Source organism: Pseudophryne corroboree, chromosome 6, assembly GCF_028390025.1.
Source record: "Pseudophryne corroboree isolate aPseCor3 chromosome 6, aPseCor3.hap2, whole genome shotgun sequence".
NCBI lineage: Eukaryota > Metazoa > Chordata > Amphibia > Anura > Myobatrachidae > Pseudophryne > Pseudophryne corroboree.
The window spans coordinates 628801817-628873905 of NC_086449.1; the positions used below are offsets into that span (position 1 = coordinate 628801817).

Sequence of the window (72089 nt, forward strand, 5' to 3'; positions counted from 1 at the left end):
CTATAATTTCCACCTGTTGGTATTCCATTTGCACAACAGCATGTGAAATTGATTGTCAATCAGTGTTGCTTCCTAAGTGGACAGTTTGATTTCACAGAAGTGTGATTGACTTGGAGTTACATTGTGTTGTTTAAGTGTTCTCTTTATTTTTTTGAGCAGTGTATAAATACGTGTGTGCGTGTGTGTGTGTGTGTGTGTGTGTGTGTGTGTGTGTGTGTGTGTGTGTGGTACCCCATAAAACCTGTGGAACTACAGGTGCCAGCATGCCTCTGCAGCCAGAAAGGCTGAGATGTGCTGCACACAGCCCTTACTACAGAAACTGCAGGAACTACAGGGGTTAATGCAGCCCAGGTACACTACATTGTTGCCAGCCACAGGTCTCCTTGCTCTCACCTGATTGGATTTCAAAAGAGTGGGAATCCCAGGCATGGAATGTTGCGCCAGGAAGCCAGAGAGGTTAAATATGCCCTGTATCTGGTGGGAGGTGTGCAGTGTCAACATGGAATGTTCTATGCAGTGTGTCCATCTGTCGGTAGTGGGAGAGGGGTGGGTGTTGCAGCAGCCCAAGACAGAGTGCACTCTATATATTGTAAGTGAGCAGAACAGAGTGACAGCAGTGTTGGAAGCTGTAAACCTTTACCAGGCAGATGTTAGCAGAAGCCTGGAGCCAAAGACCTGTTGGCAGGAAGGATATAAGCTGCATCCAGTTGACAGCAGAGGGAGATATGAGCTGCCACTACCTTGGAAGCTGTGTGTGGTGAGTTTGAACTCTCTATTGCATACTATTCAGAGACACTGCCTTTGTTGAACTATTTCAGACCATATCAACCTCCTTAAAGTGTACCTCACACTGTAATGAGTGAATCCTCAGTCAGTGAAACAGTTAAGCACTAACACCTGCTGCGTATAGAGACTGAGAGACATTTGGTTAGACAGTAAAAGGGAGCACTAAGCAGCTATTAGCAGCATATAACCTGCCTCCCCCTCCCGGTATGATACAAGCTGTAAAACAAGTGCATACCCTGCCACAGACTGCATGGTGTGAGGAATTATTCAAATTACCATACCTTGAATGTGAAAATAAATGGATAGCATTATCATAAATTCAGGATTACAAGACTGCTAATACAGCCTGTCCATCTTTAAAGCCACACCATATACCTCTATTGTCTGTAGCTGAGTTCAATTGCCTGTAAATTGGAGGTTTGTGGACAGGAACTCACTGTGGAGCTCTGATTTACAGTTATGCATCTGTGCAGTGCAAATGTTTCCTAAGCTGATTAAAGTGTAGTTATCTCCTGCTACAGCTTGCATCACAAAAAGTGTTCACTAGCACATCCCTTATCAAAAGAGCACCCTTCAGAGTTGCAACACTGTTCACTGTTACATTGATTCTTGCAACAAATGTGGATTATGGATTATATTCCAATGAGTAGTGAATACTTCTAAATCGCTCTACTATCTAGTGCAGGCTTTTTCAACCAGTGTGCCGTGGCACACTAGTGTGCCGCGACCAGTTGCAAGGTGTGCCGCGGAGCCAGAGCAGCTTCCTGCACCTTCAGAGTGAACTGTTGGCCCAGGCTCTTCTTAAAGGATCAGTCGTGCTCCGACCATGACCTATGCCTTGAAGATGCGGCAGTGTGATATCATAGGTCACAGCTGCCACGTCCCACCACCCAGCCAGCCCACCCACCTGCATACACATCTTCCAGTTCCCGCCTGCATACACAGCTTTCCTTGCCGACCGCCCACTGCTCAGTATTCGCAGCACTCCACTATGAACAACCCACGCCACTGAGGAACAGGGAGGAGGACAGCTGACCAGTATGGGCTAATATTTGTTATTTTATTTCTCCTGTAGGGAACAATAGGATTTCAATAGGATTTATGTGGGGAGAAAAAGGATTTATGGATTTATGGGGGTACAATGTGAATAATTCATGTGGGGAGCAATAGGATTTATGTAGGGAGCAATGTGATTGTTTTTCCTGTGTAGGCCAATGTATGTGTGGATTTGTTTTTACTGTGAGGGCCAATGTGTGTGTTTTTTCTGTGGGGAACTGATGGTGCGCCTTGGAAATTTTTAAATATTGTTTGGTGTGCCGCGAGTAAAAAAAGGTTGAAAATAACTGATCTAGTGGCTAAAACCAAGCTTAGACCTTTTCTGGGTTTTTATATATATATATATATATATATATATATATATATATATATATATATATATACACAAACAAAGAACCCAGCACTCACCAAAGTAAACTCACTTATCCTCAACAATTCAATAAATAAATGATGGGGGTTTAGTTGGTGGATTGGCCAATGCACGGAAGCTTGCATACCGATTTTCAAGGTACCCCACCTTCATGCAGGTCCTACACTATCACAGAGTCTGAAAACCTGACTACTTCACTGCTGTTAAGACTCTGTGATAGTGTAGGACCTGCATGAAGGTGGAGTACCTTGAAAATCGGTATGCAGGCTTCCGTGCATTGGCCAATCCACCAACTAAACCCCCATCATTTATTTATTGAATTGTTGAGGATAAGTGAGTTTACTTTGGTGAGTGCTGGGTTCTTTGTTTGTATTTATTAGAGCGATGTGGTCATGGGCTACATGCACCCCGCCCTGTGAGTGGTAAGTACAGCTGTGTACCCCGCTTTTGTGGTGGAGAGTGCTGTGTTACATGCACCCCACCCTGTGAGTGGTAAGTGCATAGCTGTGCCCCACTTCTGGTGTGGTGAGTGCTGTGGTTTTTTCTCTGTGTGTTTATATATATATATATATATATATATATATATATATATATATAGGGTTAGGACAGGGTCTCTGTCATTGCTTCAGGAAAGAACATTTACTGTTTTTTGATTGAAATGTAATAATATCAACACAACTATTGTCTGTACAAATATATCTTATTGTCAACCTGGGCAAATTGTCAAACAGTTTTTATCAATTGTATGTTTTAAATAACAATAAAACGTCAATTTTAAGATTGTATTAGTAAACTTGTACATATCAAAGGACGACAAGCTCCCTGGGGAAATCTTTTCTCTCTCTCTCTATATATATATATATATATATATATATATATATATATATACACATATATATCCCGATTCAAATTAATATTGACATCATACTGGGATTTCTTATCTCACCCTGATCTCACTTATTCCAGGGACATTTGTATGGTGAACTGTCATAGTGATATGGTATATATGGTTCTTGCTAATACACTGAGATATTACAGTAGTATTTGAAAAGTCATTCATACTATTTGATATGCTGATTGATTGTGACTATTTCTACTGAAAGTGATTAATATTTACATGACAAGTTTTCAGATTGCATTTAATGTATTCTACGCTCTATTATTGTTTTCCTTCATTGCTCTACCTCTTGTGCAAACCCGCCAAACAGGTATTATCCCTTTTTCTTACCAATTTTAATATAAATAAAATGCCTCATAGAGGCCTTAAACGCCATAATCCAGACTGGGCTTGTGCTTCTCATCTATATTTCCGAAACCACCAGCAAATCTGTAGTAGAGACCGTAACCTGATGACTTGGCTAAAGAACTGAGAGAACCAGATCAGGTCAGTGAATTACCTCCATACCTCTCACTGTACACGGCAGGATATCACATATATATATATATATATATATATATATATATATATATATATATATATCAACCAAATACTCTCCTTCTGCGCTATTCTGAGACAAATTAAAATAATAAAATGATAAAATGCAATCTTCCTTGGTGGGGCTGCCTAATTCACTAAGTCCCTTGTTAGGAGGGGCTGAACAGAATGCATGAAAAGAAAAAAGGAAATTGGCGCCCAAAGGTAATTACAACCTATAACTACAGAGAACCCAATGGGTTTCACAATTCTCATTAGTTTTAAGAACATAAGCATGAACTGTTATCACATAAAAAAAAATTTTTATTAAAATATACAGAAGTAAAGAAGCATGTCCATCTTATTACATAGACAACAAAAAAAGAACACCTACACTCAAGTAGTCCCCCTGGCGCCAATATAATTTGTTTTATTCGATTACCAACATGTATATGTCCCAAATCCGCATGCAGCTCACCATACACAGAGGGACTTCCCAACCCCCTTCAAATGAACAAGAAAACTAAAACAAAAGAAATACAGATAGCGCTTGCAGATTTATTATTATAATAAATTTATTGATTAACTATTATCTCAATGATAATTCTCCACTAGTACTATTATAGTACCAAGGATATAGATTAATAAAAAATCTTTCCCTTGCCTTGACAACAAATTTACATATGTAAAAAAAACTAAAACCACATTGACATCAATTAATAATATATAAGAAAATGCTCTGCTCCACAGATTGGTTTAGCTAGCCCTTTTTGTAGAGAAAAAGATACAATAGTTTCAGTGAGTCCCAGTGTTTCACTTAATTGCTATAAAGCTGCAACAGCTGAGTCCATTGACTGGTTACTTAGTTTCATTTAGTTTGCTGCTGTTTCCTTTCTTTGATAATTGTAATCTTGAGATAGATGTTATAACATTAAATAATGTATGATATATAGAATAGAACTTGCTTTCAATCACACATAATACGTATAGTATTTAGCAGCTTTTTTGTCCACTTTAAATGACGCTGATCAGGTTAGCAGCAATTTCATCATGAAGCAGTAGGATTAATGGATATAATCACAGTTTTTATAAGACATGGCCATGTTAAGTTTTAATTACCACTCCGCCTCAGGTTTCCGTCTTTGTAGTCCTCCCGGCTCTGGTGCTAATTAACCGTTCAAAACGAGCCTAGACAGAATTATGTAATTTCTCTTCGAATACTCCACCATAGGAGTTGATAGAGGAATATCAGCAGCTTCTTGCAGTATCTTTATTCTTCCTAATACAGTATTCAGAGATAACATCAAGTATAACAACCCAACGCATTTCGTCTAGTAACTAGACTTCATCAGGGGTATGTCTAAGAATTACAGAACAACTTGTCAATACTTATACAATATTACATGCAAAAAAATTATACAAAGAACAGTCCATGGAAGATAGGATGTGCGAGACATGGTAAAACAGAGCAACAAACAATAATTGAGCTGATGGCAACATCTAAAAACTGGATAAACATGGTTACGGTAAAAATTCATATGTAATATCATTGAATATTTTACATACCTTTAGGTATTAGCGCCTATCAGAATGTAATCAAACAAGATGGATAATCAGGATTTTTCAAAAATCAATCTCAAAGCATCACAAACAAGGCTGCCGAGGCTTCCAGCCATTCTAGTTAAGAAATAATAAGTGATTGACTCTTATTATTATCTAAGGATGGATTACCGACCATTATATAGGTCTTATGATTGAAGCATTACATACCTCATATGTCCAACTGATAAAAATTCATCTACTTCCTACGTTTCTAATTTTCGAAAGGAAGATGGAAACAGCAAGATCCTGCCGGGAGTGGACCTAATAAATCAATTAATTTTAATGAGTATATATCTAAGACAATTATGACCAAGGGACAAGAGAGGAGGGGGAGGGGAGGCTTAATTATCATTACCCTCATTACTGTCTCTAATAAGGGGAACACATCTGTGTCTAGTACATAAAACAGACTAAAACTCACTGATCAGTATAAACTGATATAGTATACACATAATCCCCTGACCAAAAATGTAATATGAACAACCATAATGGTAGCAAAAAAGGAAACACATTAATCAAGATCAAATATTATATTGGTATTATTATCAATATTTTTATGATTATTTTTATGAATATTACAGATAGAAAAACAGATACGGATAGGATGTCCAAACTGATTCACACAGGAAACAACCTAAGGGTCAATTAAATAATAACCAGTGATTTTAAATATGGTGGCCATATTTAACTACTAGCTTGATCACCTGGCATCTGTATGAGTGTAAAAAACTGAGGCATTGTATATTGTTCACACACCAGCAGATTTATAATAGGTCCAATACACATTAATTAGACTACATAAGTGAGACATAATGCTCATTCAATAAGTCAACATTGAGTATCACTACTTTAGTACATAATATTTGGCACTATGCAAGTCTGAATTAAAAGACTGAAAAATTTAAACCCTAGAGAAATAAAGTGCCAATTAGTCTGACCCAGAATAATATACTGTACATCTCATAAATTAATATACATATCATAAATTAAATAGAGCCTTTTTCCCAAAAAATATATGAAAAATCCTTACTTTCCAAGAAGACAGCCAGTAGTATTCCAGTATCCTTGCAATGGAGCATGGGAGCTAAATTCAAACTTTTATAGGGGAAGTGTTGTGACATCATTTCCCTGATTAGACTAATGGACATTAGACTTGTGTCAATCTCATCTAGAAGCCAGTTAATTAATCAATTAAGTGAGTATATATGTAATTTTCAGTAAAGTGTGGTGTATAAACCATACTAATTCTATGCACCCCTAGTGCTATAGTGTACAATAACATAATTCAGTGGTGACACAATACTCAATACATAGAAGTAATATAAAACGCGTGCCCAACACCACACTCATGTGCTAATTACCAAAGTAATCTAATCTATCCAAATAGTGAACGAGCGCGTCACTGCTCGTCACTCGTGCCACAGTCCCGGGGTTGCCAGGGGAACCTTCCCCATCCATCCGCATCACGTGAACCGGTCACGTGATGCGGAAAAGGCGCGGCTTGCGTTCCAGCGCCATAGCAATCGGCGCTGCGCGTAGCCGCCTATCTGCCTCATGCAATCACATGTTCAGACTAAACCAATGGGGGCACGGAAGACTTGGTGCAGTGAAAAATGAAACTTAACGTGTTTACAATACAGAAACTAGTTAACTAAAGGGGCCTTAGATATAACAGAATAACTGTTAATAATATGTGATACTGGTTTAAGCCGATAATTATGATGGGGGATATAATGCCTAACTGGCAATATTACCGATATTTATGTCCTTTTATTAGACATATATACCTATAGAAAACCTCTCCAAGTAATGGAAATGAACGAATTAAATCTAAGAAATATACAGTTTAATATATTACTCATACTCTTAGGGAAAAAAGGCTCCATTTTTACAAGAGATATCAATATACAAATACATTACTTTCCAAAATAAGAATGGATGTTTGCATCTAATACATTGAATCATCCAGCAAGATATTAGTCCCTGCATTGCAGTTCTAGTGTACAACAAGTGTCAGACATCAAAGAAATATCCTTTGCAAAAATACACAAGAAGAAGAGGGGAGAAGAAAGAATATAAATAGAAAGAAGAGGGGCCCAATTAGGGAGACCTGACTGATGAGGAGCGAATCATACTCGTGTCCTCTGAGTAATAATAAGGCCTAATCTACAGAAAACAAGCCATATCAATGTTCTCATTGAGTCCATTAGGGATGAGAGTGTTCAGGGTGTAGATCCAATAGGATTCTCTCTGGGCCAAGTACAAATCTCTATCACCTCCTCTCTTATTCTCAGTAATATGATCCAAAACTGTGAACGTTAAACCCTGAATTTCAGAATTATGACATTCAAGAAAGTGTCGAGGGAGACTGTGGTTCGAAACTTGATTCCTGATGTTACGCAAATGCTCCTGGATTCTTAATTTCAAACACCTCTTAGTTTTGCCGATGTAAGAGAGCGTACACGGGCAATTAATTTTATAGATAACATAATTGGTGTTACATGTTACCACTGTCTTCAGCTTATGTATCTTGTTACTTTCATCCTTCCAGCTAAAGCCTCTCTTGTCGACATGTCGACAACAAATACATTTGTTGCACGGAAATAGACCTGTTCTTGACATCATAGGGTGCCCGTTAGAGCTATCCCTCGGAGGTTGACGAGGAGGTAATTGGCTTGGGGCCAAAATGCTCTTAAGATTTCTGGACTTCCTAAAAACTATGTTCGGTCTGTCAGGTAGATGCGGGCCTAATATTGGACGTATGAGGTATGTGGTGCTTCAATCATAAGACCTATATAATAGTCGGTAATCCATCCTTAGATAATAATAAGAGTCAATCACTAATTATTTCTTAACTAGAACGGCTGGAAGCCTCGGCTTGTTTGTGATGCTTTGAGATTGAGATGCTTTGAGTTTGATCTTTGAAAAATCCTGATTATCCATCTTGTTTAATTACATTCTGATAGGCGCTAATACCTAAAGGTATGTAAAATATTCAATGACATTACATATGAATTTTTACCGTAACCATGTTTATCCAGTTTTTAGATGTTGCCATCAGCTCAATTATTGTTTGTTGCTCTGTTTTTCCATGTCTCGCACATCCTATCTTCCATGGACTGTTCTTTGTATAATTTTTTTGCATGTAATATTGTATAAGTATTGACAAGTTGTTCTGTAATTCTTAGACATACCCCTGATGAAGTCTAGTTACTAGACGAAATGCGTTGGGTTGTTATACTTGATGTTATCTCTGAATACTGTATTAGGAAGAATAAAGATACTGAAAGAAGCTGCTGATATTCCTCTATCAACTCCTATGGTGGAGTATTCGAAGAGAAATTACATCATTCTGTCTATGTAATAAGATGGACATGCTTCTTTACTTCTGTATATTTAAATAAAAATTTTTTTTTATGTGAGAACAGTTCATGCTTATGTTCTTAAAACTAATGAGAATTGTGAAACCCATTGGGTTCTCTGTAGTTATAGGTTGTAATTACCTTTGGGTGCCAATTTCCTTTTTTCTTTTCATGCATTCTGTTCAGCCCCTCCTAACAAGGGACTTAGTGAATTAGGCAGCCCCACCAAGGAAGATTGCATTTTATCATTTTATTATTTTAATTTGTCTCAGAATAGCGCAGAAGGAGAGTATTTGGTTGGTGTAATAGTTTTTGTTAGTCACTCTCTGTTGCAGCTTAGCATTATGCCTTTATTCAATGATCGTAAGAGTAGGAATCAAAAATGTAAAACAATCTTTTTAGATGATGTGCTAGACATGGAACAGACAGAGGAGGATAATGATGAATATTATCATCTACTTAATAAAATGGAAAAATTAGCTACCAGAGAACTAAAAAGCTGGTATGACCTCATCACCCTTGAGAAATATTTAGAAGTAGGCCGGATCCCAAAAGGTCTAAGACTGAATAAGACTCCTGTGTTGGGAACTTTGAGTGAGGATTTCAATATCAAGTGGAATAGGATACGTGACGAGAGCGCTGCAAAATTAGTGGATTTAATAGTGACAGAGAGGAAGAAAGAACTGGAAGGATTAGAAGTTGAACTAATCAAACTTGAATCAGACCTCATCAAATTTAATGATGATGAGGAGTTCAAGAGGGATGTGGCCGATCTCCAGTACAAACTGGACTCCCTGGAGAAGGAAATTATTCTGCGCAAGCAAAAGAAATTCTCTAGGGATAAATCCGATTACACCAATGGTAAAGTACACGATTGGGGTAGTAATGGTCCCTCTAAACAGGAGCATAGGGAACACTACATCCAGGGGGGAGGATGAGAGAACCAGACGAATATGACGACGATGTATTTCACCAAAGACGAAATTATTCTTCCCGACAGCGTCCCAAATGAGAGAATACCTATAGGATGAGGAGGAGGAGTTCCAACCAGTCCCCAGTACGAAGATTTGGGAGAAAATCAACCTATCGATTTCAACAGTCCCCAGTTGAATTAAGAGATAGGTATTCGCATCATAACCGGTACGAAACCCTTAGGTCCATTTCCCCCAGGAGAGGGGCTTTTTTAGGGAGAAGGAAGAATATAGGTTTTCCCTATCGGCAAGAGAGAGAACAACTTTACACCCGTCTGAATTCCCCCCAAGGAGTAAAGAGACATCTGAACCCAGGAGAAGAGGTACAAGGGGTGGAAGAAAAATCGCCCAACAAAAAAAGAAGGGCCATCAACTTCCTACAAGAACCCCCAAACCAGGCATCATCAATTTTACTAAAAAGGAACTATCCCACCCACAAACATTAATACTGAACAAAGGTCTAAAGTTTGCTCCAAACCAACATGTAAATAAGTTTGATCTATTTGTCAACCTCAACAGATACGTACGTAGTTTAACACTCAAAAGGCATTTCTTAAAGAATCCCATACAAAAATTGAATCACGAACCTCCAACCAAGCCTGTGGTTGCCCCCCCTTCGAGGTATTATCCCGTTGAGTCCAGGGGTAGCCATATTGATTTCTTTTTTGACTCCGTTAAAGGAGATTTCAGGAAATTGAAGCTTCAAAACAACAAGTTCTGTGACAATCTCACTTCTCAGGAGAGATTAGCCATCAAACAACTTAAAAACGATGACGGAATTGTAATTAAAATGGCGGATAAAGGGGGTGCCGTCGTGATCCAAGAGAGATTGACATATGTTAATGAAGCTTTGAAACAAATTAACGATGCTTCCACCTACGAATTACTCAAAGGCGATCCAACTGAAAAGTTTGTAGAAGAATTAGACAATCTACTATATGAGGCCAAGACTAAAGGGGTGATCTGTAAGGAAGAATCGGACTATATTCTTAATAAAAAACTGAAGATACCTATCTTCTATCACCTGCCCAAGGTACATAAGGGTACCATTCCTCCCCCTCGTCGACCTATAGTGGCAGGTGTCGATTCATTAACAGCTAATCTATCACATTTCCTCGACATTAAATTACAGCCATATGTGAAGAAACAGTTATCTTATTTGAAAGACTCAACAAGTCTTCTAAAAAGTCTTAATGCTGTACGGTGGCATTCCTCCTTTAGATGGGTTACTATCGACGTTCAAGCCCTCTATACCTCTATCCCTCACTCCAAGGGGTTAGAAGCAGTGGGTAAAATTTTGTCAACGGACATCTTGGTCACCAAAGAAGAGAGAGATTTCATGTTGGGGAGTATATGGTTCGTACTGAACCGTAACTATTTTGAGTTTGAAGGACACTACTATCTGCAGCGACAAGGCACAGCGATGGGGACCAAATTTGCCCCATCGTATGCTAATATATACATGGACCAGTGGGAGCAGGAAAATTTATACACCAATGAGGGTTTTAGATACCATAACATCAAGTTCTATAAAAGGTACATAGACGATTTGATCCTGATTTGGGATGGAGATTCAGAGACACTGGCGAATTTCATCTTCTCTATACAGAAGAATTCCTATAATCTCAGTTTCACATATAAACATCATCCTTTCACCATCGAGTACTTAGATATTCTTCTAAGTGTGAATAATGAAGGTGTTTTGAACACTAAAACCTTCTTTAAGGAGACTGACGCTAATAGCTTCATACCACATAACAGCTGCCACCTCACCAGATGGAAGACGTCGGTACCTTATTCACAGTTTATGAGGATGAGAAAGAATTGTAGTACATTATCCAATTATTGGGAACAATCGTCTGACTTGGTTGGACAATTCATTGACAGAGGTTATGAAGAATCGGCATTACTCAATGATCAAATAAAAGCATCCAAGATTGATAGAAAGAAGTTCTTTTCTGCAGAAGGGAAACTCAAGGATAATGTGCGAACTGAGAGACCTTTCATTACTCAATTCAATCAGGAGAATGCGAAAATTAAAAGCATTTTGAATCAGCATTGGTATCTCCTGCTCAGAGATCCAATATTAGTCCCGCATCTACCTGACAGACCGAACATAGTTTTTAGGAAGTCCAGAAATCTTAAGAGCATTTTGGCCCCAAGCCAATTACCTCCTCGTCAACCTCCGAGGGATAGCTCTAACGGGCACCCTATGATGTAAAGAACAGGTCTATTTCCGTGCAACAAGTGTATTTGTTGTCGACATGTCGACAAGAGAGGCTTTAGCTGGAAGGATGAAAGTAACAAGATACATAAGCTGAAGACAGTGGTAACATGTAACACCAATTATGTTATCTATAAAATTAATTGCCCGTGTACGCTCTCTTACATCGGCAAAACTAAGAGGTGTTTGAAATTAAGAATCCAGGAGCATTTGCGTAACATCAGGAATCAAGTTTCGAACCACAGTCTCCCTCGACACTTTCTTGAATGTCATAATTCTGAAATTCAGGGTTTAACGTTCACAGTTTTGGATCATATTACTGAGAATAAGAGAGGAGGTGATAGAGATTTGTACTTGGCCCAGAGAGAATCCTATTGGATCTACACCCTGAACACACTCATCCCTAATGGACTCAATGAGAACATTGATATGGCTTGTTTTCTGTAGATTAGGCCTTATTATTACTCAGAGAACACGAGTATGATTCGCTCCTCATCAGTCAGGTCTCCCTAATTGGGCCCCTCTTCTTTCTATTTATATTCTTTCTTCTCCCCTCTTCTTCTTGTGTTTTTTTGCAAAGGATATTTCTTTGATGTCTGACACTTGTTGTACACTAGAACTGCAATGCAGGGACTAATATCTTGCTGGATGATTCAATGTATAAGATGCAAACATCCATTCTTATTTTGGAAATTAATGTATTTGTATATTGATATCTCTTCTAAAAATTGATTTTTTTTTCTAAGAGTATGAGTAACATATTAAACTGTATATTTCTTAGATTTAATTTGTTCATTTCCATTACTTGGAGAGGTTTTCTACAGGTATATATGTCTAATAAAAGGACATAAATATCGCTAATATTGCCAGTTAGGCATTATATCCCCCATCATAATTATCGGCTTAAACCAGTATCACATATTATTAACAGTTATTGTCATGCCTTCAGCATTTGCTTTGTGTAGATCTGATTACCTTTACTACAGAAAGTTGTATTATTGCCCCATCTGGTGGTCAGTCCCATCAATTAATTTGACCCTCATAGCCTCTTGTAGCCAGTCTTGCAATGCATTCTGGGATGAAGAAGCTGGGATCAGCCTTTCTACTTCCCTCATGGTCCCAGACAGTCATGCTTTACATGGGTCCAACTCTCATATAGCATTCGATGGTGAGTTTGTATATTAAATGTCTCATCTCAACCTGTTTAGCCAGTGAGTAATGTTAGCTGCACTGTAGTTTATACTTGCACATGTAATCACATGTTTGCACAGCCCATGTTATATGTACTTGTGTATATCCATTTTGCTTTTCACATGCATATCATAATTGCATATTCTTGTTTCATTAACAGTTTTACCTCATTATCACATATCATCATATCGTATTGTACATCAAATCAACGCATCATATCTGTGATCCCTTTACTGAATAATAAAACACCGTTCTACAAACACCTCTTCTGAACAGATTATTGAAAAGTAAAGGTGGTTATACTGTAGGCTTCAAATTTGCCAGAAAGGGCTTAGTGAGAGGCTGAACAGTAAAACATCGAATGCTACAAGCAGATGGACTCTCTTACACTGACTCCGTCAGTAAATCATTGCCTGTCAGCAGTGGGGACATATACTGACTTACAGAGCCGTTACACTGCCAGCCACAGCTATCTGCATATGACAGCCACACAGTTTCTATACAGTCTACCAACTATGGCAGCTCAGCAATAGGAGTACCGCCATTTGACTACACAGAAACCTGTACAAGTCAGTGCAGCCACGCTTATAAGGCAACACAACAGTCTCTTCACAGTCAAGCAGCTTCATAACAGTTCAAAGATACTGACTCCTCAGAGATCTGCCACACAGTCTGAACAGTTACTTGCAGACAGCATTACAGCAGTCTCTACACAATCGAACATCTCTACCAGATCACCATGTCACAGAAAACGATATCCTCATACAAAACAAGGTCCCAAGTCTCTGGTTCCTCCAAATCCTTGTCTGTCAGTAATGCAGCCATCATGGCACGTGCAAAAGCGGAAGCCGCAAAAGTAAGGGCTAACTTTGCCGAGCAGGAGATGCAATTAAAAATCGAGAGCAAACGCTTAGAAGCAATCGGCGAGAAGCTCGCTGCAGAGAAGGAGGCAGCGGCTGCCATAGCTGAAGCAGAAATCTTGGAGACTGCAGAACTCCCTGATATAAGAAGAATCAATGTACTTGACACAGAGAATGGATCTCAGGATTCACTGCAACGCACATCAGAATACGTACGTCAAGTCTCAAAAAGGAGTAGCAACCCTCCATCTTTACAAGGTACGCATTCAGACCTCATGCAAACAAATCAAGTACACTCTACAGCGCCACCACCAGTGGACAACAGACCACACATTTGCAAGCAAGAGAATCCTAGACACTGTGAACCTATGAGGGACAACTCTTCCCCACCTCAGATGTCTGAATCTGCAAACTCCAAGAAAGACACAGCCTACTTCACACAGAAGCGGTGTGATACCAACCATCGGGAACCAGACAACACTAACAGGTATGACTACACACCATATACCTACCGTGTTAATGTACCGACATCTCCAAGAGCCAATCAGGACACATTAGACTTTGCTAAATTTCTCACCCGCCGTGAATTAGTCACGATTAGTATTTCAAAGTTCAATGATCGCCCTGAGAACTTCAGAGCCTGGCAGTCCTCTTTTCAAAATGCTATCAGAGGAATAGACCTTTCACATAGTGAAGAGATAGACCTCTTAATTAAATGGCTTGGGAATGAATCTGCAGAACATGCTAGAAGGATAAGAGTGATTAACATTAACCACCCTGAGAATGGACTTAGGATGATCTGGGATAGACTTAATGAGTGCTATGGCTCACCAGAGATAATAGAGAGTGCTCTGTTCAAAAGAATAGACGATTTCCCCAGGTTACCCAACAAAGGCTATCAGAGACTCAGATAACTAAGTGACTTACTAAAAGAACTTCAAGTAGCTAAATGTGAGGGAGATTTACCAGGACTTGCCTTCCTTGACACAGCCAGAGGCGTTAACCCTATAGTGCAGAAACTACCGTATAATCTGCAGGAACAATGGATCAACCATGGCTCCAAATATAAGCGGCAGAACAAAGTGCAATTTCCACCATTCTCAGTTTTCGTGGACTTTGTACACCAGCAAGCTATGACCAGGAATGATCCTAGTTTTGCCTTTACCTTGACAAATACTGCACCTATGGTACCTAACCCCCGCAAAACATCAGTTGCAGTTCACAAGACTAATGTGCATTATTCAGATTCTTTCCACAGGTCTACCAGCTTTAATCGCCAAGAGACCACAGACAAAGATCCAGCCAAGCAATGTCCTCTGCATCACAAACCGCATCCTCTCCTGAAATGCAGAACCTTCAGAGAAAAGTCCCTGGAGAACCGCAAAGCCTTCTTAAAGGAGAATAGGATCTGCTACAAGTGCTGTTCCTCCACATCACACCTCGCCAAGGACTGCAAGGTTAGTGCTAACTGCACAGAATGCCACAGCACAGACCACAATACCGCTCTACACCCTGGTCCTCCCCCATGGGCTTTGCAACACAGTTATACCGATACAGAGCATGGCGGGGAGCACAGTGTAGAACAAAAAGACACTGTTGCAGTCACACCAGAAATAACTTCACAATGTACCGAAGTCTGCAAAGATGCCATTAGCGGTAGATCCTGCTCCAAAATATGTTTAGTCAAAGTTTACCCCAAAGGCCATCCAGACAAAGCCGTTAAACTTTATGCAATCCTAGATGACCAAAGTAACAGGTCTCTAGCCAGATCAATCTTCTTTGAGACCTTTAATGTTAAAGGACCCAGCACTCCTTACTCCTTAAGATCCTGCGCAGGGAGTTTTGAGACAACAGGAAGGAGAGCAACTGGCTATCAAATTGAGTCCTTGGATGGGAAGACATGTCTCTCTTTACCAACTATCACAGAGTGTGACGAGATTCCAGACAATAGGAGTGAGATTCCTACACCAGATGTAGCTAAACACCATACACATTTGAAACGCATAGCACATCTGATACCAGAACTGGATCCACATGCCCAAATAAATCTACTCATTGGGAGGGATATCCTACAATTCCACAAAGCCAGAAGTCAGATTAATGGTCCACATAACGCACCTTACGCTCAAAGACTGGATCTGGGATGGGTAATAATAGGAGAAGTATGTCTTGGAGATGTGCATAAACCAGATTCTGTCAACAGCATGCTTACCTGTACTTTAGAAAATGGACGCCCTTCTCTATTCCAGCCATGTCATAACCATTTCCTCATAAAGGAATTACCACACTGTACCTTCATAGACTCAACTAGTGACAACCATATCTGTGACAACTATCAAGATCATCTGGGACACGCAGTCTTCCAGAGAACAAAGAAGGATGACCAGGTGGCAATGTCCATAGAGGACAAACTATTCTTGGAAATAATGGAGAAAGGACTAGTCAAGGATGATGCCAACAGCTGGGTTGCTCCTCTACCCTTTAGAACACCCAGACAACGCCTTCCTAATGACAGAGAACAAGTACTCAAACGCTTCTCTTCACTTAAACACAACTTTCACAGGAAACCAGAGATGAAAGATCATTTCTTCTCCTTTATGGCTAAAATATTTGAGAATGGTCACGCCGAGATAGCTCCCATTCTTAAAGACACAGAAGAATGCTGGTACCTGCCAATGTTCGGAGTATATCACCCGAAGAAACCAGGTCAGATAAGAGTGGTGTTCGATTCCAGTGCCCAGTTTGAAGGTGTTTCTTTAAATGACGTACTCCTGACAGGACCAGACCTTAACAACAAACTCCTAGGAGTACTCATCCGTTTCCGAAAAGACTCTATTGCCTTCACAGCTGACATTCAACAAATGTTTCATTGCTTTCTTGTGAGAGAAAAAGACAGGAATTTCCTAAGATTCTTCTGGTTCAGAGACAATGACCCCTCAAAAGACATCACGGAGTATCGCATGAAGGTACACATCTTTGGTAACAGCCCTTCACCTGCAGTTGCCATCTATGGACTCAGACGTTCAGCTCAAGAGGGTGAGCTAGAGTATGGTTCTGATGTTAGACAACTTGTAGATAAAGACTTCTACGTGGATGACTGCCTAAAATCTATGCCAACAGCCGAGACAGCAATCAGCCTCCTCAAAAGAGCTCAGGAAATGCTTGCTTGTTCAAACCTGAGGCTTCACAAAATAGCTTCCAACAGCAAAGTAGTGATGGAAGCCTTCCCTTCCCAAGATCATACCAGCGATTTAAGAGACTTGGATTTAGGAACCGATTCCCCACCAGCTCAACGTAGCCTTGGACTCTTGTGGGACTTAAAATCTGACACCTTTACCTTCCAAGTAAACAGCGAAGAAAGACCCTTCACTCGCAGAGGTGTTCTCTCTACTCTAAACAGCTTGTACGACCCCTTAGGATTTGCAGCTCCTGTCACTATCCAAGGTAAAGCTTTGCTCAGAGACCTAACCTGTGAGTCAATTGACTGGGATGCCCCACTGCCTCCCCAGAAAAGAAACTTGTGGCAAGAGTGGAAAGATTCTCTATCTACCTTAACCAACCTCCGCATTACACGTCCATATGCCCCCGTGCCTTCTACAGCAGTACAAAACCAGAGACTATGTGTATTCTCTGATGCCTCAACCCAAGCAATTGCTGCAGTTGCATATCTTAAGACCATGGACATCAAGGGACAATGTCATATTGGATTTGTCATGGGCAAAGCAAAGTTAGCTCCACGTCCAGAACACACAGTGCCCAGACTTGAACTTTGTGCTGCAGTACTAGCTGTAGAATTAGCTGAGCTCATTTCATCTGAGTTACCAATTGGACTCTCTGAAGCAGATTTCTACACAGACAGTAAGGTAGTATTAGGCTACATATGCAACGAGACCAGACGGTTCCATGTTTATGTCAGCAATCGTGTGCTAAGAATCAGAAGATCCACCAATCCAAAACAGTGGCACTATGTATCTACTGCTCACAACCCAGCAGATCACGCTACAAGAGCTGTCCCAGCCAGTATCCTCAAAGACACTACATGGCTCAGAGGACCTGAATTCCTGTACAAGGCAGATTCGAACAATCCTGAAAGTAGCATATTCAAGCTAGTAGACGCAGACTCAGATGTTGAAATTCGTCCACAAATAACTACAATCCATACCGTAACTTCAGATTGTCAACTTCAGCCTCACAGATTCCAAAGATTTTCAACTTGGAAATCACTTGTCAGAGCCATTACCTGCTTAACTCACATAGTCCATTCATTTAAACGCAACGCATCTGTAAGTGTGAATGGATGTAAAGGTTGGCACCACTGTCAAAATGTTTACGCACCAGAAGAAACACAACGATCCAAGAACCTTATCATCCGTGTTGTGCAGCACCAAATCTTTTCCGGAGAGATCGACTGCATTAACAGTGGAAATCCTATTCCCAAAGACAGCACCTTAAAAAAGCTAGACCCTTTTCTTGATGAAAATCATTTATTGAGAGTAGGAGGCCGTCTTCAAGAAGCAAACTTGAAGACAAATGAGAAAAATCCTTTAATCATTCCTGGGAGTCACCACATAGCTTCTTTAATTGTGCAACACTATCACAACGAAGTCAAACACCAAGGACGATTGTTTACCGAAGGAGCTCTACGATCAGCTGGGTTCTGGATTATTGGAGCGAAAAGGTGTGTAAGCAGCACAATCTTCAAATGTATCATTTGCCGTAGACTTCGTGGTACTTCCCAAACTCAGAAGATGGCTAATCTTCCAACAGACAGACTTAGTACAGACCCTCCTTTCTCCAATGTTGGTCTTGATGTATTTGGTCCATGGACTGTCATCACACGACATACTAGAGGTGCGAATGCGAACAGCAAGCGCTGGGCGGTTGTATTCACTTGTGTGAGCATCAGAGCTGTTCACATCGAAGTTATAGAATCAATGGACACTTCAAGCTTCATCAATGCCTTTAGACGCTTCATTGCTATCCGTGGCCCAGTAAAACACATCCGGTCCGACAGAGGTACCAACTTCATTGGAGCAGCCAAAGAATTACAAATTAATTCGAACATTGACACTAAAAGCATAGAGAGATATCTCAGTGAGCAAGGTTGTACATGGACCTTCAACCCGCCTCATTCTTCTCATATGGGAGGTGCCTGGGAAAGGATGATCGGCATGATACGCAGAATCCTTGATTCCATATTCTTGCAAGTGGGAACTGCAAGACTTACTCACGAGAGCTTAACAACCTTCATGGCTGAAGTCTCAGCTATTGTCAACGGAAGACCATTGACTTCAGTGTCTAATGACCCAGAAGACCCACTTCTACTTACTCCGGCTACTCTTCTTACACAGAAGACCGGGATTACCTATGCTCCTCCTGGAGAATTCAATACCAAAGACCTGTTCAAACGTCAATGGAGACAAGTTCAAAGCCTTGCAAACACCTTTTGGGACAGATGGAAAAGACAATACCATTCTACCCTGCAGTCAAGGAGCAAGTGGCAAGTTGCCAAACCCAACTTAAAACCAGGTGACATTGTGCTCGTCAGAGATTGCCAGTCACAACGCAACGAATGGCCTTTAAGTCTTGTCACCAAGACGTTCCCAAGCAAGGATGGGAAGGTTCGTAAGGTTGAGGTCAAGATCTGTAAGCGAGGAGAGACTAAGTTGTTCCTCAGACCAGTGACTGAACTATTCTTATTGTTATCTGTTTAGAGTTTAAAATATGGTACCAGTGATACCAGACGGGGAGTGTCATGCCTTCAGCATTTGCTTTGTGTAGATCTGATTACCTTTACTACAGAAAGTTGTATTATTGCCCCATCTGGTGGTCAGTCCCATCAATTAATTTGACCCTCATAGCCTCTTGTAGCCAGTCTTGCAATGCATTCTGGGATGAAGAAGCTGGGATCAGCCTTTCTACTTCCCTCATGGTCCCAGACAGTCATGCTTTACATGGGTCCAACTCTCATATAGCATTCGATGGTGAGTTTGTATATTAAATGTCTCATCTCAACCTGTTTAGCCAGTGAGTAATGTTAGCTGCACTGTAGTTTATACTTGCACATGTAATCACATGTTTGCACAGCCCATGTTATATGTACTTGTGTATATCCATTTTGCTTTTCACATGCATATCATAATTGCATATTCTTGTTTCATTAACAGTTTTACCTCATTATCACATATCATCATATCGTATTGTACATCAAATCAACGCATCATATCTGTGATCCCTTTACTGAATAATAAAACACCGTTCTACAAACACCTCTTCTGAACAGATTATTGAAAAGTAAAGGTGGTTATACTGTAGGCTTCAAATTTGCCAGAAAGGGCTTAGTGAGAGGCTGAACAGTTATTCTGTTATATCTAAGGCCCCTTTAGTTAACTAGTTTCTGTATTGTAAACACGTTAAGTTTCATTTTTCACTGCACCAAGTCTTCCGTGTGCCCATTGGTTTAGTCTGAACATGTGATTGCATGAGGCAGATAGGCGGCTACGCGCAGCGCCGGTTGCTATGGCGCTGGAACGCAAGCCGCGCCTTTTCCGCATCACGTGACGCGGATGGATGGGGAAGGTTCCCCTGGCAACCCCGGGACTGTGGTACGAGTGACGAGCAGTGACGCGCTCGTACACTATTTGGATCGATTAGATTACTTTGGTAATTAGCACATGAGTGCAGTGGCGGATCTAGACTTAACTTTTAGGGGGGGCGGTTTAAGAATTATGACTCCTCCCCCTAATCATAGCCCCTCCCACTTAGTAATGCCCTTCCCGTTCGCTTCTAAAATTTCCTATTGTTGCCATTACTAATAAAATGTTGCCAGTTAGTGGAGAGAACCCTGCGCACTGGTGATACAGACTGCCAAATCGCCATTCCTTCCATCAGAGGTGGTAGAGGCTAAGACAGTCGGGCAATTTAAACATGCATGGGATAGACATAAGGATATTCTTACAAAGAAATAAGGATCAGATAAGGTTAGAGAGAAAAATAATGTAAAAAAAAAAAAAAAGGGGGCAAACTAGATGGGCCAAGTGGTTCTTATCTGCCGACAAATTCTGTTTCTACAGCACACAGAATGAGCCGAAATTCACATTGTAGCACACTGAATGAGCCGACATTCACATTATAGCACACTGAATGAGCCGAAATTCACATTATAGCACACTGAATGAGCCGAAATTCACATTATAGCACACAGTATGATCTGAAATTCACATTATAGCACACTGAAATGATGCGAAATTCACATCGTAGCACACTGAATGAGCCGAAATTCACATTGTAGCACACTGAATGAGCCGAAATTCACATTGTAGCACAGTGAATGATCCATAATTCACATTATAGGACACTGAATGAGCCGAAATTCACATTATAGCACACTGTATGAGCCGAAATTCACATTATAGCACGCTGAATGAGCCGGAATTCACATTATAGCACACAGAATGAGCCAAAATTCACATTATAGCACGCAGAATGAGCCGAAATTCACATTATAGCACGCAGAATGAGGCAAAATTCACATTATAGCACACTGTATGAGCCAAAATTCACGTTATAGCACACTGAGCCGAATGATGCGAAATTCACATTATAGCACACTGTATGAGCCAAAATTCACGTTATAGCACACTGAGGGGTAGATTTATTAAAATGCAGTTTTCGTTCCTTATATCCTGGGACCTGCTTCACCACATTATCGTGGTGAAGTGGGTCCTCTTTTCCAATGCATTTACTAAGGCTGCTGTCTTCGTTATGGTAGTGCATTATCTCACCCTGCTAGTGATACGCGTCCTCCCATAACGTCCGTCTCCCTTGGCCGCAGTTGTCACTTATGCGCCTGCGCCGTACATTTACTCCCAGCATACCTTGCGGGAGTAATGCTGGCGCATGCGCGGTTTGCTTTGCTGGACGCTGGAGCCTTTGTATGTTTAACAATAAAGTTTATTGAAAGACACGGGAAAAAAAAAGAGGAACTGCTTGGAGACCTGCAGCGCCGATTCTGTGAGGCGAAGAGGAACAGGGTAGGAGAGACCAACATTCGGGCACACCAAACGTTTATAAGTAAGCAATCTTATCGGTGCTCTGCCTAACAGATAAAGGCGCCGATAAGGCAGAGGGCGCATAACGCCCCTGCTTACAATATCACTTTGACGGGATAATACATCAGGGGATGCGCTATTTGCGGCACATAACGTGTGCATATAGCGCATTATCCCTTAAAGAAGGATAGTAAATTTACCCCTCAATGAGCCAAAATTCACGTTATAGCACACTGAGCCGAATGATGCGAAATTCACATTATAGCACGCAGAATGAGGCAAAATTCACATTATAGCACACTGTATGAGCCAAAATTCACGTTATAGCACACTGAGGGGTAGATTTATTAAATTTCTTTAGGGGTTAAAGCGATATCTGCATACGTTATGTGCCGCAAATAGCGCGTCCCCTGATGTAGTATCCCGGGGATGCGGTATAGAAGGTTGGGGCGCTATGCGCCCGCTGCCTTATCGGCGCCTCTATCTGTTAGATAGAACACCGATAAGCTTGCTAACTTCGGTGTGCCCGACCGTCAGTCACTCCTACCCTGTTCCTCTTCGCCTCCCAGATCCAGCGCTGCGGGTGTACAAGCAGTTCCTCCGCCTACACACACGACAAGCTCCGGCATCCACAGAATGAAAGTGAAACTCCCGAAAGGCACGCTGGGAGTTACTGAACGGCGCAGGCGTGGAAGTAGATACTGCAGCCGAAGTGGACGCACATTATGGGAGGACAAGTATCACCAGAAGGGTGAGATAACGTGCTCCCATAACAAACAAGGCAGGGTTAGTAAATTCACTGGAAAAGAGGTCCCGCTTCACCACGATAATGCAGTGAAGCGGGACCCTGCTTATAAAGAACCTTATGTGCATTTTAATAAATCTACCCGTGAATGAGCCAAAATTCACGTTATAGCACACTGAGCCGAATGAGGCGAATTGCACATTATAGCACACTGAATGAGGCAAAATAATGCAGGGACATAATGCAGGGAGAAGAGAGGGAGGGGGGGGGAGAAATGGGATACACACAGGGACACACACAGGGACACACACACACACCTACTCATAGATGGAGGCCGGGTCCCGCCGCGATATTGGGAACGGGTGGAGAGCGGTGCAACGCGGCGGGGGACGAAGACAGAGAGAGAGCGTCCTGACGCGCGTACGGGAGGAGGGGGCGTGCTCAGAACAGAGGCCGCTGTACGCGCGTCAGGACGCTCCTCTCTCTCCTCGTCCCCCGCCGCGCAGCACCGCTCTCCAACCCGTTCCCAATACCGCGGCGGGACCCGGCCTCCATCCCGCTGCCGGTATATGTAGGGGGGGCGTTCGCCCTAATTGCCCCCCGCTAAATCCGCCACTGCATGAGTGTATGTAGTTAATACTGCAGTGTGTTGGCCCGCGTTTTATATTACTTCTATGTATTGAGTATTGTGTCACCACTGAATTATGTTATTGTACACTATAGCACTAGGGGTGCATAGAATTAGTATGGTTTATACACCACACTTTAGTGAAAATTACATATATACTCACTTAATTGATTAATTAACTGGCTTCTAGATGAGATTGACATAAGTCTAATGTCCATTAGTCTAATCAGGGAAATTATGTCACAACACTTCCCCTATAAAAGCTTGAATTTAGCTCCCATGCTCCATTGCAAGGATACTGGAGTACTACTGGCTGTCTTCTTGGAAAGTAAGGATTTTTCATATATTTTTTGGGAAAAAGGTTCTATTTAATTTATGATATGTATATTAATTTATGAGATGTATATTATTCTGGGTCAGACTAATTGGCACTTTATTTCTCTAGGGTTTAAATTTTTCAGTCTTTTAATTCAGACTTGCATAGTGCCAAATATTATGTACTAAAGGAGTGATACTCAAGGTTGACTTATTGAATGAGCATTATGTCTCACTTATGTAGGTATCCGGACGGCTTATCGAACCAGCAAAGACCGACAACCAAGAGATCGACAACCTAAAATCGAACTTAACTTGATCGACAACACTAAAAGGTCGACAAACATTACATCGACAACAACAATAGGTCGACAACAGCATGTCCGACAACAAAACAACACCGACAAACACAACATAGACACATGACAACATCGACAACATGTTCACAGACAAAAGAAAACATAGAACGGAAATATCACAGACATCACAATCATCGACAACAAACATATAGACATTCAAACTGATCGACACTAAACATATATACAAACCAATAGTTCGATAATACACTCATCGACAAACACAAACCTAGACAACAAGAAACATAGACAACAAATAGATCGACAACAAACAGATCGACACAACATTAATAGACATCACATGGAACAGACACACCGTAAGATAGACAAACATAAAGGTCGACAACATTAAAACAGACAACAAACAGATCGACACAACATTAATAGACATCACATGGATCAGACACACCGTAAGATAGACAAACATAAAGGTCGACAACATTAAAACAGACAACAAACAGATCGACACAACATTAATAGACATAACATGGATCAGACACACAGTAAGATAGACAAACATAAAGGTCGACAACATTAAAACAGACAACAAACAGATCGACACAACATTAATAGACATCACATGGATCAGACACACCGTAAGATAGACAAACATAAAGGTCGACAACATTAAAACAGACAACAAACAGATCGACACAACATTAATAGACATAACAATAATAGACCTACCAATATTTCTACACTTTCCTCTTATGCGTGGAACTACAAGTACAAGGCTGACCGCCAAGCTCCCACAAGCCTTTACCCACTGCCGTCAATTATTCCCTGCATGGTACACTAGCCCCCCCCCAATCCCTGCGCACCCCATCAGGCGTCTTGCATTAGACGCTACCCCCGCTAATAGATTCAGCCGCCCGACTTTCCTCTTATGCGTGGAACTACAAGTACAAGGCTGCCCGACAATCTCCCACAAGCCTTTACCCACTGCCGTCAATCATTCCCTGCATGGTACACTACCCCCCCCCCCCATCCCTGCGCACCCCTCTATTTCTGGACGTACACTCCTATGTGTTCTCTTCACACCCCACCCCCCTGCACCCCATCAGGCGTCTTGCATTAGACGCTACCCCCGTTGATAGCTTCAGCCGCCCGACTCTCCTCTTATGCCTGGAACTACAAGTCCAAGGCTGACCGCCAAGCTCCCACAAGCCTCTTATGCCTGGAACTACAAGTCCAAGGCTGACCGACAAGCTCCCACAAGCCTTTACCCACTGCCGTCAATTATTCCCTGCATGGTACACTAGCCCCCCCCCCCATCCCTGCGCACCCCTCTATTTCTGGACGTACACTCCTATGTGTTCTCTTCACACCCCACCCCCCTGCACCCCATCAGGCGTCTTGCATTAGACGCTACCCCCGTTGATAGCTTCAGCCGCCCGACTCTCCTCTTATGCCTGGAACTACAAGTCCAAGGCTGACCGCCAAGCTCCCACAAGCCTCTTATGCCTGGAACTACAAGTCCAAGGCTGACCGCCAAGCTCCCACAAGCCTCTTATGCCTGGAACTACAAGTCCAAGGCTGACCGCCAAGCTCCCACAAGCCTTTACCCACTGCCGTCAATTATTCCCTGCATGGTACACTAGCCCCCCCCCCATCCCTGCGCACCCCTCTATTTCTGGACGTACACTCCTATGTGTTCTCTTCACACCCCACCCCCCTGCACCCCATCAGGCGTCTTGCATTAGACGCTACCCCCGTTGATAGCTTCAGCCGCCCGACTCTCCTCTTATGCCTGGAACTACAAGTCCAAGGCTGACCGCCAAGCTCCCACAAGCCTCTTATGCCTGGAACTACAAGTCCAAGGCTGACCGCCAAGCTCCCACAAGCCTCTTATGCCTGGAACTACAAGTCCAAGGCTGACCGCCAAGCTCCCACAAGCCTTTACCCACTGCCGTCAATTATTCCCTGCATGGTACACTAGCCCCCCCCCCCATCCCTGCGCACCCCTCTATTTCTGGACGTACACTCCTATGTGTTCTCTTCACACCCCACCCCCCTGCACCCCATCAGGCGTCTTGCATTAGACGCTACCCCCGTTGATAGCTTCAGCCGCCCGACTCTCCTCTTATGCCTGGAACTACAAGTCCAAGGCTGACCGCCAAGCTCCCACAAGCCTCTTATGCCTGGAACTACAAGTCCAAGGCTGACCGACAAGCTCCCACAAGCCTCTTATGCCTGGAACTACAAGTCCAAGGCTGACCGCCAAGCTCCCACAAGCCTTTACCCACTGCCGTCAATTATTCCCTGCATGGTACACTAGCCCCCCCCATCCCTGCGCACCCCATCAGGCGTCTTGCATTAGACGCTACCCCCGCTAATAGATTCAGCCGCCCGACTTTCCTCTTATGCGTGGAACTACAAGTACAAGGCTGCCCGACAATCTCCCACAAGCCTTTACCCACTGCCGTCAATCATTCCCTGCATGGTACACTATCCCCCCCCCCCTCCCTGCGCACCCATACTAAACAAATTAAATCATGTTTATGTCTCCCGTACACCCCTATCTGTAGACTCCAAGTCTCTTACATACAAACACCATACTAATCCGAGTCACATAAAGTTCACCACTTATCTTATTGTCTCCCCCAGACCCCATGTCTCTCCTGTCAAAACCTTTGAATGATCACGCACCCAAGAACATGTTGGGTGCGTGTTGTTTTCAAACTCCAAATAATAAACCCCCCTTCCCCCAGACTATTCTATGCACCCTCATTGAAGTCATCACCCTTCCCAAATTTACACCCCCCCCAATCCATCCCAAATGAAAACCTTCCTCCGCTAATTTCCAAATCAAATACCCTCCTCTAAAGCATTGAACTACAAGTCCAAGGCTGCCCGCCAATCTCCCACAAGCCTTTACCCACTGCCGCCAATCATTCCCTGCATGGTACACTAGCCCCCCCCCATCCCTGCGCACCCCATCAGGCGTCTTGCATTAGACGCTACCCCCGCTAATAGATTCAGCCGCCCAACTTTCCTCTTATGCGTGGAACTACAAGTACAAGGCTGCCCGACAATCTCCCACAAGCCTTTACCCACTGCCGTCAATCATTCCCTGCATGGTACACTATCCCCCCCCCCCTCCCTGCGCACCCATACTAAACAAATTAAATCATGTTTATGTCTCCCGTACACCCCTATCTGTAGACTCCAAGTCTCTTACATACAAACACCATACTAATCCGAGTCACATAAAGTTCACCACTTATCTTATTGTCTCCTCCAGACCCCATGTCTCTCCTGTCAAAACCTTTGAATGATCACGCACCCAAGAACATGTTGGGTGCGTGTTGTTTTCAAACTCCAAATAATAAACCCCCCCCCCCCAGACTATTCTATGCACCCTCATTGAAGTCATCACCCTTCCCAAATTTACACCCCCCCCAATCCATCCAAAATGAAAAGCTTCCTCCGCTAATTTCCAAATCAAATACCCTCCTCTAAAGCATTGAACTACAAGTCCAAGGCTGCCCGCCAATCTCCCACAAGCCTTTACCCACTGCCGCCAATCATTCCCTGCATGGTACACTCCCCCCCCCCCCCATCCCTGCTCACCCCTCTATTTCTGGACGTACACTCCTATGTGTTCTCTTCACACCCCACCCCCCTGCACCCCATCAGGCGTCTTGCATTAGACGCTACCCCCGTCGATAGCTTCCCGACTCTCCTCTTATGCCTGGAACTACAAGTCCAAGGCTGACCGCCAAGCTCCCACAAGCCTCTTATGCCTGGAACTACAAGTCCAAGGCTGACCGCCAAGCTCCCACAAGCCTTTACCCACTGCCGTCAATTATTCCCTGCATGGTACACTAGCCCCCCCCCCCCATCCCTGCGCACCCCTCTATTTCTGGACGTACACTCCTATGTGTTCTCTTCACACCCCACCCCCCTGCACCCCATCAGGCGTCTTGCATTAGACGCTACCCCCGTTGATAGCTTCAGCCGCCCGACTCTCCTCTTATGCCTGGAACTACAAGTCCAAGGCTTACCGCCAAGCTCCCACAAGCCTCTTATGCCTGGAACTACAAGTCCAAGGCTGACCGACAAGCTCCCACAAGCCTCTTATGCCTGGAACTACAAGTCCAAGGCTGACCGCCAAGCTCCCACAAGCCTTTACCCACTGCCGTCAATTATTCCCTGCATGGTACACTAGCCCCCCCCCCCCCATCCCTGCGCACCCCTCTATTTCTGGACGTACACTCCTATGTGTTCTCTTCACACCCCACCCCCCTGCACCCCATCAGGCGTCTTGCATTAGACGCTACCCCCGTTGATAGCTTCAGCCGCCCGACTCTCCTCTTATGCCTGGAACTACAAGTCCAAGGCTGACCGCCAAGCTCCCACAAGCCTCTTATGCCTGGAACTACAAGTCCAAGGCTGACCGCCAAGCTCCCACAAGCCTCTTATGCCTGGAACTACAAGTCCAAGGCTGACCGCCAAGCTCCCACAAGCCTTTACCCACTGCCGTCCATTATTCCCTGCATGGTACACTAGCCCCCCCCCCCCCATCCCTGCGCACCCCTCTATTTCTGGACGTACACTCCTATGTGTTCTCTTCACACCCCACCCCCCTGCACCCCATCAGGCGTCTTGCATTAGACGCTACCCCCGTTGATAGCTTCAGCCGCCCGACTCTCCTCTTATGCCTGGAACTACAAGTCCAAGGCTGACCGCCAAGCTCCCACAAGCCTCTTATGCCTGGAACTACAAGTCCAAGGCTGACCGACAAGCTCCCACAAGCCTCTTATGCCTGGAACTACAAGTCCAAGGCTGACCGCCAAGCTCCCACAAGCCTTTACCCACTGCCGTCAATTATTCCCTGCATGGTACACTAGCCCCCCCCATCCCTGCGCTCCACATCAGGCGTCTTGCATTAGACGCTACCCCCGCTAATAGATTCAGCCGCCCGACTTTCCTCTTATGCGTGGAACTACAAGTACAAGGCTGCCCGACAATCTCCCACAAGCCTTTACCCACTGCCGTCAATCATTCCCTGCATGGTACACTATCCCCCCCCCCTCCCTGCGCACCCATACTAAACAAATTAAATCATGTTTATGTCTCCCGTACACCCCTATCTGTAGACTCCAAGTCTTCTTACATACAAACACCATACTAATCCGAGTCACATAAAGTTCACCACTTATCTTATTGTCTCCTCCAGACCCCATGTCTCTCCTGTCAAAACCTTTGAATGATCACGCACCCAAGAACATGTTGGGTGCGTGTTGTTTTCAAACTCCAAATAATAACCCCCCCCCCCCCCAGACTATTCTATGCACCCTCATTGAAGTCATCACCCTTCCCAAATTTACACCCCCCCCAATCCATCCAAAATGAAAAGCTTCCTCCGCTAATTTCCAAATCAAATACCCTCCTCTAAAGCATTGAACTACAAGTCCAAGGCTGCCCGCCAATCTCCCACAAGCCTTTACCCACTGCCGCCAATCATTCCCTGCATGGTACACTCCCCCCCCCCCCCCATCCCTGCTCACCCCTCTATTTCTGGACGTACACTCCTATGTGTTCTCTTCACACCCCACCCCCCTGCACCCCATCAGGCGTCTTGCATTAGACGCTACCCCCGTTGATAGCTTCCCGACTCTCCTCTTATGCCTGGAACTACAAGTCCAAGGCTGACCGCCAAGCTCCCACAAGCCTCTTATGCCTGGAACTACAAGTCCAAGGCTGACCGCCAAGCTCCCACAAGCCTTTACCCACTGCCGTCAATTATTCCCTGCATGGTACACTAGCCCCCCCCCCCCATCCCTGCGCACCCCTCTATTTCTGGACGTACACTCCTATGTGTTCTCTTCACACCCCACCCCCCTGCACCCCATCAGGCGTCTTGCATTAGACGCTACCCCCGTTGATAGCTTCAGCCGCCCGACTCTCCTCTTATGCCTGGAACTACAAGTCCAAGGCTGACCGCCAAGCTCCCACAAGCCTCTTATGCCTGGAACTACAAGTCCAAGGCTGACCGACAAGCTCCCACAAGCCTCTTATGCCTGGAACTACAAGTCCAAGGCTGACCGCCAAGCTCCCACAAGCCTTTACCCACTGCCGTCAATTATTCCCTGCATGGTACACTAGCCCCCCCCCCCATCCCTGCGCACCCCTCTATTTCTGGACGTACACTCCTATGTGTTCTCTTCACACCCCACCCCCCTGCACCCCATCAGGCATCTTGCATTAGACGCTACCCCCGTTGATAGCTTCAGCCGCCCGACTCTCCTCTTATGCCTGGAACTACAAGTCCAAGGCTGACCGCCAAGCTCCCACAAGCCTCTTATGCCTGGAACTACAAGTCCAAGGCTGACCGCCAAGCTCCCACAAGCCTCTTATGCCTGGAACTACAAGTCCAAGGCTGACCGCCAAGCTCCCACAAGCCTTTACCCACTGCCGTCAATTATTCCCTGCATGGTACACTAGCCCCCCCCCATCCCTGCGCACCCCATCAGGCGTCTTGCATTAGACGCTACCCCCGCTAATAGATTCAGCCGCCCGACTTTCCTCTTATGCGTGGAACTACAAGTACAAGGCTGCCCGACAATCTCCCACAAGCCTTTACCCACTGCCGTCAATCATTCCCTGCATGGTACACTATCCCCCCCCCTCCCTGCGCACCCATACTAAACAAATTAAATCATGTTTATGTCTCCCGTACACCCCTATCTGTAGACTCCAAGTCTCTTACATACAAACACCATACTAATCCGAGTCACATAAAGTTCACCACTTATCTTATTGTCTCCTCCAGACCCCATGTCTCTCCTGTCAAAACCTTTGAATGATCACGCACCCAAGAACATGTTGGGTGCGTGTTGTTTCCAAACTCCAAATAATAAACCCCCCCCCCCCCAGGCTATTCTATGAACCCTCATTGAAGTCATCACCCTTCCCAAATTTACACCCCCCCCCAATCCATCCAAAATGAAAACCTTCCTCCGCTAATTTCCAAATCAAATACCCTCCTCTAAAGCATTGAACTACAAGTCCAAGGCTGCCCGCCAATCTCCCACAAGCCTTTACCCACTGCCGCCAATCATTCCCTGCATGGTACACTAGCCCCCCCCCATCCCTGCGCACCCCATCAGGCGTCTTGTATTAGACGCTACCCCCGCTAATAGATTCAGCCGCCCGACTTTCCTCTTATGCGTGGAACTACAAGTCCAAGGCTGACCGCCAATCTCCCACAAGCCTTTACCCACTGCCGCCAATCATTCCCTGCATGGTACACTAGCCCCCCCCCATCCCTGCGCACCCCATCAGGCGTCTTGCATTAGACGCTACCCCCGCTAATAGATTCAGCCGCCCGACTTTCCTCTTATGCGTGGAACTACAAGTCCAAGGCTGACCGCCAATCTCCCACAAGCCTTTACCCACTACCGTCAATCATTCCCTGCATGGTACACTAGCCCCCCCTCCCTGCGCACCCCTCTATTTCTGGACGTACACTCCCATTCTTCTCATACCTCCCCCTGTACCCCTTTATGTGCCTCTAATGAGACTCTGGCACCCACAAAGTTATTTCTATTGCGTGTCGCTACAAGTCTCATTCCAGACCATGAACAATCGTATGACGGCACTCTCCATATATTATTGACAAACCTCTCTAAGTATACATTTTTTATATTTTATACTAGTATAGGTATGTATCCTAATAAAAGTTTTTTATTTAAATCCAATCAATATCCCAACGTTTTACCATAAAAAAATATTTGTTAATTTTAACCCTCCCACTTATTTAAATTTAAAGTTTTGGTCATTGGTTACATTTGAATATATTTTAACTCTCCTCCCTCTTCAAAATGCTATAAAGAGTTACTCTTAGCTCAGGTCTACATAATCGACATTCATCCAGCCTTCTGATCAAGTACTCATTCGTATTTCAACTATGGCTGATGAACCTTCATGTCGTTTGGTTCCTTCTACAAGAGGAATGCTCTTAAACATAGACGGATATCTTTTGGCAAAAAACAAGCAGCGTGGTGATGACGTCTATTGGCACTGCACAGAGAGGAAGACCGGCCCTTGTTCATGTTTTGCAAAGACGACCATTGTTGCAGGACAGCACCAACTTAATACTCATGGAGAACATACTCATACTCCGAAGGCTGAAAAAACAGATGTTGCCATTGCCAAGGCATCAATAAAGCAACGTGCAAGGGATACCAATGATCCACCATCTGTAATAATTCAAGCGGTTACTGCCCAAATGCCGTCTACTAGTGCTGCCTGTCTTCCTAACAGTGAATCCCTCCGTAAACTTGTGAAAAGGGTAAGGAGAGCAGATTGCCCACCTGAGCCAACCACACTCGATGATATTGATATCCCACATAATTTGGAATACATTGATGGGATAAAATTTCTTGGAAAGGACAGTACTTTCCACAACGAAAGGACACTATTATTCAGTACAGAAGCTAACTTGCGGAAGCTTCATGAGGCACCGTATTGGGTAATGGATGGCACTTTCAAAACGTGTCCAACCCTATTTAGACAAATATACTCAATTCATGCTATGGTTGGCACAGATGACAGTACGCAACGCTTCGTCCCACTGGTCTATGGATTGCTTAGTAGCAAAAGTGAGGTTTGTTATATCCGTTTTTTAGAAGACCTACAGGATTATGCACAGGAATATGATATTCTATTTTCTCCTCTTTACATTTTGACAGATTTTGAGAATGCTGCAATACAAGCAGCTAAACAAGTTTTTCCGAGTAGCACACATAAGTGTTGCTTGTTTCATTTAGGTCAAAATATTTGGCGAAAAATTCAATCATGTGGCTTATCTGTACAATATGGACGTGATCATGCATTTGCTATGAAACTTAGGAACCTTCAGGCACTTTCCTTCCTCCCAGCAGACGAAATCCCTGCTGCATTTGAACAATTAAAATCAGAAATGCCTCCTAATGCTGCTACATTAGTAACTTATTTTGAGGAGACATATATATTGGGGCGGCTTAGAGAACGAACCAGAAGTCAAAACAGATCTCCCCCACTGTTTCCACCATGCATGTGGTCAGTGCATGACAATATGGTTGGTGGGATTCCAAGGACCCAAAATAAGTTGGAAGGATGGCACAGGAGATGGAATATTCTCCTGGGAGAGAAAAAGTTTGGAGTCTACAAACTTATCTCCTATCTTCACAAGGAGCAACAAATGACCACCAAGCTCATTGAAAAAGTAACCTTTAATGTTGCCCGAACACCAACCAAACGTGAAAATACTGCTCGAGAAGATGCACTACAGAAATGTTTTGCCCAACTTGGTTTCATAGATTTGATGGAATTTCTAAATGCCATTGCCTTCCATCTCAAGTTGGAGTAACTTTAAAACTAATTATAAACATAGTTATTTTTTCATTTTAAAGTTAAGTTTCATATTTCCTATGGTTTATTTTTCATTAGTTGACTTTCAATCATTTAAAATACCATAAAAAAAAACCACTTTTCACATATTGAATTTTGGGATGCTATCATTACTGGTAAGTAGAATTTTTATAATTATAGAAATTAACTATTATTCAAGTATTTTCTACATTATGTTTTCCATTCTAAAATATACATCAATCAAAAATCTCTAGCTATATTTTAAAGATTTAAAATATAATGGTTTCCCATTTCAGTTTAGCACAGTTGTACCCATGTAATGTTTTTGATAAAGTTTCCCTTCATTAATTTTAACATAAATTTTATTAATATTCTTCAATTAAAACAATTATATTGTTTATCAAACAGATTTACAATATTTTCTATATCAAAACAAATATATATATATATTTGGTTGCACCATTTTGGAAATCCTATTTTTACTGCAACGGTTATATTTTTTTAATTGCCTAATTCATGGTGTACATGCTGTGGTTCTCCATTTGCTGTTGAAATAAACATCCCAGCATGCACTCTCACAGGTTTGCTTTTATTATATTTAAACATGTTGTCCATGCTTGCTGGGAGGTGTATTTAAAATGCCGAAGGAAACCATGGACTAGGTAATGGTTAGGCAACCTTTGTCTCACCAACTTCTGTGTAACTAAACTACCCAGCATGCACTGCCACAGTGTTGGCATCACTATAATAAAAAAAAAGTTTAAAGGCATGCTGTATGCTGTGGTTCCATAACTGATTTAGACACATGCTGTTTTATCCTGGCCTTATCCTTATGAAATAACTGTTTTTAACACAATGAGATAAATTCTAATTTATGTATAAACTGTAAAAATGCAAAACACTGATAGGTATTAATTAAATTTTTAATGTTTTCTTGTGCATGTAACATACTAAATATTATGATTGGTTAATAACAATCTTACATTGTTACACCTCATTTCTCAAACAAGCAATACCCCCTTCCCTTAAATTTGATTATTTTTTTAAATTATAAAGAATTTATTAGCACACAAATGTCAATATAGTATAGTAGACACTAACTCTAAATTGATGTAACTGTAATGGTCTGCATGCAGGCTCAATCTAGCAGCAGCGATAGCGATGTTCGTCACCGCGCATCGCTATCGCAGAGGGGGCTACACACGAGTGATATGTGCAGAAAATCTAATCAATCTAGTCAGATTGATTAGATTTTAGCCATGGATCTCTCCATGAGTACCCCCCTTAATATTGCTCTCTAAATTGTATACAATTTCAAAGTGCATATCAACTATTCTAAACATTTGCTAACTTTTCTGCAGTGCTAATATATTTACTCAATTTTTTTAAATTAGTTTACTGTTCTGACCTCCCAATCATCATCTGCAAGCCAAAGAAGATTTTTTCTCCTTATTACTTTCCAGGTAATATGCATTTTAAAACAATTTGATGTAGATAATTTGTCTTCTATTTATGTACCTTAATCATCTGTTCTAATGTAATAGTTTAATCTTGACATTGTTAATTATATTTTTTTTTAACCTAAACTAGTTATCTTGTTTGCCCTTCCAATCAACTGCAATCCGCTGATTAGGACTCCTCATTATTTGGTTTTGCGGTAACTATACCTATTGAAACAGTTTTTAGCATTTTTATATTTAGCCTGTTTACGTACTTTAATCAGCTCTTAACAAAACATATTACATACATTAAATAATATTTTTAATTTATTTCTTACATAATCTTGTTAACTGTTATGACCTTTGAAATGTCTGATATCCATATCTTCATTTTTAGATTCATTCCTTTTTTTTTAATTTAATTATAATTCTAAACTAAATTGTACTTCTAACATGAATCCTGGAATCATGTACCTTTAAAAATATTAACATATCTAAAATGAACATATTTGCTTTACCTATACACTAATATATATATTACTACACAGGACCATATCTCTAACTTTGGAAATGCCTAGTAAGGATCCACTCTCTATTGTTAATATTACATAACAATAAAATATTATTCAACTGAATATATTTATTTGAAAAAATATCATATTTAACTATATTGTTATGACAGCAATATATTTAACATTTTCCTATTGAATTATTTGAAACAATAACAAAAATAAAATGTTCTTAATTTTTATCCATCATTAATATAAACACTGTCAGATTAGGATGGCAATAGTATTTCCACATCTTCTTCAGAAACTGTGTATATTTACCAAAATATAGTACAATAAGAAAATTATACAATACGAATAAAACAGTGTAATATCTCTCAATGTTTGGGTATTAAAGTTGACAGATTTTTTCCCTTAATGTAAAATAAAAAACGATTACTCTTAGATTAACAAATATGAAAAAAAAAATTTTTTTTGTTTTTATATTATTATATAGAAAACACGTAAAAAAAGTTCATTTTTTAAATTTTTTTATTGAATCATCATTGTTTGTGCACACAGTGTATGACTATTTTTTCAATACAGGAAAAGAAACTTGATCCACAATGAATCCACAACAAAGAATATGAAAACCATCTTGATCCTACATAACATAATCTGATGCGGTGATATTATTCTTATTAATCTTTATTATAGAAACATATACAATATATTTTTTTCAAGATTTATTTATAAATCTATTACCAGTTATAATATGTTAACCTGTTCAAAGTTCACCCTTTAGAAAATAAAAGTTTTATTCATTGAAAATACTATGTTAGCTTATTGTTTTTATTATTATTCCTCATACTTACAGCACCCTAAAACTTAAATGACGCAATATGTGGGAAATACATACGCGTGTATGTCTTTGAGGGAAACATGGGAAATGATGATAGCGTCAATTGGCTAGATGGTTTACGCCATCAAAGAACCATATATATTTGCTAATCTGATCCCATCCTTACCTTCATAATTTTAATTTAGAATTCCAATTTTTTATATATCAATATTAAAAATTTACTATTTTACGAGTTTGGAAGCAAAATTGTGTAATGTGTACATTAAACACACAAATATGTTCCGATTGGTAATCTATTCAAATATTATTGCAAATACAATTAGAATATATAAATAGTGGGAGCGCAGAATGAATCCAATATATTATTTTATTTAAAATATTAATATGTCATCCACATAAAAATGCAGTACATGAACTAGCCTAAGAAAAAACAATTGATATTATATAAATGTAAACGAGACTGCCATATCTCCTGAACAAATATGAATAAAAAACCTTTAATAAACCCTAGTTAGGGCTGCATTAATGCTTCATGAAAATCAGCCGTGCGTCCACGAGCTGAAATGATTGTAAAAAGGAGACTGCTAAAAAGTGCCTCTGTTATAAGTCACTGTCCTCCTTATACACAATAGAATCTCATTGGTAGAGAGTGTCCCAGTACTGGACTTGCGGACAACCGTGCTGTAGTATTATGTGGCAAATGGATAGTGATGGTCAAATTCAATTTGTGGTATATCACCTGATGTAGAAGCCTCTCCGTCAAAGGCGCTGTACTGAGCCGGGTTTGCTGGGGCTCTGTGCAGTGAACGTACAGCTGGTCTCGTCACCGGTGTACCATCCAGATGAACACGGTAGTTTAATTCTGCTGAAGGATGCTGTACCAGTCTGGATATGCAACAGTGTAAAAATACTGGAGCAGCAGATTCTCCGTCCGCTGGTGGAAAAATCTGTATTAATTGCGGCTACGGTCCACTGGATGCATGCGGCTCACAGGGTGTTAAGAGAATATAGCAGTCCAAATGAGGTACTTCAAAGGAGTACCTTAACGCGTTTCTCGTCCCACAACGCTGGCCGTTTCATCAGAAGGAAATGAATTTCATTTCATTTCAAAGGTACTCCTTTGAAGGACCTCATTTGGACTGCTATATTCTCCTGACACCCTGTGAGCCGCATGCATCGAGTGGACCGTAGCCGCAATTAATACGGATTTTTACACCAGCGGACGGAGAATCTGCTGCTCCAGTCTCTTTACACTGTTGCATATCCAGACTGGTACAGCATCCTTCAGCAGAATTAAACAACCGTGTTCATCTGGATGGTACACCGGTGACGAGACCAGCTGTACGTTCACTGCACAGAGCCGCTGCAAACCCGGCTCAGTACAGCGCCTTTGACGGAGAGGCTTCTACATCAGGTGATATACCACAAATTGAATTTGACCATCACTATCCATTTGCCACATAATACTACAGCACGGTTGTCCGCAAGTCCAGTACTGGGACACTCTCTACCAATGAGATTCTATTGTGTATAAGGAGGACAGTGACTTATAACAGAGGCACTTTTTAGCAGTCTCCTTTTTACAATCATTTCAGCTCGTGGACGCACGGCTGATTTTCATGAAGCATTAATGCAGCCCTAACTAGGGTTTATTAAAGGTTTTTTATTCATATTTGTTCAGGAGATATGGCAGTCTCGTTTACATTTATATAATATCAATTGTTTGTTCTTAGGCTAGTTCATGTACTGCATTTTTATGTGGATGACATATTAATATTTTAAATAAAACAATATATTGTATTCATTCTGCGCTCCCACTCTTTCTTTTTTCACACTCACTTTGATCCATTGTTGGGGCAGCCCGCCCACAACTGGTGAGCAGCCGCCTGAATCCAACCACATATAGTGTGTGTATTGTAGAGCGCCAATCTTTTGTATATATTTTTATAATATATAAATGCATTGTTAAGCAAATGCAAATTATTAACAATACAAAACTTGCATTAATTTTTTTGGGATATTATTAGAATATAATATATATATATATGCATGAACAATCACTGTAATATGGAATATGTGTCTGTACATATATTTTCTCTATTTTTATCTTGAACATATTAGTATGTGAACCCCACCAACATGAACAAACCAAAACAAAACAAAATAAATTTAGAACATTTTCAGGAATGCACGACTTGAAGTATCTCAGAAAGTATATTCCTATTATCGATTTGTCTTTTCAAACAGGACACATGGATGACTCTGTATCCCTCTGTCTTCAGTTCCTTCACCCTGGCTCGCAAGACCGTTTGTGACATATCTAAAAATGAAGTAAAACAGGTAAGTTCTTGAAAGTTAATTTCCATACTTTTGTCCACCTTATCTTTAACTGTAGTCTTCATTTTAAAAGAAATGCAAGGTTTAAAGGTAACAACCCTAATTATAATAAAATATTACAATATATATTTCTCATTGTGACTCTAGATCAGTAGTGCACCGAAGATTTTTCCATCATTGGTATTAACAATGGTTAAGTTAAAGATATACAAGCACTATAGTAATGGGTTCCATCATAAATTATGTTTCACGGCACAGACAAAATTATCATGTCCAAACAACCCCAAAATATTCCAAAAATCCCCATTCAATGGAAGCACTACTGACTAATAAAATACATTCTGAAAGAATGCATTTCTTTGACAAAGCAATGCCGTATTTCTGAGTTTAATTTATTAGTCTGCGGTGCCGATGTTTGATGTATGTGTATATATATATATATATATATATATATATAGTGTCAGTTTGTACTGTGCTCCAAACAATAAATACAATATGCTGCAGTGACCTCCTCGTCAGCTTGGCATAAGATGACTATGTAGATGAAAGGTAATCGGCTGCACTCACACTGCCGTATTCAATGATGCAAAAAGTGTCCCTTTATTGCCTACATGTTTTGTTAAAAATCCCCTTCTTCAGGGACAGATTTCTGTCCAAATAACTTAAAAATATCTACATATATTTAAAAGTTTATTATATCCTGTTTAACACTCTTCTTCCTTATGTCTTTACTCTTTTTTTATTTGTTTTCCTTTTATATTTCAGGCAACTTTGTCTACATGTGTGTTTCCAGAGCTCTGGTCCTCTACATAAAACAAATATATTTGTATGCTACATGCCAGCATTTTGCTTATACTCCACTCTTGTGATGTCTAAACTTGTAGCCTATAACACTCTGCTAAGACTGTATCCAAAGTAAATCAAATGATGTTTTTTTTTTGAAAAATTTACAAACCATACACAAAATTACAATAGAAAATCAATGTAGGATTAACTTAGTTTCCTATTGAGTTTGGTGATTCCAACTCGCAATTTGAATAAGAAGCCTATGGCTAAAACTAATTAAAAATAATAAATGTTAGTGTTATATGTAGGATTTTTTAAGTGCAGGATGATGATCGTTGAGTAGGGCACATTTGTTATCTTGAGGAAACACATTTTTTATGTTACGTTTTTCAAAAAAAGCATAGCACATATGTCTCACCATATTTAGTTATCTGATAATGCAATCTATATACATTTATTCATTACCTTTAATATTTAAGCTTCATCCTCATCGTTAGCTTCCTTTCTCTTCCAATGTTGAATTTGAATATTTGCACGCTCTAATCTTACTCGAAGATCCATATTCTCATCATAGCTTGAGCTAGGTCGATAAGCCAATTGCAATCTTGAATGCACTTCTGATGCTACAGCTATGCTTCTCAAATTTGTGTTTTCAGGGCTGTATTCAGAGGGTACAGGTGCAGCGGTGGATTTATACTTTCCTGGTGCAGCGGTGGATTCTGAGGGTCCTGAGTCAGCGGGGGATTCTGAGGCAATTTGTCCAGTAGTGGATTCTGAGTGTCCTGGTTTTGGCTTCAATAAATAGGGCCCTGGTGCAGTGGTGGATACATTGAGGCCTCTATAAGCAGTGGATACATAGTCTCCATGTAAGTTGTTGTATACATAGGGTCCTGCTAAAGTGGAGGATACATAGGGTCCTGTAAAAGTAGTGGATACATAGGGTCTTGATGCAGGGATGGATACATAGGGTTCTGCTAAAATTGAGGATACATAGTGTCCTGTTACAGTCGTGGATACAGAGGGTTCTGTTGCAGTGGTGGATACATAGGGTCTTGCTAAAGTGGAGGATACATAGGGTCCTGTAAAAGTAGTGGATACATAGGGTCTTGATGCAGGGATGGATACATAGGGTTCTGCTAAAATTGAGGATACATAGTGTCCTGTTACAGTCGTGGATACAGAGGGTTCTGTTGCAGTGGTGGATACATAGGGTCTTGCTAAAGTTGAGGATACATAGGGTCCTGTAAAAGTAGTGGATACATAGGGTCTTGATGCAGGGATGGATACATAGGGTTCTGCTAAAGTTGAGGATACATAGTGTCCTGTTACAGTCGTGCATACATAGGGTTCTGTTGCAGTGGTGGATACATAGGGTCTTGGTGCAGGGATGGATGCATAGGGTCCTGCAAAAGTGGAGGATACACAGGGTCCTGTTTCACGTATGGATACATAGGGTCCTGATAATGTCGAGGATACATAGGGTCCTGTTAAAGTAGTGGATACATAGGGTCTTGGTGCAGGGATGGATACATAGGGTCCCGCAAAAGTGGAGGATACACAGGGTCCTGTTGCAGGTATGGATACATAGGGTCCTGATAATGTCGAGGATACATAGGGTCCTGTTAAAGTAGTGGATAGATAGGGTCCTGCTGCAGTGGTGGATACATAGGGTCCTGGTAAAGTGTAGGATACATATGGTCCTGTTAAAGTGGTGGAAACATTGGTACTTGCTGCAGCAGTGGATACAGAGTATACTGGTAAAGTGGTGGATACATAGGTTACTGTTGCAGTGGTGGATACATAGGGTCCTGGTAAAGTGGTGGATACATCTGTTCCTGCTGCAGGGGTGGATACAGATTCTCCTGGTAAAGTGGTGTATAGATAGGTTCCAGGTGCAGCGCTCGTTGCATACTCTCTGTGTGTAGAGCTTGTTACATAGTCTCCACGTGTACAGCTGGATACAAAGGTTCCTGCTGTAGCATTGGATATACAAGAAGGATTATCTGATCTGGACATTCTTTGTCTTTCTTCTGTCAACAGTTGCATGAAAGTGGAAATCATGCGTGTGATGGTAATAGTCTCATACTGCCATGCTAGCATTTGATTTATACTGTGCTGCATCTGTTGGTAGTTGATTGCTGCCACATTCTGTGATGAAACAAGATGATCGTAAAAATTTGCAAGAGTGACAAGTGCTTGATTCTGTTGTCTTTGTGTTGTGTTGAGAATCTGTATATTATTATTCAGCTGATTTATTTGATGTTCAATTCTTTTCATTTCTTCATTTCTATTCCTCTCAATTAGCTGCATGGCTTCCTTTAAAGAATCCTGTTGGCTAATGGTTTGTGATCTGCTAACTTCACATTCTGTGTGTATAAAAAGTTCTAGGTACAGTTAATACATCAATTTACAGACAATTTATTAAGTATAGTTAGAAGAACCAAAAAATCAAGTTATAAAAAAACCAGTATCTATTAATGATAGTGGATCTCATTAAAATCTATGTTTTATACATTAAAAAAATTTACCTTGATTTGTAGAGTCCAGGAATTGGTCTTGAAGACCATGGTCAATTACACTAGAATGTGCAGTCTCTGCATTCAATTCCACCTGGTTGGTATCTTCTGTATCAATATTACTTTTCTGGCTGTGCAATACAGGCTCCTCATTAATGTTATCCTGTGTCTGTGTGGCAGTCACCATGTTGCTTTCTATGGCTTAAAACATAATAGATAAATACCATTCATCTTAAACATAGTTTTTAACCATATTGAATATCAATGATAGTAAATTTTATTTATATTGATTAAAATAAATACCTTTATCTAACATTAAAGGGTTTAGCATGGTTGAATTTTCATCCTCCATGAAAGGATCATCCATTGTTGATTGTTCTTGCCTCATGGATGTTTCATTTACCGTGGAAGTCTCTACCGTAGTGGAACTGTGAACCACAGAAGAATATTCTTGCATCATTGATGTTTGGTCCACCGTGGAATGATCATCCACTCTTGCCGAATGTTTCAGCATTGATGGTTCGGCCACAAAGGAAGTATCATCCACTGTCGAAGTATGTTGCAGCATTGATGGTTGGTCCAACATGGTAGCATGGTCCGCTGTTGCATCATGATGCAGCATTGATGGTTCGTCCACCATGGAAGGATTGTCCAATGTTAAAATATGTGGCATCACTGATGGTTCATCCGCAGTTGAAGGAAAATTGTCTGTCATAACTGTTTTTGTTTCAGAAAAAGAAACTTTCCTTGAAATTGTTGTAAAGGAACCTGAAATAAATAATAGGTATATTTAACATTTCATACATATAAATACATAATATTTTATAGACATTACAATATTTCTAGCATTATAAAACTGTGTAAAGCATACCTCAAAAATGTATTTACTTATATTTTTATAGTAATATTTTTTAATACATATAATATTTTATTATATTTATTATTATTATTTTATTACAACAGAAAAAAGCCTTTATGGCTCAATAATATAGCTTATAATCCAATTTTTGAATTATTTCTACAACATAGGGTAAAACATTATAGCTAGCACAATATTATTTTACAGTAGGAGGGCATGTTTATAAAATTAGAATAAGATGCTAGATAGCATGTGTGTATGTTTTTAGGTTCAACGCTAACTCAGGAAAGTAGGTAGCAATTTACAGCACACTGTGGAAATATTTGACTAAAAATCTGTAAAAAAATAATGTGAGTCTAATACAAAGCTCTAACACTTATCTGTGTGGCCGGTAAGGGGGTGACAGTTAAAAATCATTACTGGTCGGCCTTGCGTGGATGAATAGTGACAAGACATAAGTGTATGGAGAAGGGTTGTCGGTAATTAGTTATATAGTAAAAAATTTCAACATGGGTTTTTAATTCTGTTTTTGTTCTCACATTCCTCGTTAAGTGATGTGTTGTGTAAGGTGCCTAGCTCAGCTACCGCTGTATTATTTGCAGGTTCCCATTCCCAATTGTTGTCCAAGTTGATCCTTAAATAGGAAGAAAAATAACTAATTAAATTAAAAAAGGTTGGACTCAGGTCTACTTATTTCTCATGTCAATCTAATGACCATGTCTACATAATAAATGTTGATTTTTAGTAGCCCAATCAATGTTTATCTACCTAATGACCTCCTACATTAAAAAATTAAGTTCGGATATCTTACATATATAACATAGTGAGGGTTGCCTGTAGTCCACACATTTACAGCATTTAGAAGAGTAGCATCAGCAGCAGGATTGGGCTGATAAAGAATGGCATAATTCTCCTTTGCGCCTGCAATTTTAACCATTGGCGGCAGCAGCGTTCGTAGAATGTCCTTTATAAGTGTAATTATTGATAATCAATTACAAAGTAATCAGTTAACTTTTGGTATATCTCGTTGATAAAACGAGAGACATAAGTAAGAGATTTTAATTTAATTAATTTATTTTGATTATACTAGCATTTACTTAGCAATGAACTATTTTTTCAGCTAATAATTATATATGTATTTAAAAAAAAAAATTACATTGATTTTTAATTATGACCAAAGTATTTATTTTGGCTCAATAGAACAAAGAAATTAACAGTATATGTTTTCATATGCACTATATTTTGAAATATCTTACATAAACTATTTATTATCTAACTCACGATATAACATCATACAATATTGCAAACATTATTTACTGTTTAGTTGTAACGTTTTTACTTTTGTTTTAAATTTTTTACCAGACTGTTGCTCTTCCAAATTCTTCTGCTTTTTCTTATGTGTTTTCTTTTGATTTTTTTCTTGAGCAACCTTAAGTTCTTTAGCAAATATAAAAAATAAAATAAAAATATTACAGTTACTAAACATTTTAATATCACACACACACACACACACACACACACACACACACACACACACACACACACACACACACACACACACACACACACACACACACACACATTGAGTATACCTTATCCTAAATGATGGGTTCAGGTACTATTTTGGATATACAATTTGAAAGTATTTGTACTAACTGCATATCATAATGAGATCGCATGGCGATGGTGTCCAAATTGAAGCACAGAGTGCATTTATGTTTAATATACACATTATACACAAACCCGTAAGGTCATTTTATACAATTTTTTAACATACTTTGTGCATTAAACAAAGTGTGTGTATATTTACACAATTAATTTGTTTCATATACACATTATACAAACAGCCTGAAGGTCAATTTATGTAATTTTCTTTATAATGTTGTGTATTAAAATAAATATTTTCACATTTGCCATCATAAAACAAATTTTTCACTATCTTACTCTCCCATTAAAATATATGTGTTAAAATTTTTTCTTTTATTGATTGATATTGGGATATGGCATACTCCACCTATGTTTGTGTGTATATAGATATAGACACACACACATCTGGTGGATTGATATTTTTCATGGACAATACGCTAATATATCTATCTATCTATCTATCTATCTAGATATAGTTATATACATATTTATAGTTTGTAAAATAGTTACCCTGGGAACCAGTGGGTGGCCTCTCGTCATCTTGTACCATTCTAAAGTGCTCTTCTAGTTTTTTCTCCCAAACCTTTTGGAGTTTTCTTCTACACTTTATTTTATGATTTGTCTTCCTCTTACAGTCACGTAGTCTCTTTTTGCAGCTTTCAGGAGTTCGATGTATATCTCGAGCTGTAGACACAGATTTTGCTATTTCTTCCCAAGTATTATTTTTAAATTTCTGGTGTACATTAAAAGCTTCGGGACCAAATAGCTGACATGTATGATGAATAACTTGGTCAATGAGGGTGTCTGTTTCATCATCTGTGAACTTTGGGGCCCTGTGGATGCTTCCTTCATCAGGAGATTCATATTCATCATGAGAAGCATCACTGTGACTCTTCTGACTGTGAGATGTTTCAGCTTCATCTTGAGTAAGTGAGGTTCGTTTTCTGCTACCACCCTCTGCCATTTTTTAAAACTAATACAATATAAATAAAGACAAAGATTTACTAAATAATTCTATATATATGTTCTATAATTTTTTTCTATTAATCATTTATTAATTAAGAATTATGTTTTCAATTTATCTGGAGCCATGCACTGATACTTAGATGCCAAATAATTCACTAGCCTTGAAACATCCATCGATGGTAGTAAACCATCTGTTTCTCCCCATCAATGTTAAAATTATTCAAACCTGATATAGACCTTGAAAAAGGGACAGCATAGTCCAGAAACGCGTTGGTTTGCCATGCTGTGCCTTATTCCATAATCAAGACGGACAATCTCTGCATGCTTTGGGTAACATTTGTGAATCTAAACTCTGGAGCCTACTGCTTTCTCAACACCTGCGGCTCACACCAAATATAAGGGTACAATCACTTTCCTGCCTTCATTGTGAATCACAACGTGTTTGAGATTTTTTTTTTTTCATATTTTTTTTCTTTTATGAAATATTTTACATTATACATTATACATAGCAGCGGATTGGTTGCCATGGCCAACTTCTCCACTGGCTCACTTTAACACACTTTTCAATGCTTCATGAATAGATCACTATGGGAGAGACGTCATGAGATCTCTGCCATAGCAGCGCCGTACAGACACTAGAGGTCAGTAATGACCTCTAGTATCTGTCACTGGAGACGGCTACAGCGGACGCCCACACAGTCCACGGCGTCTGCTGCAGACGGGGAGCGGGCAGGCGGCGGTGACTGCGGACACAGGACGCAGCGCACTGGGCGTATGCACTGCTTGAATGCACAAATAACCGCTCATGGCAATACCAAATCAATATCAGCAGCATAACTATTTCTCAGTAACAGTGTTTTAAGTGGGATTGCCATGGGTGTGTTCAGCTGCGATGTGAAAAGTGTGAGTGGACAAATATGGTCACTAAAGGGTCTATTCATACAGAAAACGAAAACATAATTGCTACTTATCACTACACATCGCATTGCTTTGATGCGATGTATAGCTGTGATAAGTAGCAATTAATGTATACTTACCCTTAAGACGATGCGCTGCGGTGTCTAGGGCTATTGCGGTGAGGTCTGCTCCAGCGGTCCTTCCCAGCGATGCGCGGGGTACAGCGGAGGGTCACTTTGCGCATGCGCAGGGTGTTTACCTCCCGTCAGCCCGCAGTAGTTGCTGTGAGGTCGGGGGGCAGAGCCAGCGCGAGGTGCAGAGCATTGATCGGGGAAGCATTGAGCTTCCCTGATGTCTCCGCACTACAGTTCAGGTTACGGCGTCCTGAGATGGCGAACCTGGACTCCATGGAGAAGCGGAAAGCAGAGCTTTCCACACCTTCATGAATCGCACTCACCATACAAAGGTATGGTGATGCGATTCAGGCACAGAGCGGGGGTAACGCTGGAGAAGTCAGAGACTTCTACACGTTAACCCGCTCTGTGAATTGCAGTAGGCAGAGAAAAGCCCTGTTTACCGCCAAAAAAAGGTCTTTTCAATGCTACATGAATAGACCCCTAACTGTGCTATGGGAGACCATATATGGTTTCAGTCATAGATGGCCATCCTAGCTTTCCATGAAAGACCCGCTGACCAATCAAAGATCAGGGGTGGTGAGTCACGGGTGCTGTGGTCTAAACTACGATCGTTATAAAAAAAAAATATATATATATATATATATATTTTTATAACATACATAAATATTGGTTTAGGCTGAGACAGTGATGTACAGAAAACATAGGTTCTCCACCATCGCTGGGAAAAGTATTCTACATCGGTCATAAACCTTGAATTAATTTGATTCATAGATGAACGATAGTCATCCCTAGTGTATTTATCTATGTGGGATAGCACAAATGTATGTTGTGACAATAATCCTTCCTCACATCCAAGACACAGTTGCCACACCCTGCTGGGCTCTGCAATGTGATAAGGGTTGGGTGACATAGCTGTGTATCTGTGCAGTGATGCTAGATGTCTTTAGCATGATGAACAGGCAGCCAAGCATGGAGTTTAATCGGCGCCATTTTGTAATTGGGAACGTACTGTCAGTCACTCTGACTGCAAAACGGCAATAAAACACAGCTATGTTATCACAAAACCAGATAAGTTTACAAAGCCAGATAAAACTGTTCCAGTAACTGTAGTACGATTGGTTGTAATGGATGCAGGGCCGAGGTGTGGTATGGTTAGCAGAGGGTATCTTTAAGATGGATGTAACACATTAATGTAGATTGCTGCATTTGACTGTCAGAAGGAGTTAATCTAAAAAAACCTAGCAGCTAGTGATAGTGAACTCGGTATTATGTAGATCTTGAGGAGGAAACATTTATAAAGAGTGTGTGTGTTTTGTATTTGTCTGAAACGACCTATATTTTGTTCTAACTGTGAAGAATAGAATTAGATAAAAGTTTGAAATTTACCTTAACAGGAAATACAATTATCTTATTGTAAAAAATCAATAGAATACAGCATACCCGGTTTAGTGGTCTCTGACGCAGTGGGTAAATACAGATTACTTACGCTGACACTCATGAGCGCTGTTCTCAAAATGGCGCCTAAGCAAGGGTCGATCTTGGCTTTTATAATCAATGTGAAACAAACCATCCTACTGCCTAATATTCTAAGTTTCTCATTGGTTCAGCTGTGTGGTAAGATAATGCATCATCTGACATATATCATATCCAACCAATTGGATATCGGAAGCTGAATAATGGGTTTGGTTTGAGGGGGTAGGGCGTTGGACTTTTTAATTATTGGCATGAGTTATTATTTTTTTTTTGGCGAAATATAAACCTTTTGAAAAGTTTAAGGACTAGTGTTAGCTTAACATAAAGCATCCAGCAAGGTCTCATGAATGCCAGGGTGACAAGGGCTGTCATGAATGGCTGTCAAGAGACACACACACACACACACACACACACACTCCCACACACACTCCCACACACACTCACACACACACACACACACACACACACACACACACACACACACACACTCCCACACACACTCCCACACACACACACACACACACACACACACACACACACACACACTCACTCCCACACACTCACTACTTGTCCAACCCATGCTGCCAGGCAGGGATAGCTTGAAGACCTTGGGGCTGTCAGGGATGTGAGAGGGCAGCCTGGGACATGTAGTGCCATGCCTTGTGGGGGAGGACTAGGAGCGTCCCGTTTAGCGGCTAGCCATGGGCGTCTCATCAGTGAAGGCTTGCCGCTGTGCCTTGATGAGGGCGCCCTGTCATCGCGGGGTGCAGGACACACACACACACACACACACACACACAGACACACACACTCACTCCCACACACTCACTACTTGTCCAACCCATGCTGCCAGGCAGGGATAGCTTGAAGACCTTGGGGCTGTCAGGGATGTGAGAGGGCAGCCTGGGACATGTAGTGCCATGCCTTGTGGGGGAGGACTAGGAGCGTCCCGTTTAGCGGCTAGCCATGGGCGTCTCATCAGTGAAGGCTTGCCGCTGTGCCTTGATGAGGGCGCCCTGTCATCGCGGGGTGCAGGACACACACACACACACACACACACACACACACACAGACACACACACTCACTCCCACACACTCACTACTTGTCCAACCCATGCTGCCAGGCAGGGATAGCTTGAAGACCTTGGGGCTGTCAGGGATGTGAGAGGGCAGCCTGGGACATGTAGTGCCATGCCTTGTGGGGGAGGACTAGGAGCGTCCCGTTTAGCGGCTAGCCATGGGCGTCTCATCAGTGAAGGCTTGCCGCTGTGCCTTGATGAGGGCGCCCTGTCATCGCGGGGTGCAGGACACACACACACACACACACACACACACACACAGACACACACACTCACTCCCACACACTCACTACTTGTCCAACCCATGCTGCCAGGCAGGGATAGCTTGAAGACCTTGGGGCTGTCAGGGATGTGAGAGGGCAGCCTGGGACATGTAGTGCCATGCCTTGTGGGGGAGGACTAGGAGCGTCCCGTTTAGCGGCTAGCCATGGGCGTCTCATCAGTGAAGGCTTGCCGCTGTGCCTTGATGAGGGCGCCCTGTCATCGCGGGGTGCAGGACACACACACACACACACACACACACACACACACACAGACACACACACTCACTCCCACACACTCACTACTTGTCCAACCCATGCTGCCAGGCAGGGATAGCTTGAAGACCTTGGGGCTGTCAGGGATGTGAGAGGGCAGCCTGGGACATGTAGTGCCATGCCTTGTGGGGGAGGACTAGGAGCGTCCCGTTTAGCGGCTAGCCATGGGCGTCTCATCAGTGAAGGCTTGCCGCTGTGCCTTGATGAGGGCGCCCTGTCATCGCGGGGTGCAGGACACACACACACACACACACACACACACACACACACACAGACACACACACTCACTCCCACACACTCACTACTTGTCCAACCCATGCTGCCAGGCAGGGATAGCTTGAAGACCTTGGGGCTGTCAGGGATGTGAGAGGGCAGCCTGGGACATGTAGTGCCATGCCTTGTGGGGGAGGACTAGGAGCGTCCCGTTTAGCGGCTAGCCATGGGCGTCTCATCAGTGAAGGCTTGCCGCTGTGCCTTGATGAGGGCGCCCTGTCATCGCGGGGTGCAGGACACACACACACACACACAGACACACACACACACTCACTCACTCAATAGCTTTGTTAATTTCGTCTAGCTTTGTTAATGTCGATATGTTAAATTTCTAACATTTACCTGTCGACCTATTAACTGTCTAGCTTAATTTAAGTCGATGTTCTAAGAGTCGACCTTTTATTTGTCGATCTAATATCTGTCTAGCTTTGTTAATTTCGATATGTTAAATTTCTAACATTTACCTGTCGACCTATTAACTGTCTAGCTTAATTTAAGCCGATGTTCTAAGAGTCGACCTTTTATTTGTCTATCTAATATCTGTCTAGCTTTGTTAATTTCGATATGTTAAATTTCTAACATTTACCTGTCGACCTATTAACTGTCTAGCTTAATTTAAGCCGATGTTCTAAGAGTCGACCTTTTATTTGTCGATCTAATATCTGTCTAGCTTTGTTAATTTCGATATGTTAAATTTCTAACATTTACCTGTCGACCTATTAACTGTCTAGCTTAATTTAAGTCGATGCTATAATCGTTCGATCTTTTAGTTGTCATACTATTTATATTGTCGGACTTCTCAATGTCGATATATGTTCCGTCTAGGATGCGTATGCCGAACACAATGGTATGTCTAACTTTATGAATCGATTAGTTACACGTCGTACTAATGTGTTTGTCGACTAAAATGACATCGACTTTAAACCCAAGTCTATCTTGTACATGTCGACCTAAACAGTCTGTCTATCTAGCGCTGCCGATCAAAGTGCTGTCTGCCAACACTACATCGATACCGCGTCCCAGACCCCTTATGTAGTCTAATTAATGTGTATTGGACCTATTATAAATCTGCTGGTGTGTGAACAATATACAATGCCTCAGTTATTTACACTCATACAGAGGCCAGGTGATCAAGCTAGTAGTTAAATATGGCCACCATATTTAAAATCACTGGTTATTATTTAATTGACCCTTAGGTTGTTTCCTGTGTGAATCAGTTTGGACATCCTATCCGTATCTGTTTTTAATGCCAGTATTTGACCCTTGAGGTATGTTGGGATACTTTAGAATTCTATCTGAAATAATCATAAAAATATTGATAATAATACCAATATAATGGTTGATCTTGATTAATGTGTTTCCTTTTTTGCTACCATTATGGTTGTTCATATTACATTTTTGGTCAGGGGATTATGTGTATACTATATCAGTTTATACTGATCAGTGAGTTTTAGTCTGTTTTATGTACTAGACACAGATGTGTTCCCTTATTAGAGACACTAATGAGGGTAATGATAATTAAGCCTCCCCTCCCCCTCCTCTCTTGTCCCTTGGTCATAATTGTCTTAGATATATACTCATTAAAATTAATTGATTTATTAGGTCTACTCCCGGCAGGATCTTGCTGTTTCCATCTTCCTTTCGAAAATTAGAAACGTAGGAAGTAGATGAATTTTTATCAGTTGGATGTATGAGGTATGTGATGCTTCAATCATAAGACCTATATAATGGTCGGTAATCCATATTTAGATAATAATAAGAGTCAATCACTTATTATTTCTTAACTAGAATGGCTGGAAGCCTCGGCAGCCTTGTTTGTGATGCTTTGAGATTGATCTTTGAAAAATCCTGATTATCCATCTTGTTTGATTACATTCTGATAGGCGCTAATACCTAAAGGTATGTAAAATATTCAATGATATTACATATGAATTTTTACCGTAACCATGTTAATCCAGTTTTTAGATGTTGCCATCAGCTCAATTATTGTTTGTTGCTCTGTTTTACCATGTCTCGCACATCCTATCTTCCATGGACTGTTCTTTGTATAATTTTTTTTGTATGTAATATTGTATAAGTATTGACAAGTTGTTCTGTAATTCTTAGACATACCCCTGATGAAGTCTAGTTACTAGACGAAACACGTTGGATTGTTAAACTTGATGTTATCTCTGAATACCGTATGAGGAAGAATAAAGATACTGCATTAAGCTGCTGATATTCCTCTATCAACTCCTATGGTGGAGTATTCGAAGAGATATTACATCATTCTGTCTATGTAATAAGATGGACATGCTTCTTCACTTCTGTATATTTTAATAAAACATTTTTTTTATGTGAGAACAGTTCATGCTTATGTTCTTAAAACTAATGAGAATTGTGAAACCCATTGAGTTCTCTGTAGTTATAGGTTGTAATTACCTTTGGGCGCGAATTTCCTTTTTTCTTTTCATATATATATATATATATATATATATATATAGATATATACAGGCAGCGAACAAAAGGCGGCACTCTGGAGTCTGTTGTAAATCATGTGAAAATTCAGGTGCTGTTTAATCGACGTTTCGGGTTGCAAGCCCCCATCTTCAGGACACACATACAAGTGAAAAGTACAAACAACAACATTTAAATAACTTACCAGGCATGCATCCAGCCGTCCTCTCCGCGCCGCTATCCGGCTTCCGGGCTCAGCGTTTCCAGTCAACGTCCCGATCACATGACCGGACGTGAGCTCCCTGGGCCGTCCGACAGGGGTGTGGGGACTGTTGCCATGGTGAGCACTGTAAACAAAAACATGTACGTGAAGATAGTAAATAGATAAAAACAGGAGCGCTAGAAAAAGAGAGAGATTAAAATAATGAATTGAATAAAAAAGTTGCAAACACTTGTGAAAAAAAGAAAATGATTAATTAATAATGTTTACAGCACTTCTGTGCTGAAGTGAAAGTCCCGTGCGTGTGTCCTTTTATGGACACCGGAGCTGTGATCAGTGCTGCGGCTGCAGTGGGGAAACCTGACTGTCTGTCTCTCCCTTACTCTGCCTACCTGTACTAACGTCCGTCACTCAGTTTTCACATGTAGATCTTGTTCCGCTGCCCCGTTCTTGATGCCGTCTTCTGCACTGTCGTTTCCACACCCGTGTGGCGCAGGCGGGATCCCGCCTGCGCCACACGGGTGTGGAAACGACAGTGCAGAAGACGGCATCAAGAACGGGGCAGCGGAACAAGATCTACATGTGAAAACTGAGTGACGGACGTTACTACAGGTAGGCAGAGTAAGGGAGAGACAGACAGTCAGGTTTCCCCACTGCAGCCGCACAACGGATCACAGCTCCGGTGTCCATAAAAGGACACACGCACGGGACTTTCACTTCAGCACAGAAGTGCTGTAAACATTATTAATTAATCATTTTCTTTTTTTCACAGGTGTTTGCAACTTTTTTATTCAATTCATTATTTTAATCTCTCTCTTTTTCTAGCGCTCCTGTTTTTATCTATTTACTGTTATTACGAATTTAAAGGAGCAGCTCCACACTTTTTTAGCGCGGGTCATTTACCACATTTAATGTACGTGAAGATAAGTGGCCATTAAGACAAATATACATACTATCTGAACAGTGTTACAAAGACATATATGTATATATGATGTTGTAAACCAAATAAAAATGCTTATATAAAAACTGTGCTTTTTAGTTACACGGTGAATCAATAAAAAGTAGCATACTGCTGCAAAGACTGAGTGTGAACACGTATTTTGGAGACCTGGTTTTGTTTGACTATGATCTATGTTTATTATCAGTCATTCAAGTTAAGAAAAACTATATTTATTACGGTTTCTATTATATCACATTCATTGTACAGAAACCACTGCTAGTCCCCTCATTTCGGTCTATTCTCTCTTAACAACAATATGCAGGGTGGGGACTCTAGGTTCTCTGACCTTTAAATTTGTTAGCTGCCAACTGCCTGGCTAGATGCTGTTAGTATAATAGACTGGATTATACCAAGCACTAGTAGGTAACCCAGGGTAAATCCCTGTATCTATTAGTGATGAGCGGGTTCGGTTCCTCGGAATCCGAACCCCCCCCCGAACTTCACCCATTTTACATGGTTCCGAGGCAGACTCGGATCCTCCCACCTTGCTCGGTTAACCCGAGCGCGCCCGAACGTCATCATCCTGCTGTCGTACTCTCGCGAGATTCGTATTCTATATAAGCAGCCGTGCGTCACCACCATTTTCACTCGTGCATTGGAGATGATAGGAAGAGGACGTGCAGCATTCTCTCAGTTGTGTTCAGTGTGCTTGCAAATATCTGTGCTCAGTGTGCTGAAAATATCTACGTTAGCTTTCTGAAAAACGCTCCATATCTGTGCTGCATTGTAGTATATAGTAGGAGGACAGTGCAGAATTTTGCTGACTAGTGACCACCAGTATTATATCAGTACGGTACAGTAGTCCACTGCTCTACCTACCTCTGTGTCGTCAAGTATACTATCCATCCATACCTGTGGTGCATTTAAGTTTTGCGCAGTATATATATAGTAGGAGGACAGTGCATAATTTTGCTGACCACCAGTATATAATGTATAGCAGTACGGTACAGTAGTCCACTGCTCTACCTACCTCTGTGTCATCAAGTATACTATCCATCCATACCTGTGGTGCATTTAAGTTTTGCGCAGTATATATATAGTAGGAGGACAGTGCATAATTTTGCTGACCACCAGTATATAATATATAGCAGTACGGTACAGTAGTCCACTGCTCTACCTACCTCTGTGTCGTCAAGTATACTATCCATCCATACCTGTGGTGCATTTAAGTTTTGCGCAGTCTATATATAGTAGGAGGACAGTGCATAATTTTGCTGTCCACCGGTATATAATATATAGCAGTACGGTACAGTAGTCCACTGCTTTACCTACCTCTGTGTCGTCAAGTATACTATCCATCCATACCTGTGGTGCATTTAAGTTTTGCGCAGTATATATATAGTAGGAGGACAGTGCATAATTTTGCTGACAACCAGTATATAATATATAGCAGTACGGTACAGTAGGCCATTGCTATTGATATATTACTGGCAAATAATTCCACACATTAAAAAATGGAGAACAAAAATGACGAGGGTAAAATAGGGAAAGATCAAGATCCACTTCTACCTCGTGCTGAAGCTGCTGCCACTAGTCATGGCCGAGACGATGAAATGCCATCAACGTCATCTGCCAAGGCTGATGCCCAATGTCATAGTAGAGAGCATGTAAAAAAACTAAAAACAAAAGTTCAGTAAAATGACCCAAAAATCTAAATTAAAATCGTCTGAGTAGAAGCATAAACTTGCCAATATGCCATTTACGACTCGGAGTGGCAAGGAACAACTGAGGCCCTCTCCTATGTTCAGCATGACTAGTGGGTCAGCTTCACATGAGGATGGAAGCACTCATCCTCTCGCTAGAAAAATGAAAAGAGTTAAGCTGTCAAAAGCACAGCAAAGAACTGTGCGTTCTTCTAAATCACAAATCCCAAAGGAGAGTCCAATTGTGTCGGTTGCGATGCCTGACCTTCCCAACACTGGACGGGAAGAGGTGGCGCCTTCCACCATTTGCACGCCCCCTGCAAGTTCTAGAAGTAGCACCCACAGTCCAGTTCCTGATAGTCAAATTGAAGATGTCACTGTTGAAGTACACCAGGATGAGGATATGGGTGTTGCTGGCACTGAGGAGGAAATTGACAAGGAGGATTCTGATGGTGAGGTGGTTTGTTTAAGTCAGGCACCCGGGGAGACACCTGTTGTCCGTGGGATGAAAATGGCCATTGACATTCCTGGTCAAATTACAAAAAAAATCACCTCTTCGGTGTGGAATTATTTTAACAGAAATGTGGACAACTGGTGTCAACCGTGTGTCGTTGTTGTCAAGCTGTAATAAGTAGGGGTATGGACGTTAACCACCTCGGAACATCCTCCCTTATACGTCACCTGGAGCGCATTCATCAGAAGTCATTGACAATTTCAAAAACTTTGGGTGACAGCGGAAGCAGTCCACTGCCAACTAAATCCCTTCCTCTTGTAACCAAGCTCCTGCAAACCACACCAACAACTCCCTCAGTGTCAATTTCCTCCTTAGACAGGAACGCCAATAGTCCTGCAGGCCATGTCACTGTCAAGTCTGACAAGTCCTCTCCTGCCTGGGATTCCTCCGATGCATCCTTGAGTGTAACGTCTACTGCTGCTGGCGTTGCTGTTGTTGCTGCTGCGAGTCAATCGTCATCCCAGAGGGGAAGTCGGAAGACCACTTGTACTACTTCCAGTAAGCAATTGACTGTCCAACAGTCCTTTGCGAGGAAGATGAAATATCACAGCAGTCATCCTGCTGCAAAGCGGATAACTCAGGCCTTGGCAGCCTGGGCAGTGTTAAACGTGTTTCCAGTATCCACCGTTAATTCACAGGAAACTAGAGTATTGATTGAGGTACTGTGTCCCCGGTACCAAATACCATCTAGGTTCCATTTCTCTAGGCAGGCGATACAGAGAATGTACACAGACCTCAGAAAAAGAGTCACCAGTGTCAAAAATGCAGTTGTACCCAATGTCCACTTAACCACGTACATGTGGACAAGTGGAGCAGGGCAGAATTAGCACCATATGACTGTGACAGCCCACTGGGTAGATGTATTGCCTCACGCAGCAAGAACAGCAGCGGCGGCACCAGTAGCAGCATCTCGCAAACGCCAACTCGTTCCTAGGCAGGCTACGCTTTGTATCACCGCTTTCCATAAAAGGCACACAGCTGACAACCTCTTACGGAAACTGAGGAACATCATCGCAGAATGGCTTACCCTAATTGGACTCTCCTGGGGATTTGTGACATCGGACAACGCCACCAATATTGTGCGTGCAATACATGTGGGCAAATTCCAGCACGTCCCATGTTTTGCACATACATTGAATTTGGTGGTGCAGAATTTTTTTAAAAACGACAGGGGCATGCAAGAGATGCTGTCGGTGGCCCGAAGAATTGCGGGCCATTTTCAGCATTCAGCTACCGCGTGCCGAAGACTGGAGCACCAGCAAACACTCCTGAATCTGCCCTGCCATCATCTGAAGCAAGAGGTGGTAACGAGGTGGAATTCAACCCTCTATATGCTACAGAGGATGGAGGAGCAGCAAAAGGCCATTCAAGCCTATACAGCTACCTACGATATAGGCAAAGTAGGGGGAATGCACCTGACTCAAGCGCAGTGGAGAATGATTTCAACGTTGTGCAAGGTTCTGCAACTATTTGAACTTGCCACACGTTAAGTCAGTTCAGACACTGCCAGCCTGAGTCAGGTCATTCCCCTCATCAGGCTTTTGCAGAAGAAGCTGGAGAGATTGAAGGAGGAGCTAAAACAGAGCGATTCCGCTAGGCATGTGGGACTTGTGGAAGGAGCACTTAATTCGCTTAACCAGGATTCACGGGTGGTCAATCTGTTGAAATCAGAGCACTACATTTTGGCCACCATGCTCGATCCTAGATTTAAAACCTACGTTGTATCTCTCTTTCCGGCAGACACAAGTCTGCAGAGGTTCAAAGACCTGCTGGTGAGAAAATTGTCAAGTCAAGCGGAACGTGACCCGTCAACAGCTCCTCCTTCACATTCTCCCGCAACTGGGGGTGCGAGGAAAAGGCTAAGAATTCCGAGCCCACCCGCTGGTGGTGATGCAGGGCAGTTTGGAGCGAGTGCTGACATCTGGTCCGGACTGAAGGACCTGCCAATGATTACTGACATGTCGTCTACTGTCACTGTATAGGATTCTGTCACCATTGAAAGAATGGTGGAGGATTATATGAGTGACTGCATCCAAGTAGGCACGTCAGACAGTCCGTACGTATACTGGCAGGAAAAAGAGGCAATTTGGAGGCCCTTGCACAAACTGGCTTTATTTTACCTAAATTTCCCCCCCTCCAGTGTGTACTCCGAAAGAGTGTTTAGTGCAGCCGCTCACCTTGTCACCAATCGGCGTACGAGGTTACTTCCAGAAAATGTGGAGAAGATGATGTTCATCAAAATGAATTATAATCAATTCCTCCGTGGAGACATTCACCAGCAATTGCCTCCAGAAAGTACACAGGGACCTAAGATGGTGGATTCCAGTGGGGACGAATTAATAATCTGTGAGGAGGGGGATGTACACAGTGAAAGGGGTGAGGACACGGAGGATGAGGAGGAGATGGACATCTTGCCTCTGTAGAGCCAGTTTGTGCAAGGAGAGATTGATTGCTTCTTTTTTGGTGGGGGCCCAAACCAACCAGTCATTTCAGTCACAGTTGTGTGGCAGACCCTGTCGCTGAAATGATGGGTTTGTTAAAGTGTGCAGGTCCTGTTTATACAAAATAAGGTTGGGTGGGAGGGCCCAAGTACAATTCTATCTTGCACCTCTTTTTTCTTTAATTTATCTTTGCATCATGTGCTCTTTGGGGACTATTTTTTGAAGTGCTATCCTGTCTGACACAGCAGTGCCACTCCTAGATGGGCCAGTTGTTTGTGTCAGCCACTTGGGTCGCTTAGCTTAACCATCCAGCAACCTTAGTGCACCTCTTTTTTTCTGTGCATCATGTGCTGTTTGGGGACTATTTTTTGAAGTGCCATCCTGTCTGACACTGCAGTGCCACTCCTAGATGGGCCAGGTGTTTGTGTTGGCCACTTGGGTCGCTTAGCTTAGTCACACAGCTACCTCATTGCACCTCTTTTTTTCTTTGCATCATGTGCTGTTTGGGGACTATTTTTTAAAGTGCTATCCTGTCTGACACTGCAGTGCCACTCTTAGATGGGCCAGGTGTTTGTGTCGGCCACTTGGGTCGCTTAGCTTAACCATCCAGCAACCTTGGTGCAACTTTTTTTTCTTTGCATCATGTGCTGTTTGGGGACTATTTTTTGAAGTGCCATCCTGTCTGACACTGCAGTGCCACTCCTAGATGGGCCAGGTGTTTGTGTCGGCCACTTGGGTCGCTTAGCTTAGTCACACAGCTACCTCATTGCACCTCTTTTTTTCTTTGCATCATGTGCTGTTTGGGTACTATTTTTTTAAGTGCTATCCTGTCTGACACTGCAGTGCCACTCCTAGATGGGCCAGGTGTTTGTGTCGGCCACTTGGGTTGCTTAGCTTAGTCACACAGCTACCTCATTGCACCTCTTTTTTTCTTTGCATCATGTGCTGTTTGGGGACTATTTTTTGAAGTGCCATCCTGTCTGACACTGCAGTGCCACTCCTAGATGGGCCAGATGTTTGTGTCGGCCACTTGGGTCGCTTAGCTTAGTCACACAGCTACCTCATTGCACCTCTTTTTTTCTTTGCATCATGTGCTGTTTGGGGACTATTTTTTGAAGTGCCATCCTGTCTGACACTGCAGTGCCACTCCTAGATGGGCCAGGTGTTTGTGTCGGCCACTTGGGTCGCTTAGCTTAGTCACACAGCGACCTTGGTGCACCTCTTTTTTTCTTTGCATCATGTGCTGTTTGGGACTATTTTTTGAAGGGCCATCCTGTCTGACACTGCAGTGCCATTCCTAGATGGGCCAGGTGTTTGTGTCGGCCACTTGGGTCGCTTAGCTAGTCACACAGCGACCTTGGTGCACCTCTTTTTTTCTTTGCATCATGTGCTGTTTGGGGACTATTTTTTAAATCAGCCATCCTGTCTGACACTGCAGTGCCACTCCTAGATGGGCCAGGTGTTTGTGTCGGCCACTTGTGTCGCTTAGCTTAGTCATCCAATGACCTAGGTGCAAATTTTAGGACTAAAAATAATAGTGTGAGGTGTGAGGTGTTCAGAATAGACTGGAAATGAGTGGAAATTATGGTTATTGAGTTTACTAATACTATGGGATCAAAATGACTTCCAAATTCTATGATTTAAGCGGTTTTTGAGGGGTTTTTGAAAAAAACATCCGAATCCAAAACACACCCGAATCCGACAAAAAATTTTCAGGGAGGTTTTGCCAAAACGCGTCCGAATCCAAAACACGGCCGCGGTACCAAATCCAAAACCAAAACACAAAACCCGAAAAATGTCCGGTGCACATCACTAGTATCTATTCACATCACTTTACAAAAAATTGCTCATGCCCAGGGACTCATTCAGACCCATAAGACTGAAAGTGTCTAGGGACAGGATCCACCATGTTTGTAGTTGTAAAAGGCGTTTGGCCCTGTCCCCTCCCCTTATGGAGAAAGGTGCTTGGTCTATGGTGCGATACCTTAATGATGCTAGGGGGTGTTTGGCCAAGGCGAAATGCCTTGCCACAGGTTGTTTACTAGTGCCTGTTTGTATTGCTGCCCTAATTGCTGATCTGTGTTGAGTCATCCTGACTTTGAAAGTACACTCCGTTTTACCCACATAGTTTTGACCACAAGGGCTTGAAAGTAAATATACTACATATTTGGAGTTACATCTATTATTGTTTTCCTTCATTGCTCTACCTCTTGTGCGAACCCGCCTAACAGGTATTATCCCTTTTTCTTATCATTTTTTTATTTAAATAATACACCTCATAGAGGCCTTAAACGCCATATTCCAGACTGGGCTTGTGCTTCTCAGCTATATCTCCAAAACCACCAGCGAATCTGTAGTAGAGACCGTAACCTGATGACTTGGCTGAAGAACTGAGAGAACCAGATCAGGTCTGTGAATTACCCCCACACCTCTCACTGTACATGATATCACATATATATATATATATATATATATATATATATATTGTAGTCCAAAACGGAGACAATTAAAGGCACTCGAACGGGCAAATGAACACAGCACTCGAAATTAGATGAATCGACATTTCTGAGCTTACGCCCCTTTATCAAGACATATCATACACAACCAAAACAGTAAACCCACCCACATTAAATAGCAGAAGGTCCCGGTCTCACCGTCCCGCCGCGCGTCTCCCAGCCGAAAATCCTCCCGCATGACGCATTTCCTGGTCGCTGCTTCCCCTGGTCGGCATTGCAACCAGGTAGCTTGCGTTCCACCAGTGTAGGCGCGTGGAGGAAGCGTCGTCACTGGAGCTCTGCAGACGGAGCTGGAGATCTGGGACACAAAATACAGATACAAAAACACCATATTAAAAACATACATGTAAATAACACATGCATACATACACCAACTATATGCATCAACCACAGCGCTAGAGGAGGTATACAACACAATAGGAAAGAAGCATGATTAATACAATTTGCTACTATAACAGAACTAATTATATATAAATATGTCATTAACATACATCACTATAGGAATTACAGAGAAATACAGACACCAGATTTCAAAACGCAAATGCAGAGCATAGACATTAATCCAATCAAATTAATAGAGAAATGACATCAGACTGTTCCAATTGATCTTATCATTAAGACCATGAGGAACCATCGTGTTGAGCCGAAAAATCCATCTCGACTCCGCCAGCAATAACGTCTTCTGACGATCTCCCCTCCTCAAGGACATCGGGACATGATCAATCATAAAATATTGTAATGACGATAAGGCATGACCCTTATCCCTAAAGTGGTGTGCCACTGGCTGGTCTAGATTTCTCCATGAAAGATGAATGGCATAGTGGTGTAAAGCCATCCTGTCCCTAAAAGGCCTAGAAGTCTGACCTATATAATATAGGCCACAAAGACAGCATATAACATATACCACGAAGTCAGATCTACAAGTAAGTACATGACAAATATCATAAAATTTATCCAGATGTGGATGTCTAAATTTCTTACATGTTGTCATGTATTTACAGGTAGTACACTTGCAACAGCTGTAGCAGCCCGGGGGTTTAACATAAATGTTAGGTCCAATAATTTTACCCATGCCTGAAACATCAGATTTAACAAGCCTATCTTTGAGATTCCGTCCCCTCCGGAATGCGGCCATTGGTCTAACAGTACTAAAGCAGGAAAGATCTCTGTCTGTCTTAATAATGGGCCAAAGGGCTTGAGTTGCTCATTTAATAATAGGGCTGGCTCCTGTGTAGGTACTGACCCAAGGGATAATATTATCCGAATGGCGCTTTTTTTCCACTTTTTAAAAAAAACCTATTTGTGCTACAGAAGTGGTGATTTGGTGTACATGCGGTGGAGAAGCGTTTACATAGTGTGCGGTCTGTACACGGTGGGCTATTGCTTGATAGCAGCATCATTATGGAGCCGGCTGGCCCTTCTGGTTCTCAGGACTTGGCAGGCTGCCAAAACTTTATTATACCCCAAAGTGAGACATTTAGTTTCACCCGTGAGCAGGTGGAGGGGATTTTGTTTAATGAGAAAGTGCCTGGCCATGATCCTAAAGAAAATATTGAGGATGTATATTTTCAGTTATTTAAGTTGAAACGCTGTGAGATCGTTTATATGCTTCATGCTTCATCACCATTGAAGTATTACATAGAAAGAAAAGTCCCACGTGGTTTGCAATGTAGAAACACGCCTACCATTGGTAGAAACAACCCGGACTTTGTCAGAAAATGGGTCAGCATTTTAAACCGATGTGCACTAGACCTGATGGTATTAGTTATTGATGAATCGCGATGTGAATTAGGAGAGTGCTCGTGCTAAGATCAAATCTTTGGAAAAAGAGTCCAAAAAATTGCTAAATGACCCTGTGAATGTGAGCTGGATCACTAAATTACATCAGAATTGTGATCAATATCGCAAAGGGCTTGTGAAGTTCAAACGTAATAAGAAATCTACTGTCGACAATGACTTCAAGGATAATAAAGTGTATCGGTGGCTGTCTGGTGGTAATAAGGAAGAGTGGCGTGGTACATCCCGTAATCAAAGACGGAGACCATGGAACAAGAAATGTCATAATCCTGGTACCCCCATGAGCAATAGTGACAGCGAATTCTTCATATCTGACTCCAATGACCCCAGCACTAGTACAAGTGTCCCTTTAGGCCAGGTCACAAAAAAGGTAAACCTTCAGGACGACCTGCCACCCGCAGGGGTGGCCAAAACAAAAGGGGCAAGAAATACAGACAAAAGAAGACACGTTGATCTTCAATTTATCCAATCGTGTCCTTCCTTACTGATGCTGAATTAAATGTATTACAGAAGGGCTTGTCCTTTGTGCCAACAAATTTGCACGACGATTTCGATTGGAAGCAAGATCATCATAAGTTGGCACGCAAATTGCGACTTAAAGAATACTATCAGCACAAACCAGCACAAACCAGCACAAACCAAGCTACATTACATCTTGACTCGATGGGTTTATACAATCCTGCTCAAGGTCTTCATTTGATCCGGTGTCTATTAATCCATCGATCAAAACCTTTAACAGGCTATTGGACAAATCGGTATCTAAGTTCGTGGCAGCACCTGCTAAGATACAATTGAATTTGTCTAAAGAAGAGTCTGCAGCCCTTAAAAATATGGCTAAATATGAAGACATTATCATAAGATCTGCGGACAAGTGTAGTGCCATTGTAGTCCAAAACATGGATGACTATAAAAGAGAAATTGAGCGTCAGTTGGCTGACACGGATGTGTATGTGCAGCATCCGTATGACCCGACTAAAGAATATCAGAAAGAGCTGGGTGAAATTTTAGACTCGGCTGTTCAGAATGGCTTGATCACACCAGCTTTACATAAGGTGTTATTGAAGAAGTTTCCTCGTACGCCGGTGTTGTATACGCTGCCCAAGTTGCACAAGGACAATGTTAATCCACCCGGGAGGCCGTTTATATCTGCCCCGAGACTCGTTGCTCCAGAATATTGCCCAATTGTTGGACTTCATCTTGCAGCCACTACTACCACTTAAGAAAGCCTTCCTTAAGGACACTACAAGCTTTATCAATCTATTACTTGGTTTTCAGACTGTGCCAGCTGGCACGGTGATGTGTTGCTTAGATGTATGTAGCCTCTACACCTCCATAAGACATGTGGAAAGTGTGGAGGCTATGCGCATATTTCTCAATGATTTTCTGGACACTAAAATTTTTAGTCATGACTAATTCTTTCAGTTACTAAAATTAACCCTATTTAGAAACTATTTTTTGTTTGACAGTAAGTTTTTTTTTGCAACATCGCGGTTGTGCTATGGGGTCGGCTGTGGCCCCCTCATATGCAAATGTTTTCATGTTTAAGTTAGAGGAACAGATGTTTCTCAACTGTATTGAAGTGAGTCAAAACATTCTGCTGTATTCCCGGTACATAGATTATATATTCATACTGTGGACCGGGGGTATGGCAGAGTTTGAGAACTAAATGAAGGAAGTTAATGGTTTAGATTCGTCTATCAAGTATACGTATTCTTGCAGTACTGAAGTCATGAATTTTGGGATGTGGAGGTTAAGATTAAGAATGGTACAATAAGTACTGATGTCTACTTCAAGAATGTTGACTGTAATACTTTTCTCAAGGCAGACAGTCATTACCCGGTGGCTCTCAAACAGGGATTGCCGTTATCCCAGATGATGCGCATAGCAAGGGTAGTGAGTGACCCTATGGTAATCTCTTCTAGATTAGATGATCTAATTGTTAAATTTATTGCACGTGGGTATGATTCCAAATGATTGCATACCCAAAAGGAGAAGGTATTGAAGATGCCTCGATCCAAGTTACTACAACCAACTATGCGCCATACAGAAAATATTATCCCTTGGGTCAGTACCTACACAGTAGCCAGCCCTATTATTAAACGAGCAACTCAAGCCCTTTGGCCCATTATTAAGACAGACAGAGATCTTTCCTGCTTTAGTAATGTTAGACCAATGGCTGCATTCCGGAGGGGACGGAATCTCAAAGATAGGCTTGTTAAATCAGATGTTTCAGGCATGGGTAAAACTATTGGACCTAACATTTATGTTAAACCCCCGGGCTGCTACAGCTGTTACAACTGTACTACCTGTAAATACATGACACCATGTAAGAAATTTAGACATCCACATCTGGATAAATTTTATGATATTCGTCATGTACTTACTTGTAGATCTGACTTTGTGGTATATGTTATATGCTGTCCTTGTGGCTTATATTATATAAGTCAGACTTCTAGGCCTTTTAGGGACAGGATGGCTTTATACCGCTCTGCCATTCATCTTTCTGGGAGAAATCTAGACCAGCCAGTGGCACGCCACTTTAGGGATAAGGGTCATGCCTTATCCTCATTACGATATTTTATGATTGATCATGTCCCGATGTCCTTGAGGGGGGGGAGATCGTCAGAAGACGTTATTGCTGGTGGAGTCGAGATGGATTTTTCGGCTCAACACGATGGTTCCTCATGGTCTTAATGATAAGATCAATTGGAACAGTCTGATGTAATTTCTCTAATTATTTGACTGGATTAATGTCTATGCTCTGCATTTGCATTTTGAAATCTGGTGTCTGTATTTCTCTGTGATACCTATAGTGATGTATGTTAATGACATATTTATATATAATTAGTTCTGTTATAGTAGCAAATTGTATTAATCATGCTTCTTTCCTATTGTGTTGTATACCTCCTCTATCGCTGTGGTTGATGCACATAGTTGGTGTATGTATGCATGTGTTATTTACATGTATATGTTTTTAATATGGTGTTTTTGTATCTGTATTTTGTGTCCCAGATCTCCAGCTCCGTCTGCAGAGCTCCAGTGACGATGCTTCCTGCACGCGCCTACACTGGTGGAAAGCAAGCTACCTGTGGTTGCCATTCCGACCAGGGGAAGCAGCGACCAGGAAATGCGTCATGTGGGAGGATTTTCGGCCGGGAGACGCGCGGCGGGACGGTGAGACGGGGACCTTCTGCTATTTAATGTGGGTGAGTTTACTGTTTTGGTTGTGTATGATATGTCTTGATAAAGGGGCGTAAGTTTCGAAACGTCGATTCATCTAATTTCGAGTGCTGTGTTCATTGCCCCTTCGAGTGCCTTTAATTGTCTCAGTTTTTGACTACTATTTCACTTTGGACAAGGGCACCGGTGCCTGTTGTTTCATACCGCCGAGTGCCGGCTGACAAGGGACTATATATATATATATATATATATATATATATATATATATAGAGGATAGGATAGCGAGAACCTAGGCGCTTTAGTACAAAAGTGCAGTAATACGATGTTAAAAGTAACACTCCTTAGCCCTTATAAGGGTAGCAGCTCATAATACAGAGTTTGTGTATGGGGTACACGTAATTAGAAATAAGTAATGGAGAAAATAAGCGCTTAAGAGTGTGATAACAAGATATGAGAGGAATATTAAGGTGAGTATATATATATACAAAACAAAACAAATATATATATATATATATACAGTATATATGAAAACAAAGGAAGAAACAGAAGAGCGCCTATGGTGTAGTATTCTTCAGTAAATTCTGTCACACGCAAGAATAATATTGCGTACCGGATTACAGCTTGACATAAGGCTTGTCAGTCCCCCATTCTTTAGTCCAGGTCTCTACTGGGATCTAAATGTGTTTGGGAGACATAAGAAAATCGCTATATAGCGTCGTAATTTTCCGTATGTAGGGTTAAATTCAATTGTCACATAAAGTTGCATGCGTACCAGATAAAGAAATAATTTATGCGTATCAGTACAGGTACTGTGTCCAGGTCTTCATCAAGGAACTGGTGACTGGACAGCCAATTTCAGTCTCCTATTGATTTCTCCTCAGAAGTCGGATCATTCTGAAGCAATTTCTGAAAGCAATGATGATTAATAATAAAACTGTGTTATCTGGTTCATTAGAGATCAGGAATTTGGAAGAGCTGCAGGGCTGGTGATCTGTTGATCCTTCTACTGCCAGTTAAACTGTATTTCCCGCCCTCAGTCTGCCAGTCCTCCCAGCCGCCAGGTGACGATCTGTGACTGCAGCCGCTCTATCTCGACGTTACTGTTTCTCTGGTCATTACCTAGATATGGAAGTGTTAGGCGGTACCGGATCAGCTGGCCGCCTAACACTTCCGTATTACGGTGGTATCTATGGTAATGACCAGAGAGACAGTAGCGTCGAGATAGAGTGGCTGCAGTCACAGATCGTCACCTGGCGGCTGGGAGGACTGGCAGACTGAGGGCGGGAAATACAGTTTAACTGGCAGTAGAAGGGTCAACAGATCACCAGTCCTGCAGCTCTTCCAAATTCCTGATCTCTAATGAACACGATAACACAGTTTTATTATTAATCATCAGTGCTTTCAGAAATTGCTTCAGAATGATCCGACTTCTGTGGAGAAATCAATAGGAGACTGAAATTGGCTGCCCAGTCACCAGTTCCTCAATGAAGACATGTACAAAGTACCTGTACTGATACGCATAAATTATTTCTTTATCTGGTACGCATGCAATTTTATGTGACAATTGAATTTAACCCTACATACGGAAAATTACGACGCTATATAGCGATTTTCTTATGTCTCCCAAACACATTTAGATCCCAGTAGAGACCTGGACTAAAGAATGGGGGACTGACAAGCCTTATGTCATGCCATAATCCGGTACGCAATATTATTCTTGCGTGTGACAGAATTTACTGAAGAATACTACACCATAGGCACTCTTCTGTTTCTTCCTTAGTTTTCAGATTTCTTTTTGGGCTACGCATACATAGTGGCACTTTTTGAAGAACTGAACAGCCACCCAATAAAGCGGGGAAAGTTTGGTTTAGTTTTTTTTTTTTTTACTTTGTCCCCGGTAAACATTGACTCAATATGATGTATGTAGGATAAATAAACCCAAACTTCCCATTACACTCTCTGCTACACAATAAATGGGTCATTCAAATACAATGGACTATCAGTACTTTACAGCTTGAAATGCTCCATAAACTTACAGTGGCTCATACTGTGCATTTGCAGACCTGTGCAGAAATCCTGGAAATAAGATTATTTATTAGATTATGTACTGATCCGTAACATGTAACATGTAACATTACAGGAGCCACTCTGCTTCTGTCATGTTACAGGCTGTGTTTTAAAAATGACAGGACCTGATTGGTCAGTACTCGAGATTGGTCAGTCTCCACTTTATCACTCTTCAAAACTTAGTACATTTGCCCCTATCTGTCAGTACTGGTTGACATCATTATAGCCCCAGACCCTTAGCTTGCTAATTTAACTTCTTACATTAAAAAGCTGACTGTTCATAGCTCACCAGCTGCTTTCAGAAGCATATTAGCTGACTACGATGTCTGGAAATCCAGGCCTTATAATATTAGAGTCTACCTTTATTGCAGTACATGATTCTTATTTCTGCATAGACCTTCCTGTGACCGACTAATAGTTTCTTCATTGTATAGCCACTGTTCTATACTTCTAACAATGGCCTGATCCTCTACTTTGAAAATTTTATTTAAAACCCGTCCCTTCAACCCATGCAGGACATTATTTCAGATGATCCCAGGCAAACCCTTCTAACAGCACCATGGACAAAGCAGAGATACAGCCGCTCTAACTGGTATATTCATAATTATATTGTAGGCTTAATAAACACATGCATTTTGAATATGACCATTAAGTACTGTATACAAAACATTTGTTGATTATTGACTCATCACATTCTATAAAACACCTTTCATTATTTCGGTTCAGGGCACTGGTAAAATTACAAAAACTAATTATGCTGAAGCACTCTTAACTATAATGCATTATACAAGTGTATGCATCTAATATGGAAAGCTGGGTGCATATTGCAATCACACAGCACAAGCTAATTACTCACATAGTAATTATTAATTTGACTCTGCAAAATATGTGATGGAGATAGATAGATAGATAGATAGATAGATAGATAGATAGATAGATAAAGATAATGAAATATTAGGGAATGTGTTCTGCTACTTATTATGTTATTAGTTCAGTTGCCTGTGTAGTTGGGTCATTGGTGTGAGCTGTATATATCTGAATGTTTGAGATATGCGCATGCACAGATGCCACATTGTACATATGCAGATCTCGTTCTGCATGGTCATTCACAGTGACCCCTAAAAGAAACAGAAACAAATTTACTGTGAATATACAAGATAATGAGAGAGTCATGTAGACATGTAGCTGAAGCACACATTATACACTGATGCGCGGCCATACTGGGAAAAAGAACAGCCAGGGTCGGATTAACAATGGGGCAGATGGAGCTGCAGCTCCAAGCTCCCCGATCAAACTGGGCCCATAGCATCTGCTGCTGATGTAGATGACAGTTAAAAATGTTTTCCTGCTACAGCAGGCTGCCAGTGGTCGCTTGAGGTCCCCTCGTCCCCTGGCAGTGACCAGTGAGGCGAACTCCCTGCTTAGCATTTCCTGCTGCTGCGCCTGTCCCCCCTGTAGCTGGCTGCTGTGCCTGTCACACTGTTTGACAGGCAGTGACGCTTGCAGCTTGAAGCAGCCTCCTGGCAGTAAAGTGTTCAGCAGAAAAGGAGGCAGAGCTACATAGGCTGAGGGGGAAGAGCTACACAAGACCAGGCTGCAGAGGACAAACTGCAACAGATACGGCCAGCCAGACAGTAACTGGAGGTAGAGTGAGTGAGAAAGTGTACAGGTACGTGTGTATTTGTGTGTGTGTGAATGTATCTGTGTGTGTACCTCTATGAGTATGTGTGTGTGTGTGTGTGTGTGTGTGTGTGTATGTGGGGGGATAATGAGTATAAGTGGTACTTCTGTGTGCATTATATGCAGCGGTGGCTCCTACCTCATGGAGGAGGGGGGCTGCTGCTGTTCGTGCTGTTGGGTCCCTTTTCCCCATGGCCGACTGGGTCCCAGCATCTTTATAATGTAGTTCACAGGTGCCAAGACTAGTGCATGCGCAGTAGTGGTGATGGTACTGTGCATGCGCAAACCACTAGCTTCTATGGACCGCATCGGCTGCAACCCAAACAAGTTGGATTGGGCTGCTTGAAAGGCAGATGGTGGCTTCCAACAAGAAGCCAGTCTGGCAGTCCCAGAGGGAAGAAGCACCTACCAATGGGACTGCCTGTAGTTTATATGACTGACAGTGACTGGTAGAGCTTCCAATAGGGAATCACTGCCAGTCACAGTGAAGCCAATGCAGTCTCACTGACTGCATCTATCTTCACAAATTTTGTGCTGAGGGGGCAGATTTTACCTGGGGGCATGCAGTCCTGCAGCCCATAGACAAAATCGACCACTGATTATATATAAGCAGCACTACTACTGGTGGCATTATGTATAAGTGGTGCTACGACTGGCGTCATTATGTGTATAAGCAGTACTACTACTGGGGACATTATGTGTGTAAGTGGCAATACTAATGGGGGCATTATGTGTATAAGCAGCACTACTACTGGGGTCACTGTGTGTAAGCAGTGCTACTACTGTGGCCAGTATTTGTATAAGCGGTGTTACTACTGTGGGCATTATGTGCATAAGCAGTACCACTATTGGTGGCATTATGTATAAGCAGCACCACTACTGGGGGCAGTATGTATAAGCGGCGCCACTACTGGAGGAATTTTGTGTAAAAACGGCACCACTACTGGGGGCATTATGTATAAGCTGCCCTACTACAGGGGGGCATTATCTGTACAAGCAGCACTATTACTGGGGGCAATGTGTATAAGCAGCACCACTATGTAGCACTATTGTGTAAGGTAATATGAATAAGATTGCGCTACTGTGTGGTGTAATTTAAAATGGGGGTGCTATATGTGGCCACACTCTTTCCTTGTGAGACCACACCCCTTTTTTAAGTGTGTGCTGTCCCTTTGTAAAGTATGGGAGGGCACAAATTTTAGTTTATGGAGGGGGGCGCACCGAACAGCCTCTTTCCTTCTGTGGTACCGGTAGACTAAACACTGGCGCAGGCAAAAACTTTATTCACACACCGGCGCAGCAGAAAGGCTTCACTAGCCCTCCCTGCACCGCATACACAGTGACGCGGCGGTAGCACCTCCTCTAAGCAATGTGAGGTCAGGACGCACAGCCACGACCGCACAAGGAAGCAACTGCAGTGCTGGTGACAGCAAGCAGCTCCGTGAAGACAGCCTGGGCCTGGCAGACTGACTGGTCACTGATCCTTCTGAGGTGAGGTGTCAGTCCTGTTGGCTGCCAGCATGGCTGCTGCACTATCTATATAACAATTATGACTGAGGCACTGAAAAAAATACCAAGGTTCTAACAGTGTGGGATTAATACCACGTGATATTGTTAAAATGTTCCACAGGGGATGACGAGGACTGTTGGTGTTGCTAGTGGAGTATTTTAACTATATCATGTGGTATTAAGCCCACACTGTTAGAACCTTGATATGAGCACATCCTACCTATTGTCTCTTGCACTTGCGTGTTTTTAAAATAAAACCACTTTACACTGTGGATGCACCCTTTTCTACTATTTTAAACAGTTCTCTTCCCATGAGATTAGGGTGCGGGAAAGGGGAGGGTTAGGTTTAGGCACTACCAGGGAGGGTAAGGGTTATGGGGGTTTGAGGGGAAAGTAAATATACTTATTAGTGGAATAGCACTGAAGCCTTTAAAATTGTGGCTAGAGTAAGAGTACTGATAAAAATGTTATGAGACAGAGCCTATATTCAATGCCGAATTACAAAACATGCTTTCTTCCATGATTTCTCCATTTAATTTAATTTGGAGAATGAAATATCCTACTGGTACAGTAAGTCTTGGTTGATTGCACTGCAGGTGTACACACTGCGGGTATGCACATTGATGGATAATGTCCAGGGTATATATAGTTATCAGCCAGGAGCATCCACTGTGATTGGTTGTTTCACAATAGAAGTGATTAAGAATACAAAATACAGATGTGTCCTTACACATTGTAACTTCAGTTGCGCCAAAGAGCCCCTCTTGACGTGTCAGGTCCCAAGAGACTCTGCTAGCATCGGGCATCTTTTTTTCCTTCTTTTCTAGAGCAGCATGTATACTACATCATAAATGGGAAGATGTCAGCTAAAGACATGTGGACGGCGCTGCATGCAGAGTACCAAGATGGAGGTGCCATGAGAAGAATACATTTAAGGCATGTTAACACAAAGTTATGTGAATGCAGGAATACAAGTGATTACGTAGACAAAATTAACAATAAACAAGAAATGCAATGGCAAAGATTAAACAGCCTTGAGTGTTACAGATAAGTGCAGAAAAGATAGCTGGTATATCAATTTGGGTGCATCAAGGCATTTCAGCTGCAATGAGGAGTTGTTTACCATGTTAACCAAAAGGGATTACAGTCAAAGGGATTGGCAATCAAGTGCTTACAGCTACAAATGTTAGAACATTTAAAGCCTACTACAAAGTTGGAACAAGGTCAAAAGTGTCAGAGATACAAGATGTGCTTTATTTACCTGAAATGGGAACAAATATTATAGCCAGTGCACTTCTATAAGGGAAAGTGTATTGTAAGAAACAGAAAAGGGAATATCATAGCTACAGACGCAAAGTGTCAGCAACTGTACTTCCTTGCTACACAACACTGTTACATGGTTACTGGAACTCTAGCACAGAAGATTTTGTCACCTTGGATACAACAGTGTTCAAAAGCTACAAAACAGGATGGTCACAGGAATGTCAGTCACTGACACAG

The 72089-nt window shown here is 41.8% G+C and overlaps 1 protein-coding gene and 1 long non-coding RNA gene across 2 annotated transcripts; one reads left to right on the forward strand and one right to left on the reverse strand.

Moving 5' to 3' along the window:
* The first annotated feature begins 34879 nt into the window (after positions 1-34879).
* On the forward strand, positions 34880-42039 carry LOC134933143 (uncharacterized). Its single transcript, XR_010179621.1, has 5 exons — positions 34880-34948; positions 35825-35904; positions 38328-38420; positions 39183-39332; positions 39860-42039. It is a non-coding gene; the product is annotated as an uncharacterized LOC134933143 (long non-coding RNA).
* LOC134933142 (serine-rich adhesin for platelets-like) lies at positions 38315-45199 on the reverse strand. The gene is made up of 6 exons (XM_063928119.1): positions 44736-45199; positions 43938-44015; positions 42023-42487; positions 41732-41920; positions 39669-41569; positions 38315-38400 (listed from the first exon to the last, which is right to left on the reverse strand). The coding sequence occupies exons 1-5, from the start codon at positions 45187-45189 to the stop codon at positions 39678-39680; spliced, it is 3078 nt and encodes a 1025-aa protein (XP_063784189.1). The 5' UTR covers positions 45190-45199; the 3' UTR covers positions 38315-38400; positions 39669-39677.
* Between the last annotated feature and the right edge of the window lie 26890 nt (positions 45200-72089).

Bases quoted from the DNA above. Each gene is read 5' to 3' on its own strand.
- LOC134933142 (XM_063928119.1), bottom strand. From the start codon at position 45,189: ATGGCAGAGGGTGGTAGCAGAAAACGAACCTCACTTACTCAAGATGAA. The intron at 44,016-44,735 runs GTAACTATTTTA...TATTTGCTAAAG, and splicing joins GCCACCCACTGGTTCCCAGG to AACTTAAGGTTGCTCAAGAA. The intron at 41,570-41,731 runs GTAAATTTTTTT...TTATACACACAG, and splicing joins CCTGGACTCTACAAATCAAG to AATGTGAAGTTAGCAGATCA.